Below are 72089 nucleotides of genomic sequence, written 5' to 3' on the forward strand. Positions count from 1 at the left end.
ATTATACAACGTCCATAATGTTTACGTATTCCAAAAGTCCTTCTAAACAAGACCAAATCAAATAGAAAATGCCAGTCTAAGCCTACCACATACCTTATGGAGTCTTCAGAAGACAAAATCTTCACACTCCTTTATTTTGTAATAAAGGTCTGGTCTATGACAGTTTCTCAGATTTCTTCAGTTTCCATGACCTTGACAGCTTTGAGGAATCCTGGCATGCAGGTCGGGTTTGTCTCATGTTTTCTCTCTCTCACCTGGACTGCGGATTTATGGGCAGAAGACAAAAAGGTGAAATGCCATTCTTATCACAACCTATCAATGTCTATAGTATCATATCAAGCTATCAACATGCCTTATTGCTGATAATACCAACCTTGGTCAGTTGGCTGAGATCGTGTTTGTCAGGTTTCTTTCCACTGTAGAGTTTTCTTATCTTTCCATACTCTGTTCTCTGGAAGCAGGCACAGTACACTACGAAGGAATGTGGAGGTAAGACCCACCTCCTCTGGAGGAGGAAGGTGCATATAAATTATTTGGGATTTTTCTGTACAGGAGATTTTTGTCTCTTTCCTCCATTTATTTAATTATTCAATCACATATTTAGATCAGTATGGACTTAGGATATTTATTTTATACTTTGGGTTATAATCTAATACTTTATTTTCCTGCTCAAATTGTTAGTTTTGCCCTTGGGAGCACGTTTATGTTGACTCCTGTGTCCCTTTCACATAGTCCCATATTTTGTTTATTGAGCTTTTAAAAGAAAAATAAAACTTTCTGGCCCTGGCACTGTAAGATTGAGTAAGGCTCCTTGACCAAAAAAGGGGAAAAGAAAGCTCTTCTTGTATGTTCCTTGCCCCAGCCCCCAAATCAGCCATGTCTCCCAAGATCCCTAGTTCCTTTTATTAGAGAATGGTATTAGGGACAAAAATTCCTTTACTTTTATGATCCAACACCTTTGTTGTATATTGCCACTGCTATTCCAAATGTGCATTGAATAAATGGAATAGTTTTCCTGCCATGGTCTAGGGCAGGAAAAAAATTGAAATGAATAATGACTTTTCTGGAATTCAATAATGGATTTTTATCACGATTCAGTTTTTCTTAATCATTTCTCTTTATCCTTTGCAGTCCTTGCATAGTTTACAGTAAAATCAAAACTGAATCATAAAAACATTTTTTAAACAAATTGTTAGCTTAGGTTTCTAAACTCAGTTTTTCACTCTACTTTGTAACTAAACATTCTGTTCCCTATGCTTATGTTCCCTCTCTTTTATTTCCTGTTCTGATGTTCCTATGTATGTGTTTTAATCATGGAGTTTCGATGTAAAACTACAGAGAGATAGAAATGTCTAATGCAATTTCAATAAATACTGTTCAACTTTGAAATGCCTTTTAAAATACATTGCCACTCAGATGCAAAACAGTACAAAAAATCTGCACAGATCACATAGTCTCAAGGACTTCCTATTTCATACATACAAGTGTGGGTTGGAGGAAAACTCCAACAGATATTTCCATCAAATGGTGGTCAAAATTTCTGAACAATTACCTTGAGAACAGTTTCTGAAATATCTAGTTACATTTGAAAGTTATAAAATAATCTTTAACAAGGAAAGTAATTTATACCATCACTGTAGAGTTATGTTTTAAGAAAAATTACCTGGAAATCAGAGAAACACAGCTCCAAAATCCCTTGGAAATCCAACAAGACTCAAAAATGAGAAAATGAGGTGAGTTTTCATTTTGAGTCCATTGTTTCGTTGTGAACGTGGTATTTTAGAACCATAAACTTCTAGTGCAAAAAGAGACGTTTAAAATCACATAGGTCCATTTTACAGAAAAGGAAATCACTTGTTCAGACAATGTAGAATATGCTATTTTTTGTTGTGTAGGGAGGAAGATTTCTGCAAAGGCTATGAAAGAGATAAAAAAAAATTTGATGAATGGAATGATTGAAGCAATTTTACCTCAAAATATGAATTATTTTTGGTAGAAATTTACTGTTTCAATCATGAAATCCTAGGTTTGCTTATCTGTGGCACACTAGATAATTTCTCAACCAACCATCATAATTAATTCAAGATTTCCTTATTTTTAGCTCTATCAACATATGATAAGGATTTTTTTTCTTACAAAAACTTAGTGATAGGAGCCTGTAGGCCTAAATTATAGACTCATCTCTGTCAATAAGTCCATGTGTGTGCTCTTGGGCTAGTCACTTAACAAAGCTCTGCCTCAGTTTCCTTTTCTGTAAAACAAGGAGTGAGTATAAAGAACTCTTCCAGCTGTAACATTCTATGATTCCATTATTTTTATTTCTACTTTAAAAAAATCACTTCCTATTGCATGTGCCTATGTACTTATGTATATGACTAGCTTGTCATCTCCCTTTATGTTGTTTTTTTTTTCTGGAATTCTCTTGTCTCTGTAATGCGAGTAGCTATCATTTAAAGAAGGAAATCATGCAGAGTAAAGAACTTGAATTCTAAGAATATGTGATTTTTGCAATCATGCTCTAGGCTTGTTTTCACATTCACATTACACAGCTGAAATGCAGCCAAGTGCAACGCCAGGACTGTGAAAGGGATTTAAAGGAATTAAGGAAATGCTCAATAGATTGTAAGCCTTGAGGTATAAAAATATGTTAAATCTCAGAATGACTCTTATCTTTTGCATGTTTTTTTTTTAATTTGGTGTTGCCATGTTGCCATATGGTGTGTATCTGGCACTTAGTGATAACAGGCAGCCCATTTCTTATCATCATTATTATGAACAGCAGTATGCAAATGGAATAACCTAAACCAGCTGGGCACGAAGGTGTTAACTCCCTCAATACTTAACTAGACCGCACACCATATGCGTGTGTGTAATTAGCCTTATGCTTTGTATGTCCCAACCTTGAGTCTTCTTCTTTTAAAAAAAAAAAGATATAATTTAGTTTTGTATTCTTGTAATGATATTTTTTTCCATTGAGAAATATTAGTTACTTCTTTTTCAATAATCACCTTGTTATCTGAGTTCATTGCTAGGAGAGAAAAATTGCTCCACATTATCTTGAGTAACATTTGGATGAGCTATCAGTCATCAACTGAAATTAACCTGAACGTGTCTCCAATGAGATGAAGAACATTTAGGCATGCCAGCTGGAAGGCATTTATGGTTTCATTTTTCTAACTTTCACAGAAAATCTTTCCAGCGCACATCTGTGAAGGTTCCATAATGAGCAGAATGATCTGAGCTTTTGTGCAGTTTTAGGGCTCTCAAAGCCATTTAAACCATCCTGAAGTGTCAGAAATGCACCCAAAAATTAAGACCAGGATGACTACATTGCAGCTCTACCCTCTGATTTAAAGGCTTCTGCCAACTTTCTGAAACGCAGCTCAAAGCATGAAAAATCTCTTTAGTGTGTGGTGTTTGTTCTCCTAGGATTCTCTCATTATGATAATCATTAATCTTAAAACTGCAAAGACCCTGCAGATCCCCTGGTCTGATTTTATAACTGAAGATACTGGGCTGTAGAGAAATTAAAGGAATTACCCAAACCTACACACTGATCTTGTGGCAATGTAAGGGCAAAACCCACATCTCCTTTCTCTAAGTACAGTGCTATTCCTTCTATAAGAAGTTGCTTTCCCTGTTCTTTCAAAATTATGAATATGTAAATTGTGTTGCCATATTGTATTCATATGTCTAGGTGTTCATGAGTGAAGTTGTATAAATATACTTCTAGTAACACAGGGAAGTTCTCTCCAATCATGGTGAAAACTGCATTTATCCTGTGGCACTGTATGATACACAGTACTAACTAAATTATTGTAAGCACTGATCATAAATTTGAACAATATTTTTAAAGGAATTAAGCAAGTGATTGAATAGCAGCTTTAATTGTATCACTGTTCCAAATCAGGCCTTTTTTAAAATTAACTTCTGTTTAGGAAAAAATGAGGAGTTTTCATATTACCTGTTAAAATAAGCTTCTGAGGATTGCAAAAAGTCTTAAAGGATTATGTAATTCACTTCCTTGCTTCTAGGAACTCCCATATTTAAACTATTCCAGATGCACTAAAAACCCATTGTGTTTTTAAATAATTTTCTATAGTTTTCTGGAAACTTTAAAAATTAATGAGACTTCAGGGTTCGGTTCCTGGTGCCTGCCTGTGCAAAGAAAAAAAAAAAAAGAAAGAAAAAAATTAATGAGTCTATATTCAAACCACACCTCTGGTAGTTACTGACCATGTGATTTGGGGAAATCTCTCTCTAGACCTCTGTTTCTCCAGATGAATAAGAAATTATTGATAGTCAGCTCATAGGATTATGATGAGTATTAACCAATAAATCCTTAACATTTTAACTCCCTGTTGACTTCCCAGAATCTAATTTTTTTTACCAATCATCTAATTGATTACTTAGCATACAATAAACAAAATCTCACAATATGTGACCCGGAAACATCAAAATAGGTATTACACATGGTACTATCATCAGAGTTAGGAAAATAAAGCATCTATATTCGTGAACAAAATGATAAATATTAGGCAGCATGATTAAGACCAATTGGGGAGACTGGGCCCTAGGTAGATTAGAGTAATATCTAGCCAAGATTTCGGATTAGTCATGAAAGATGTTGAGGAAGTCATGAAAGAAGCTGAGACTTGTAAAATGAAGAGAATTAAATAATATCCACAGAAGTGGAAAGAGGAGGATTGGCCTGAGGTGGGTGGAAGAGGCAGACTGTGTGAACTAAGTCACGGGATTCTAACTGATGTTTCTGATCTGACCAGAGAGGACGTTTATATAACAGACCACATAATTTTGTTATGATGGGTATCTCTTCACCCTGCTTTAAGAAAGAATGTTGTATGGAGAGCCAAAAAGTTCCCACTAGAAATATGGCCCTGATCTATCTGGATAGTCATTTGCTTTAGATTTACAGTATAAACAACCACAAAAGATTGACTTTTTCGGTCACTGTAACAAAGATATTTGTGGATATGCTAATATGTTCATGACAAGCCTGAGAAACCAATATGGGTTTTATAATAACTATAACTGATATAGTTATATAATCTATATGTAACTATAGATTGTTAACTCAAGAAATAAATAGTGTCCATGTAGTAAAATGAAAAAACGATGTGAATCGACTACCATGGGCAGAATTCTGCCATATACTATGAAACTTTAACAAGGTCTTCAACTCTTTAGGCCTCTCTTTTCTTTGCAATAGAGTGAAGACCATCCAGCAAGCCTTCACTGAACAAAGTTAGCGTTGGGGATAACACAAAGAAGGGTGACACAGAACCCACACCCCTCCCAGAATTTAGGATAAACTATCTTCTTACTCCAGGAAATGAAGACACCGACTATAGATAAAGTTAGAACTTCATTATTCTTAACCTAGATGTCAGACCTCATCGACTATGTACAGTACAGTGGAGAATATTTTATTTATTCACTTTATCTTCAAAGGCCCCTTCATGAAGAAGAGAAGAACCCAGTTCAGCAGTTAACATGGCCTCAAGGAAACCTATGGGATGGTTCTGGGAATGCAGGAGCATGGTTTCTTTAGAATAAACTCTGCGTCATTCCCATATTTCTATTCCTAATGGTCATTAAGAACAGCCTCTGGAATCAGACCATTTGGATTCATATCCCAGAGCTCTGTCCCCTGCCTAACTGTGATCTTGGGCAAATGACCTCCTCTTAATGCACCTTAGTGTTCTCATCTGCAAAATGAAAATCATTGTTGTGAAAAGTAAATAATACCTGTAAAACACTTAAAAGCATGGCTAACGTAGGCACAAGCTATTAATATTAAAATTAACCTTGCTACAAAGATCATTTAAGACGCAGTGTCAACAGAGTCATGGATTTGTCATTGCAACAAGTGTCTAAGCACAGATTAGGTTAAATATCCAAGGTACAATTTATCACTGATGCTAAACCACGAAAAAATAGTTTTGAGATGACATAGAGGACAGAGGGCTTTTTGTGATAAATTAATATTTTTATGCATGTGTGTCTTTAGGCAAAGGTGAATGGCCTACAAATTTGAGCCAAATATTAGTATGCACCTCTCAATAAAATTTAACACTCCTTTCCTTCAATATATAGTGTCATTACTTCCATAAAAGTAACAAGTTAATACACACACATTTGTGTTTAAGAACAGAGGAAGAAAGAAGCACTTTCGAGAGGAAAAAGAAGCAAGGTTATTATTTTGCCTGTTTTCTGAAGTTTTCTACTTGGAGCATCAAATTCAATTTAACCTTTAGTTTTACCTTCTCATTGAACTTGTCCAGAGAGCATGAAGGAGTTCTATTATTATATTTTATGGGTTCTAAGCCTTGACATGTCACTCTTTTTTATCAGACATTAGAGTTCACAAACTTAACCTGTTATCTCTAAAGGAGAAAACTGTCTTCCAGTTAAGGTCCTGAGATTTGTACACTTGCTTTCTGTTATATTCAAAGAACTATCTCTAAGGAGTAATGACCTGAATACATAAAGAATATTAATTTTATCTTCATTATAAATCATTTCATCACATTTAGTTACTGGCAGAAAACACGGTCCTAAATAATGAAGCCTGCCTGATCCCACATCAAACAGAAAATCAAGTCTCCTTTTATTTTGGTGAGAAGGTGGGTTTATGGAAGATGCATCATCGAGGAACTGGAGGAAAGAACTTTCCAAGACCAGTACAGAGTGGGAGAGGGGGTTAGGGCCTTCATAATCCCAAACGGACAAAGAAATGGCAACGATCCAGAAGAAAGTAGAAAAGAAATTTTTAAAATTAAAAGTCACAAGGTTCATTAAAATTGAGAATCGGTCACTTGCTCCTTTTGTTTGGGCAGCACATCCTGTCCTCAGGGGGCCCTTCAGAGGACGACTCAGGCCTTTGATCTTGTCCTTCCAGAGGAAGAAGGTGCTGATATTAGTTCACATGATGCTTCATTCCTGCAAGCAGAGCAAGGGAGGGTGTCTGGGAACAGAGAGCAGGCTTTCTTTTTATTGAGACTAGACCAATAGCAAACTATTTCAACAAGGGCTTTTTATGCTTAAAACAATCCAAGGCTGCTTGAGTGAAGTGAATATATCAAACAGTTTTTTAGCTACTGTAGACTATAGTAAGCATTTTCCAGCTAAAGGATTATATTGATATTTTTTATTTATCCAGCTATCAATTTCATTCATTTTTGCTCTAAGTTTTTAGAATGGAATGCATTTCATGCTTAAGATTTTTATTTCTGTATACAACCCTCATGTTACCATGGCCATGATAAATTGTGACAGGAAATCCCACTGTGCCCGGTGAGATCTTCCATCAAAGGGATTATGTGGACAAATAAGATTGATATTTGCTATATGCCAATATTAAACACCTGTGTGCTTTCCAATGTGCTTTAACATAATAAAGTTCCTGTAAGGGCAGCTGTTTAAAATTTTTTTAGTCCGGGGTCTCCCAAACTTTTCAATCACGAAAGTTTTTCTTCAGGTACCTATCAACATTTTGTATAACTAGTGTCCCACGAAACACACCTTGGAATAATAATTCCACAGAGCTGTATTTCACATAACTAGGAAACCTCAATGCTAAAGAACAAAGCGTAGATCTAGAAGTGCAAATAGGACTCTAAATAGCTGCAAGAAAAATAGCTGTCACAAAGCAAATGCACTTCAGTCCTTAAGTAGGCTTCTCTCAGTTCTACCCCCACTCAATAGTTTTAAATTCAAGATACAAGTTGGAAATTGAGGCCCACTGGTGGGGATCAGGTATGTCTTCCAGAGGTGTACAGAAAGGGTAGCAAACAGCAGCATGCAGAAACCACAAGGGCATAGCAGTGAAAACTGTTTACAAATGGGAAAAATAGTCCTATATGTGCCATTAGCTTTGGGGGTGTATTACTATATTAAAGGCAGAAAGAACTGATTTTTCCAGAGGAAGTCATGTTCAATATATTACCCTCAAATAGATAAGGTTGTACGAAATACACGTTAGAAGTTCATTATGCAAAATTAAAATTTAAAAGTTTCAGTGCTTAAAGGTTGAAATCATTAATGATCAAGAAAAATCATTTTTATGGAATTTCTCAGTTACAAATTATAGGAAAGAAACCCTAAAAATCTATTATTGTTATCTCATTCTGGGCAATGGATCTGTGGGAATTGTACTACTTTGCTTAGATTTAGAACCTGAGTATAATTAGTTTAGAATTGTAGAGTTTTAAATAAATGAGTTAGAGAAAACTTTGCAACTATCTGCGGTGTTAACAATAAGAACATTTTAGTTTCTAGTGTTATTAAATTAAAGCTATACTAAACAAGATGATTTATCCAATAGGAAGTAGTCCTCTCTCTCATTTCTAATGAGTTAGCTATAGAATAGAGTTGCGAGATTTAGCATATGAAAATATCATGTTTCAGTTCACTAAAGTTGTTTGAATATAATATACCAGTATGGACTGGCTTTTAACAATGGAGATTTATTAACTTATAAGTTACAATTCTAAGGCCATGAAAATGTCCAAATTAAGACATTAACAAGAAGCATTAAAAAGAGGATACCTTCTCTCTAGCTAGTCTGCTGGCATCTGGGATACCTCTGTCACATGGGAAGGGACATCCGGCATCTACTGGGGCCTTCTCTCTGAGGTTTTCTTGTGTACAACTTTTGGCTTCAATAGCTGTTTCAGCTTCTGTGGGTCTGTAGTTTGTTAAACTGTCAGAATGTAATATACCAGAAATAGAACAGCTTTTTTTTGTTTTTTTTTTTTTTAGACTGTTTACATTTATTGGCGATCAATTTTTGTGTGCACAGGTTAACAGGATGTTAATTACAAACTTGTCAGCCAGAACCGGGTTGTTGAGCAGAAAATTATTTTACCAGGTGTGCTGGTTTGAAAGAATGCATGTGCCCTAGAAAAGTCATGTTTTAATCTTTTTTTTTCAATCTACTAAATTTATTTGAACATTTGTTCCCCCTATTATTTATTTATTTATTTATTATTAATTAAAGAAAAAAGAAATTAACACAACATTTAGAAATCATTCCATTCTACATATGCAATCAGTAATTCTTAACATCATCACATAGATGCATGATCATCATTTCTTAGTACATTTGCATCGATTTAGGAAAAGAAATAGCAAAACAACAGAAAAAGATATAGAAGGTTGATATAGAGAAAAAAATAAAAATAATAATAATAGTAAAAACAAAAAGAAAAGGAAAAAGAAAAAAAAGACAAACAAGCAAACAGACAGACAAAAAAAAACCTATAGCTCAGATGCAGTTTCATTCAGTGTTTTAACATGATTACTTTACAATTAGGTATTATTGTGCTGTCCATTTTTGAGTTTTTGTATCTAGTCCTGTTGCACAGCCTGTATCCCTTCAGCTCCAATTACCCATTATCTTACCCTGTTTCTAACTCCTGCTGGACTCTGTTACCAATGACATATTCCAAGTTTATTCTCGAATGTCGATACACATCAGTGGGACCATACAATATTTGTCCTTTAGTTTTTGGCTAGACTCACTCAGCATAATGTTCTCTAGGTCCATCCAAGTTATTACATGCTTCATAAGTTTATTCTGTCTTAAAGCTGCATAATATTCCATCATATGTATATACCACAGTTTGTTTAGCCACTCATCTGTTGATGGACATTTTGGCTGTTTCCATCTCTTTGCAATTGTAAATAATGCTGCTATAAACATTGGTGTGCAAATGTCCGTTTGTGTCTTTACCCTTAAGTCCTTTGAGTAGATACCTAGAAATGGTATTGCTCAGTCGTGTGGCAATTCTATATTCAGTTTTTGAGGAACCGCCAAACTGCCTTCCACAGTGGTTGCACCATTTGACATTCCCACCAACAGTGGATAAGTGTGCCTCTTTCTCCGCATCCTCTCCAGCACTTGTCATTTTCTGTTTTGTTGATAATGGCCATTCTGGTGGGTGTGAGATGATACCTCATTATGGTTTTGATTTGCATTTCTCTAATGGCCAGGGACATTGAGCATCTCTTCATGTGCCTCTTGGCCATCCGTATTTCCTCTTCTGATAGGTGACTGTTCAAGTCTTTTTCCCATTTTTAATTGGGTTGGCTGTCTTTTTTGTTGTTGAGTTGGACAATCTCTTTATAAATTCTGGATACTAGACCTTTATCTGATATGTCATTTCCAAATATTTTCTCCCATTGTGTAGGCTGTCTTTCTACTTTCTTGATGAAGTTCTTTGATGCACAAAGTGTTTAATTTTGAGGAGCTCCCATTTATTTATTTCTTTCTTCAGTGCTCTTGCTTTAGGTTTAAGGTCCATAAAACCGCCTCCAATTGTAAGCTTCATAAGATATCTCCCTACGTTTTCCTCTAACTGTTTTATGGTCTTAGACCTAATGTTTAGATCTTTGATCCATTTTGAGTTAACTTTTGTATAGGGTGTGAGATATGGGTCTTCTTTCATTCTTTTGCATATGGATATCCAGTTCTCTAGGCACCATTTATTGAAGAGACTGTTCTGTCCCAGGTGAATTGGCTTGACTGCCTTATCAAAGATCAAATGTCCATAGATGAGAAGGTCTATATCTGAGCACTCTATTCAATTCCATTGGTCGATATATCTATCTTTATGCCAATACCATGCTGTTTTGACCACTGTGGCTTCATAATATGCCTTAAATTCAGGCAGCGTGAGACCTCCAGCTTCGTTTTTTTTCCTCAAGATGTTTTTAGCAATTTGGGGCACCCTGCCCTTCCAGATAAATTTGCTTATTGGTTTTTCTATTTCTGAAAAATGAGTTGTTGGGATTTTGATTGGTATTAGATTAAACCTGTAAATCAATTTAGGTAGGATTGACATCTTAACTATATTTAGTCTTCCAGTCCATGAACACAGTATGCTCTTCCATCTATTTAGGTCTTCTGTGATTTCTTTGAACAGTTTTTTGTAGTTTTCTTTATATAGGTTTTTTCTCTCTTTAGTTAAATTTATTCCTAGGTATTTCATTCTTTTAGTTGCAATTGTAAATGGGATTCCTTTCTTGATTTCCCCCTCAGCTTGTTCATTACTAGTGTATAGAAATGCTACAGATTTTTGAATGTTGATCTTGTAACCTGCTACTTTGCTGTACTCATTTATTAGCTCTAGTAGTTTTGTTGTGGATTTTTCTGGGTTTTCGACGTATAGTATCATATCGTCTGCAAACAGTGATAGTTTTAATTCTTCTTTTCCAATTTTGATGCCTTGTATTTCTTTTCCTTGTCTAATTGCTCTGGCTAGAACCTCCAACACAATGTTGAGTAATAGTGGTGATAGTGGACATCCTTGTCTTGTTCCTGATCTTAGGGGGAAAGTTTTCAATTTTTCCCCATTGAGGATGATATTAGCTGTGGGTTTTTCATATATTCCCTCTATCATTTTAAGGAAGTTCCCTTGAATTCCTATCTTTTGAAGTGTTTTCAACAGGAAAGGATGTTGAATCTTGTCAAATGCCTTCTCTGCATCAATTGAGATGATCATGTGATTTTTCTGCTTTGATTTGTTGATATGGTGTATTACATTAATTGATTTTCTTATGTTGAACCATCCTTGCATACCTGGGATGAATCCTACTTGGTCATGATGTATAATTCTTTTAATGTGTTGTTGGATACGATTTGCTAGAATTTTATTGAGGATTTTTGCATCTATATGCATTAGAGAGATTGGTCTGTAGTTTTCTTTTTTTGTAATATCTTTGCCTGGTTTTGGTATGAGGGTGATGTTGGCTTCATAGAATGAATTAGGTAGTTTTCCCTCCACTTTGATTTTTTTGAAGAGTTTGAGGAGAGTTGGTACTAATTCTTTCTGGAATGTTTTATAGAATTCACATGTGAAGCCGTCTGGTCCTGGACTTTTCTTTTTAGGAAGCTTTTGAATGACTAATTCAATTTCTTTATTTGTGATTGGTTTGTTGAGGTCATCTATGTCTTCTTGAGTCAAAGTTGGTTGTTCATGTCTTTCCAGGAACCCGTCCATTTCATCTAAATTGTTGTATTTATTAGCGTAAAGTTGTTCATAGTATCCTGTTATTACCTCCTTTATTTCTGTGAGGTCAGTAGTTATGTCTTCTCTCCCATTTCTGATCTTATTTATTTGCATCCTCTCTCTTCTTCTTTTTGTCAATCTTGCTAAGGGCCCATCAATCTTATTGATTTTCTCATAGAACCAACTTCTGGTCTTATTGATTTTCTCTATTGTTTTCATGTTTTCAATTTCATTTATTTCTGCTCTAATCTTTGTTATTTCTTTCCTTTTGCTTGCTTTGGGGTTAGTTTACTGTTCTTTCTCCAGTTCTTCCAAGTGGACAGTTAATTCCTGCATTTTTGCCTTTTCTTCTTTTCTGATATAGGCATTTAGGGCAATTTAGCACTGCCTTTGCTGCATCCCATACGTTTTGATATGTTGTGTTTTCGTTTTCATTCGCCTCAAGGTATTTACTAATTTCTCTTGCAATTTCTTCTGTGACCCACTTGTTGTTTAAGAGTGCGTTGTTGAGTCTCCACGTATTTGTGAATTTTCTGGCACTCCGCCTATTATTGATTTCCAACTTCATTCCTTTATGATCTGAGAAAGTGTTGTGTATGATTTCAATCTTTTTAAATTTGTTAAGACTTGCTTTGTGACCCAGCATATGGTCTATCTTTGAGAATGATCCATGAGCACTTGAGAAAAAGGTGTATCCTGCTGTTGTGGGATGTAATGTCCTATAAATGTCTGTTAAGTCTAGCTCATTTATAGTAATATTCAGATTCTCTATTTCTTTATTGATCCTCTGTCTAGATGTTCTGTCCATTGATGAGAGTGGTGAATTGAAGTCTCCAACTATTATGGTATATGTGTCTATTTCCCTTTTCAGTGTTTGCAGTGTATTCCTCACGTATTTAGGGGCATTCAGGTTTGGTGCATAAATATTTATGATTGTTATGTCTTCTTGTTTAATTGTTCCTTTTATTAGTAGATAGTGTCCTTCTTTGTCTCTTTTAACTGTTTTACATTTGAAGTCTAATTTGTTGGATATTAGTGTAGCCACTCCTGCTCTTTTCTGGTTGTTATTTGCATGAAATATCTGTTCCAAACCTTTCACTTTCAACCTATGTTTATCTTTGGGTCTAAGATGTGTTTCCTGTAGACAGCATATAGAAGGATCCTGTTTTTTAATCCATTCTGCCAGTCTATGTCTTTTGATTGGGGAATTCAGTCCATTAACATTTAGTGTTATTACTCTTTGGATAATATTTTCCTCTATCATTTTGTCTTTTGTATTATGTACATCATATCTGATTTTCCTTCTTTCTACACTCTTCTCCATACCTCTCTCTTCTGTCTTTTCATATCTGACTCTAGTGCTCCGTTTAGTATTTCTTGCAGAGCTGTTCTCTTGGTCACAAATTCTCTCAGTGACTTTTTGTCTGAGTATGTTTTAATTTCTCCCTCATTTTTGAAGGACAATTTTGCTGGATATAGAAGTCTTGGTTGGCAGTTTTTCTCTTTTAGTAATTTAAATATATCGTCCCACTGTCTTCTAGCTTCCATGGTTTCTGCTGAGAAATCTACACATAGTCTTATTGGGTTTCCCTTGTATGTGATGGATTGTTTTTCTCTTGCTGCTTTCAAGATCCTCTCTTTCTCTTTGACCTCTGACATTCTAACTAGTAAGTATCTTGGAGAACGCCTGTTTGGGTCTAATCTCTTTGTGGTGCGCTGCACTTCTTGGATCTGTAATTTTAGGTCTTTCATAAGAGTTGGGAAATTTTCAGTGATAATTTCTTCCATTAGTTTTTCTCCTCCTTTTCCCTTCTCTTCTCCTTCTGGGACACCCACAACATGTATATTTGTGTGCTTCATATTGTCCTTCAGTTCCCTGATCCCCTCTTCAAATTTTTCCATTCTTTTCCCTATAGTTTCTGTTTCTTTTTGGAATTCAGATGTTCCATCCTCCAAGTCACTAATTCTATCTTCTGTCTCTTTAAATCTATCATTGTAGGTATCCATTGTTTTTTCCAGCTTTTCTACTTTGTCCTTCACTTCCATAAGTTCTGTGATTTGTTTTTTCAGTTTTTCTATTACTTCTTTTTGTTCAGCCCATGTTTTCTTCATGTCCTCCCTCAATTTATCGATTTCGTTTTTGAAGAGTTTTTCCATTTCTGTTCGTATATTCAGCATTAGTTGTCTCAGCTCCTGTATCTCATTTGAACTATTGGTTTGTTCCTTTGAGTGGGCCATATTTTCAGTTTTCTGAGCGTGATCCATTATCTTCTGCTGGCGTCTGGGCATTTAATCAGATTTCCCTGGGTGTTGGACCCAACAGGTTGAAAGATTTTTCTGTGAAATCTCTGGGTTCTGTTTTTCTTATCCTGCCCAGTAGGTGGCACTTGTGGCACTCGTTTGTCTGCGGGTCCCACCAGTAAAAGGTGCTGTGGGTCCTTTAACTTTGGAAAACTCTCGCCGTGCGAGGTTCGCCAGCTGAAATGGCTTGGAGGAGTGCCAATCCGAATCTCCCAGCCGGCCCAGGGATCCGAACGCGGGGAGGGTCGCTGGCCACTGCAGCCCAGGAGAGCACCCGTCCGAATCTCCCAGCCAGCCCGGGGCGCCACGCGTGGCAGGAGGGCGCCAGCTGCCACAGCCCGGGGGAGTGTACCGTTCCCAGCTGGACCAGGAAGCCACATGTTTGGAAGGGACCCTGGTCACCGTTCTCCATGGCCTGGGGATCTCCGATCCAATTCTCCCAGCTGGTCCAGGGGGCTGCATGTGGGGGGGGGGGCGCCAGCCGCCGCGGCTTGAGGGGACTGCCTGTCCAATTCTTCCAGCTGGCCCGGGAAGGAGGGAGGGAGGGTCTCCGGCCGCCTTCCACCCCGGCCCGGGGAAGCCCGCACCACTCGGTGATCTCACCGGAGCAGGTTCTCCCAGCCAGTCAGCCGTTCCAGAATGGGGTACACTGTCTTCTTGATCTCTGTCATGGCTCCGGGAGCTGTTCTGTATCATTTCTACTCCCCTAGTAGCTGTTCTGGAGGAGGAACTAAGACCCGCGTGTCCTACTAAGCTGCCATCTTCTCTGGAAGTCCTATTTATTTGTTTTTAATCCATATGCTTTACTCGTCTGTCCATGGGGCATTTGTTCCTGGCTGTGACCTCTAGGAACCCGCAGCACCACTCACGGGCCAGCCCAGCCCCATGGCCTCGGGCCTCTGCAGCCGGCCCAGGCACCCCTAACAGCAGCCGCACCTCCAGGAATGAGGCCTCGCGGTCTACACTGCAGAGTGCGAAAAAGCCATCGCTATTCTTAACTTAGAGGTACTAGAGGGTAGCCCGGTACCCGGTGCCCGCTGTGTCCCCCATTTCCAACAGCACGGAAGCCCGGGATCACCTCCACCCCCTCGTTGAAGAGCACCTCCGCCCAGGCCTCACCGCTCTCGGGGAAGGCCCCGCAGGTGAGCTGGGTGCAAGCTCCCCAGCTGCACCACCCCAGCAGCCCTGGGTGGGTCTCGGCCTGGGGCCTGCCAGGCAACACATGGCAGGAGCAGGATACGGAGGAGTGGCGGGCGGGCAGTGCTGGCCGGGGCTGCTGGGGTGCTCAGGGAACCTTCCCTTCCTGCAGGGGCGGTGCTGGAGGGTAGAACAGCTTTAATAAAGGGAATTTATTAGTAACAAGTTTACAATTCTAAGGCCATGAAAATGTTCAAATTGAGGCACTAACAAGGTTACTTTCCCTGAAGAAAGGCTGATGCCATCTGGAACACCTGTACCAGTGAAGTAGTCTCATGTGGATGTCATCTCCTGGTCCTTGTTCCCAGTTCTGTTGCTAGTAGTTTCCTCTCTAAGTGTCTGTGGGCTTTCACCTAGCTCCTTTGGGATACAACTCTGAGTTGTGGCTTGCTTAGCATCTCATGGGAAGGCACATGGTGACATCTGCTAGGCTCTGTCCATGTCTAGCCATCTGCTTTCTCTTTCAGCACTCCTAGCTTCCCCAAACATCTGTGTCTCTTGTCAGCTCTGAATCAACTGTTCTCCAAGCAACTACATCTGCCTTTCCAGTGTCTGTGTCTATGTCTGTCTTGGTCAGGTTCACGTGTCAACTTGGCCAGGTGGTGGTGCCCAGTTGTTTGGTTGAGCAAGGGCTGGCCTGTCTGTTGCTATGAGGACATTTCATGGACTTAAATCATGACCATGTTGGTGGCATCCACAACTGATTGAATTTGCAATCAGCTAAGGGGTGTGTCTTCTTCAATGAGCAATACTTAATCTAATCACTGGAAGGCTTTAAGGAGGATGCAAGAGACAATCACTATTCCTGCTTCAGCCAGCCAACCTCCCCTGAGAGTTCGATGAGCACCTTCATTGAGCTACCAGCTTGTGACCTGCCCTACAGACGTTGGACTCTACATCTCCACAATTACATGAAATACTTTTATAAATTCTGTATCTATGGATGTCTCCTGCTGATTCTGTTTCTCTAGAGAACCCTAGCCAATAAAGATTGGTACTGGGAGTGGTTCTCAAGAAAAAGAATCTTGAAAATGGGTTTTTATGATTGGTTTTCTACTCTGACTGGACTCAAAGGCACTAAAGACTATGTTTCCCATAATCATAATGACACTGCCAATCCATGTGGCGAGGTAGCAAAACAGATAGTCAAAATATCACCACTGAATTCTTCTAATGTTTCAGTTATATGAAGCCAGGCTCATGGGGATAATGTTTTTGACACCTTTATGGAGTTTTGTGGAATTAGGAGGTATAGAGATGTTGGCTGGTTGTTGTTAACTATGCTATATACATTGATAAGGGAAAAGAATGAGTTTAAGGTTGCAAATGAGAAGCTTCCACTACATATGACAGATGCAAATGTTTCTATGAGTGTCCTGAAGAAAAATCTTATTTCCTGTAGCCGAAGACTTGTGATCTTTGAAAATCAGACTCAGAGTCTCATTGTTAGAGTAGCAACTTTACAACATAAACTGAAATCTCATTCTTGTGTCGTGTCTACCATTAAAGTGAGGGCATTGATTGGAAAGGAGTGGGGCCCTGAAAAATGGGATGGTGACATATGGATTGGCAATGATGCTGGTGGAGTGTTTGAAACCCTAAATTGTGCTGAGTCATTTCTAGATAACCCTGTAATAGTCTGTCCTGAGGAACTGGCCACTCAACCTATACTTGAAGGGATTAACCCTAGAGGGATTAGTCCTGTTTCACCATATGAAACTGCAAATGAATGCCCTGAAGCAACTGGCTTAGAAGTTACTTCAAATTCTTTTCATAACTCACCCCCATCACCCTTCATTTCTTCCAGACCTATAAGTAGACTAAAGTCCCAATACCCCAAAATGTGAGGTACAAAGTGTCACTCATGAGGAAATATGTTACACTCCAAAAGAACTGCAAGAGTTTTCCAGTGTATATAGACAGAAATAGGGGAGTATGTGTGGCAATGGATTTTAGAGGTGTGGGATAATGGTGGGAGGAACATAAAGCTGGATCAGGATGAATTTATTGATATGGGCCCACTAAGCAAAGATTCTACATTCAGTGTTATAGCTTGAGAGGTTAGAAAAGGCATTAACAGCTTGTTTGGATGGTTGGCTGAAGCATAGATCAAAACATGGCCAACATTACCTAAGATTGAAATGGCCAGAATTGCCCTGGTAGAATGTGGATGAGAGAATCCAATGGCTTAGAGAGATTGGAATGCTAGAGTGGATTTATTATGGACAGCCTGCTCATACACCCCAGCAATGTCATAAATTCAACCAGGTGGTAACTCCAGTTGCAGCTGCTGTACTGGATGTGGTATCATTGCTTCAGCAAACCAATACATCCACTGGTGTCTGGTATGCAACTATTCATCTGGCAAATGCTTTTTATCATTAGCTGTTAATAAGGACCACCAGAAACAGTTTGCTTTCAGATGGCAAGGTCAGCAGTATACCTTCACTATCCTACCTCAGGGGTGTATCAACTTTCCAGCCCTATGTCATAATCTTCCACAGGGAACTTGATGTTTCTCCCTCCCACAAGACATCACACTGGTTCATTATATTGATGATATCATGTTGATTGGACCTAGTGAGAAAGAAGCAGAAACTACTCTAGACCTCTTGGTAAGGCATTTGCATGTCAGAGGATGGGAGATAAATCCAACAAAATATGTTGTCACCAAAATCCAAAGAGACCAACTAGGCCACTGAAGTGGAAGGGTCCTGTATTTTTGTGTTATTGATTTGCTCAAGCAATGATACTTCATCCAGAACAGCAGCTACAATTGGAGTTACCACCTGGTTGAGTTTATGATAATTCAAATGAGGAATATGTTGTCAGACCCTTCCACCATAGTGAAGTTTCTAGGTGTCCAGTGGTGTGGGGCATGTAGAGATATCCCTTCTAAGATGAAAGATAAGTTGTTGCATCGGTCCCTCCTATACCAAGAAAGAGGCAAAATGCCTAATTGTCAGGAGCCTTTGGCAGGCCTCTATAGGAGAATCACAATGCAGACCCTTAGGATTTTAGAACAAAACCTTACCATCTGCTGCAGATAACTACTCTCCTTTTGAAAAACAGGCCTGCTACTGGGCCTTAGTAGAGACTGAACGCTTGACCATGGACCACCAGGTTACCATAAGACATGAACTGACTATCATGCATGGTGTTGTCTAACACACCAAACCATAACATTGGGTGTGCACAGCAGTACTACATCATAAGTTGGTAATGCTATATATGAGATAGGGCCTGAGCAGGTCTTGAAGGCACAAGTAAGTTACATGAGGAAGTGACCCAAATGTCCATGGTCTGCACTCCTGCCGCATTACCTTTTCTTTCCCAGACCAGAGCTATGGCCTCTTGGGGAGTTCCTTACAGCAAATTGACTGAGCAAGAGAAAACTTGGGCCTGGTTAATAGATGGTACTGCATGATATTCAGGTACCACCCAAAAGTGGATAGCTGCAGCACTACAACTCCTTTCCAGGATGTCCCTGAAGGACAGTGGTGAGGGGAAATCCTCCCAGTAGGCAGAATTTTGAGCAGTGCGCCAGGTTTTTCATTTTGCTTGAAAGGAGAACTGGCCAGAGGTGCATTTGCATACTGACTCATGGGCTATTGCTAACGGTTTGGCTGGATGGCCAGAGACTTGAATAGAGCATCATTGAAAAATTGGGGACAAAGATGTCTAGGAAAGAGGTATATAGATAGACCTTTCTGAGTATGCTAAAAACATGAAGATATTTGTGTCCTGTGTAAATGCACACCAGAGGATGACTTCAGCAGAGGAAAGTTTTAATAATCAAGTGGATAAGACGACCCGTTCTGTGGATACCAGTCAGCCTTTTTCCCCAGAAACTCTTGTCATTGCCCAATGGGCTCATGAAAAAAGTGGTCATGGTGGTAGGGATGGAGGTTATGCATGGCCTCAGCAACATGGACTTCCACTCTCCAAGGCTGACCTGGCTGCAGCCACTACAAGTGTCCAATCTGCCAGCAGCAGAGACCCACACTCACCCCCCAATTATGTACCATTTTCTGAGGTGACCAGCCAACTATGTGTTGGCAGGTAGATTACATTGTACCACTCCCATATAGAAAGGGCAGTGATTGTTCTAACTGGAATGGACACATACTCTGGATATGGGTTTGCCCTCTCTACACACAGTGCTTCTACCAAAACTACCATCCCTGAATTTATAGAATGCCTTATCCATCATCATGGTATTCCACACAGCATTGCTTCTGATCAAGGAACCCACTTCACAGCAAATGAAGTGTGGGAATGTGCACATGCTCATGGAATTCTCTGGTCTTACCATGTTCCCCATCATCCAGAGGCAGCTGGATTGACAAAACGGTGGAATGGCCTTTGAAAACTCAGTTACAGTGCCAATTAGGTGGCAGTACTTTCCAGAGCTGGGGTGATGTTCTCTAGGAGGTTGTGTATGCTCTGAATCAGTATTCACTCTATGGTGCTATTTTTCCCATAACCAGGGTCCATGGGTCTAGGAACCAAGGGGCAGAAATGGGTGTGGCACCACTCACTTACCCCTAGCGATCGACTAGAAAAATTTTTGCTTCCTGTCCCTGCAACTCTGAGCTCTGCTGGTCTACAGGTTTTAGTTCCAAAATGGCAAGTGCTTCTACCAGGAGAAACAACAATGATTCCATTGAACTGGAATCTAAGACTGCCAACTGGTCACATTGGGCTACTCATGCCCTTGGATCAATAAGCCAAGAAGGGGATTTACTGGCTGGGGTGATTGACCCTATCAGAGGTAAATAGGACTGCAGCTACCCAATGGAAATAAAGAAGAGTTTTCCTGGAATATAGGAGATTCCCTAGGTCATCTTTTAGTATTACCACGCCCTGTGATTAAAATCAATGGAAAACTGCAACAACCCAATCCAAGCAGGACTACCAATGGCTCTGAAACTTCAGGAATGAAGGTTTGAGTCACCCCACGAGACAAAGAACCACGGCTAACTGAAGTGCTTGCTGAGGGTAAAGGGAACATGGAATGGGTAGTGGAGAAGGCAGTGATAAACATGAACTATGACCATGTGATCAGTTACAGAAACGAGGACTGTAATGGTATGAGTATTTCTTCCTTGCTATGTAATTAGTATCTACGTATTTACATAAAAATAAATATCTTTGTTTTCCTCTTTACTTGATTCCCTTTCTCATATGACATTAGCTCTTTTGTTTATACTATAGTATTTAAGTTGTAAAATATCAAATTTAAGAGTGACTGTTACTCAAGGACTTGCACCCTATTCTGGAGAAATTTAATGTATTTCCTGTTGTATGTGGGACAGTTGAGTATTGTTAGGTGAGGGAAAAATATGTCTGTTATTGTTTTCTGCTTAAAGATTAAGTATGGTTTAAGGTGATGTGTATAGCTACCAAGTTAACAAGGGGTGGACTATCATAGTCAGGTTCATGTGTCAACTTGGCCTGGTAGTGGTGCCTGGTTGTCTGGTCAGGGAAGCACTGGCCTATCTGTTGCTATGAGGACATTTCATGGACTTAAATCATGACCACATTATCAGAATCTACAGCTGATTGAATTTGCAATCAGCTAAGCCGATTGTCTTCTGCAATGAGTGATGCTTAATCTAATTACCAGAAGGCTTTTAAGGAGGAATCAAGAGATGATCACTCTTCCTGATTCAGCCAATCAGCCTCTCCTGAAAGTTCATTGAGGACCTTCCTCAGAGCTGCCACCTTGCAGCCTGTCCTACAGACCTTGGACTCTACATCCCCATGGTTACGTGAGACACTTTTATAAACTTGATGCTTGCAGATATCTCCTGCTGATTCTTTTCCTGTAGAGAACAATAGCTAATACAATGTCTACATCTAAGATTTCTCCAAAATGTTTCTCCATTAATAGACTCCAGTAAAATCAAGATCCACCTTGAATGAGTCACATCTCCATCTAATCAAAAGGTCACACCCATAATTGGGCATGTCACATCACCATGGAGATAATCTAATCAAAAGTTTCCACCCTACAATACTGAATCAGAATTAGAGGAAATGGCCCACAACCACAAGATTGGATCAGGATTAAAACATGGCTTTTCTGGTGTACTTAAGAGTTTCAAATCAGCACAGCATCCTTGGTTACTTCCCTGGGCTTTTCTCTCTTAGCTCTCACCAAACTTCTCTGGATGTTTCTCTCTAGGTCAACTTTTTCTGTCTTTTTTCCTCTCAAAAAAAACTCCAGTAAGGGGATTAAGACCCATCTTAAATGGACTGGGTCACATTTCAATTGAAATAATCTAACTAAAATGTCCCACCATCAGGAATGGATTAAAAGAATATCATGACCTTTTCTCCGGTACATAACAGCTCTAAACTACCATGTACCAGAAGCCCAGTTAAATTTGAATATCTTTGAAATTCTCTGAAATATATATTTAACTGCGTGTCATGTGGTTTTGTCAAGGAACCTTTCTGTACAATTAAAATCTACTATGGATATAAAAGATGGGGAGCATGAGTCTCCAAATTCATTGGCAACCTTGGGGAACATGGATAATTAATAAGTTGGGCAAACTAACACAGAACTAGAGAAAATAAACTTTAAAATTGCAAAGCCTTTGTAACCAGCTAAGGTTCAAAAAATTATTGATGTATTTTATTTCCTCAAATAACACTAAAATCAAACTTCACTCTTTTTTGTCTTCAGAGTAGGAATCTTTGCCAGGGATGCAGCAATAGCCAAGCTGTTGTCCCAGAAAAGCTCCTACCACTATCTCAATATCCACTGATAACCTACAGTTATGGAAGTGCCATCCCAGAACCAATGGTGGGCAGAGGCGCTGCTTTCTTACTTGTTACAATAAATAAGCTTCTATTTTGAGAGTCTGGGTGTGTTGTGAGTGCTCAGTTTATTGCATAGATGTTCTGGAGTAGGGCTGAAGCAGCTAGGTGTTCCTATGAGCTGGGATACAGACTGGGCTTACTGGGTGAAACATCCTGGAGAAGCCAAAGCCTAAAGCCCCAAACCCAAGCGAAAACAAGAGACCACAATGGATCCCTGAGACACCCTAGAGACCGTGATTAACGTTCATGACCAGGCACTTGAATAGAGTAGTGTCCTTGGACAATTTACCTCTCTGTGCCTTGATTTCCAACTCTGCTAAATGGATATCACAAGGGCACTTACCTTATAAGGTTGTTGTGAAGATTTGACATGGACTTAGAACAGTGCTATCACATTGTAATGACCTTCTGTAAACATCATTCATTTTCACGACACAACTTTCCTCTATCTTATTCCTCATTCAACCTGGAGCATTCCCAGGCAAAGAGGCAGATTTTCCAATGCCAAAGCAACTTGTTGCAAGGAAGTCATTTGCAGTGGGCCTCACTGAACCTTTATATTCTCACAGCCAAAGATGTTTAGTAGCTTCAGAAGAATCTTCATAGACAATGATTTAGGTTTTCAAACATTTTTAAATCCTAAGGAACTTATAATTCAGGGGTCTGACTAAGCAGTGACAGATCACTCCATCAAGCAAAAATAACACTGTAGCTCAGAATGACTCTCTAACTTAGTTTTCAAGTTAGATTCAGGAATAGAATTGCCTGATTAATGGTCTCTGATTTGGACTGGCCCATAATAGGTAACTGAGACCCACAGGTCTCTCTGCAAGCAATGTGTGAGCTGTCCTAACAAAGGTGGCTGTGCTTGGTTTGACTGTGGACATCACCTCCTTGCAGCCCTCTCTGCTCTTCCACACCATACCTCTCCACTAAGCTGAGGTAGTTGAGTAGACTTGGCCTGGGTGAGTATCACAAAGAGGAAAGCTGCTTTCTGATGCTGTTTCTTAATGCACAGCACTTAGGAGGGGTCCCTGACAGAGTGTCTATTCACACTTAACATTTAGGTGGCACCCTTCGGGGTTGTAGACATAGTAGGTACTATGGCCTTTATTCACTTCAGATTCCTGAATAGCCTTTGATTAAACATTCTTGACAATATTTAAAAACTATTTAGGACTAGCCGAATGAGTTAACAGAGATCCTGCTATCCTTTTTTGATTTCCTCTCATATTCTCAATATGCTGTAGTTATAGTTCTGAAATTGAGACTTCGGCATTGGAGCACCTCTTTGAGGCAGAAGGTCAAGCCCCTGCCTGTGCTACTCCCAGCACTCCATTATTCATCTGGATTGGCAGTTCTCTTAATTAACACCTTGTCCATATTTACCACAGAAGTTCAGAGTTGGGAGCGAATGCCAAGAACACATGTTGTATTGCTAAAGTGAATTAACCACTCTGAAAATAGAAATGCTTTTATCTAAGACATCAGTCCAATAACATTTCAAAAAGGCACTGGTAAGTTATATTCTCTAATTATTCATTATTGATCACCCACATCATACTAGGCAGTTTATCTTTTCTCATTGCTAATAATTTACATAAAGAAATTCGGGAAAAGGCAAGTAAACGAATACACATTCTTTGTTGTGAAGGTGAAAGGCTTACAAAGGTACATTGAATGCTAGTGTTTTTTATAATTATAAGTTGCCTGTATGAATATTCATGAATACGAGACAGAATATTTAACATATTCTTCCAGTTTAAAAGACACAATGGAGTAATTGTAATATTTGTATACAAAGCTTTCCTTGAGCTGCTAATATGATAAAAGTTGAATAACACATTATTTGAAAGAGGTGCAAATAGAAGCCTGTGATGAAACAATCAGAGAAGCACTTTCTTCTTTGCTGTTGGTTTCTGTCCTCAGGATATTCACACCTTGGCACAGCCCCCTGAGCTCCAGACTATTCACAATGTGTCATTTGTCTCACAGGCATTAAGATATTAATGGCTGTCTGATACTCCTAATTAGTTTGACTGATTGGTGGGGTCAAAACAACATCAGGAGTCCCTGACAAGGTTAGTTGCGGGCTGACATTTTATTGTTTTGTTTATTCACTATTAATTACTGTTAACTACCATGTCAGAAATGTTCTATTTCAAGAAAGTGGAACTACCATTAGTATACTTTGCCTGGACACATGATTTTTATTTTCTTTTATATTATTTTTTATTTACCCATATCTAACACAACAGATTGTCAGATCCAGTGACAAGAGCATATAGTATTTGGTCACATGCTTACCCTGCAGAATAAATATATTTCTGTTTTGCAAAAAATACATTGATAACTGCACCAAAGCAAGAGAACAAAAATGAAATGGAATGGACTTTGCTTGGTTCCATTCAGTAAAATAGCAGTTTTCTTGTAAGGAATTCAAAGAACACTGTTTAGAAACCTTGAGACAGAAGAAGGTAATGTTGTCTGTATCCTTTTTCAGAAGCAATGAAGTCTTTTACAATTAAACCATTTTACTGATTCATGATTTCACTGAATCGAAAACTGATTTCCACTGTAATTTCTTGAGACGGTTGTCAAGAGTCCTCTTCAACTGGAAAAAGAGAGCAAATCAACCATGTTTTAGCTTCACGCTTATGAAGAATAAAATTACTAGAACAACAGTATGAGTGGAAAATTACCCTGCATTTTCAGTTAGTTCTTGTGAATTATTTGGAATCTTTCATATGATAATAGGTAATTACGATTTCTTGAGAGTAGGCTTCATTTTCCTAAGGCATATTCTTAAAACTTCTGACTTTTTAAATCAATAAATCTCTGCATGACTCTTTGGAAAGTCTCTGTGAGACAATTACACCTTTAAAAAAAAATAGGATCCTATTTTATCCATAATTTGCCAAATATGAGAGTGACTTCTCACCCAAAAGTGGTTAAAGCTATTATTTTTAAAAGATATCTTCTAACTTACTGAATGCTGTACTCAATAACATGCTAAATAGAACTGCTGCCAAGGAACTCTCTTACATCTAAAAGAAGAGTTGGATTAAAAATAGTATTTCCAGTGATGTTTTTCAAAGATAAAATCAAAAAGTGGAAGAATATATTCTACACAATGAGGCTTTCATGAGCTTGCTTCACAGCTTTCTTCACAGGAAGAGGGCAGAGAAAGGCAATGGATAATAAGCCCAGCTTCAAACCATATAAAAACGCATTAATTAAAAACGGATCAGACAAAAGCCCTAATGAAAGATGGGTAACTTATATGTACAATTGCTTTTGGGTTTGTTTTGATAATTACTATTATGCTGAGCAATTACCATAGTAAAGCCACAATTACATGACACATCCCCACACCCATACTGCACCTAAAATTAAAAGATACAAAAATAACATTAAAGAAAAAGAAAGCTACAAAGACCACCAGGGTCAAAGTTGGAGTCATCTATCAGCCTCAGGAGCTCCATTTTCACTTGGTTCTATATTTAAATAAAACCACTGTCTGTGTTAGTACAGAATAGAGGAATTCAAGAATATACCTAGTTCCCATCTAATACTTCTGTGATATGAACATGTCTCTTAATGAATCTCCTGGGGAAACTAGTGCTCTCTTCTTTAAAGACACATTAAAAACTAGGCTTTATTGGTATCAAGTATACCATGTGCTCCCCTGCTGAGCTTCCCATTTAATTGCCACTAAATTATTTTTAATTTAATATAGTTTAGTTTAATGCACTATTATTTTTATCTTTAAACATAAGAAAATCCAACACTTACAAATACGTTCAATAAAAATAATATACTCAACAAATACTCTAAGTGCTATGAACAAATTTCAATTCAATAAAGTTGCTTCTTTCTTAAGAAAGATCCAAAATTGCAGTGCCAATCCTGTCTGTTCAGGGTAAGTGTTTACCTGAGGCATCATCAGTATTAATTTCCTCAAACTTCCTAGTACAGTTGTCTATAGTCTATCATCATAACGGAAATCATGGTAAAGGTCATGCTGGAGCTATCAGAGGGTTAAAAGAGGAACAGATCCTTGTTCATTTAATCCCACCTCAATTTTTTACAAACTACCATCTCCCCATTCCCTGCCAACTGGACTTCTTGGCCTCCTGGGTGGTTTTCCTTGAATAAGAAAACTGAAGTGTCATGGAGTATTGTAATAACAACTCTCAGACATTTGGTTCTTCTTCTTTCCTGATCTTATTTCAAAATAAGCAAAATAAAATAAAAATTTTATGTAAAGTTCACTTCACTTGTATTAGATCTTCTTAGTCAAATGCTGATGACTCCCATGGAAAGTGTGGTAAAAAAAATAACCAAGAAAATAAAAACATATCATGGTAAATTCTTGGAAGACTGAATGTTAAATAATTTGCATTATCGCCTATGTACCCTTTCTCATAAATTTCTGGAAGAAGTTCTCCATCAAAATGAGAAACTTAGCCAAGAAAGAGAAAAACATGAGATACAAGAAGAAAATATAACAAAAGAAAAGAAGCAAAGGAAATCCCCAGGACAGGTGAGGATGACACCAGGATGGTAACTATTTTGGTTTGTTAAAACTGCCAGAATACAATATACCAGAAATGGGCTGGCTTTTATAAAGGGGATTTATTAAGTTACAAGTTTACAGTTCTAAGGCTATAAAAATGTCCAAACTAAGGCATCCAGAAAATGATACCTTGCTTCTGAGGAAAGGCCAAATGGCTTCTGGGATTCCTCTTTCAGCTGGGAAGGCACATGGCTGGCATCTGAGGTCCTTGCTCCTGGTCTGTTGCTTTGTACTTCTGATTCCACTGGCTTCCTCTCCAATAGTCTGGGGACCCTCGCTTAGCTTCTCTGTATTAGCTCTCTCCAGGTTCTGCCTTGCTTAGCATCTCGTAGGAAGGCACATGGAGAAATCTGCCAGGCTTTAGTTTCCAATGGCTCCTCAAGCATCTATGCCAGCAGTCCAAGCATCTCCAAATGTCTGCGTCTGAGCTCTCTCCCTCCATGAACTCTCCTAAAGAAACTAGTAAACTGATTAAAACCTGCCTTGAATGGGCGGAGTCCTATCTCCATCTAATCAAAAGGTCACACCCACAGTAGGGTATGTCACATCTCTGTGCAAACAATTTAATCAAGAGGTTCCACCCTACAATATTGGGTCAGGATTAAAAGAACAGGTGTTTCTGGGGCACATAACCATTTCAAACCACCACAGTGACCGTTACATGGGTGAAAAGAGCAACCTGGGGGCCCCAACAAGAAACTTCTTTGGAGAAAAAAATAATTGATATAATCTCTGAGGCAAATGGAAATCTTTAGGGATGATTGAGACCAGGTGTCAGAAAACAAAGATCTAAGCCAAATCTACAATGGGTTTAAGGGATTGAAAACCTAAAGATTTACAGCTCATTTTAGAAAAAGCTTGCCAACCCCTGATTTGCACAAAAGGAGAAAGGTTTGAGGTTGAATTAGCAATAAGTGAGTAGGAAACTAAGCAAAGAAAGATAAAGACTAATCGGCCCCAGTAAAAACAAAAAGATGGATAGAAAAGGAAAAAATGGTAATAGTTCACTACATGACTCGGCTGTGCATTGCATTTTATAGTCATACTAGTATAGACGTTGAATATTCATCTAAGAAAATTACAATATTTGGGGAAGGTGAAAGATTGTGGAAAAGGGACGATAAATGATAAGGGCTGGGAGAGAAAAGAAAGTTCAATACTTGCTAACATTAATGGAAATTAAACAGGTGATGCCTAAAACTGAAAAATCAAGGAGTAACAATCAAAAGCCTGTTGGAGGTGAACACCAGGAGCATCAGCTAAAGGAGGAAAAAAGTGGTTGCCTCTGGGGAGGAAGGAAAACAAGGAGTAACATGGCTGACTTTAATAACAAATCTGGTACAACTCTTTGACTCTTAAATTATGTCCCTATATAATTTTGAAACATTAAAATTGGAAATGAAAATAAAATATTCTCGACTGAGTATAATTTAAAAACCACCATCAAACACCAACAGTCACTTCAGAAAGTTTTCATCTCTGAGCAACTTGCTGTCCATGTGTATTTAATTCTCCCACAAATCCTTAATAAGAACAATTATGCAAAACGAATATTTCTCATGATCTGTGCACCCTATTGAAAAACATTTATTGTCATATGATAATTGTTAGGTCCTGCTGGTTCCATGCAACTTTCATTTTGACATTATTGACCAATAATTTTGATAATTATTTCTCTAAAAAGTCTCAGATAATGCTGGAAGTTATTTATTTGTGTTGATACTATATGCTAATATTTCTGTTCCATCTGCTTTATCTATAAATGCAAAATAAAAAAGACATCTCAGGATTATTGATAAAAATGATAGAGTTTGGGTGTAAAGTAGCACAAAATTTTAAAATATATAGGAAAACAATAGGTACATTATAGACCAAGAAAAAAGGATTTCTGGAACTAATGTCATTCTCTTCTAATATTTAACAGATTCATACACTATTCTACCCAATTTAATTGAATGTCAAGCCGTAACAAAAGCTTTATTGTTTCCTGAGACATATTTTGCAATTCAGATACTTTTTCCAATTATTAGAGCAGCTATTTGGCTTATATTTAATACTTTAATTTTTTACTTTGATAAGTACATAATATGCATGCAATTAATACTGCCTTCAAGGAAAAGGAAAGAATTCCTATGTAAGATCATGGGCATTGCACAGAATTGAGCTTCTCTTTTGTTTGTGCTTGTACAATATTATTCAAAAATACACTGCATTTCATGTTCCCTGATTCTCCTAGCAATAATCTGTCCTTTTCATACTACATCTAAGACTTAATTCATCAACTATGAGATCATTATTATTTGGGTGCCGGCATTCTAGAATATAAGAGGGGATATAATACAATGAGTCTTTTGTTGAGGAACTTGTATAAGCACCAAAGAATGCATATAATATGAAAGAAGAAATGAGCTCATGCATAAAACGTATTAGTATGAACTGAGGTTTTGAAAAGTGGTGTGCCTTAATGTCAAATAAAGGTCTTTATCTCCCACGACTCTTTGCATATACGGACTGGAAGGTTGAATGACATGCTTACAGACAGCTGAAATCAGCATTTTCTAACTTTTAATACCTTTGATCCAAAATGATTACTGAAATCAAAAGAACACACATAAGAATCAGGCAATAATATTTGATATTATTTTCAGTGAATTTTTTTTTTACTGTTTCTACATGATATCAGAACATCAGGAAGAAAATTTAATCCATTTGACCTGGAAATTTTGAATCCATTAAACCCAAAATGCTGGTTGTTGATAACAAACTATAAGTCCTAAAGCATCACGAGGAACTTTTGTAATTTTAAATATTTTATGCCTATCTGTCCCTACTTCTTTTCACTTTCTAGAATCCTTCCCAATATGGTCCCATTGAATATTTTTATCTTATAAACTTCCTGAGTGAGAGATCACATCCCTACTTTTCCTTGAGAAGTTTGGCAAAATTCTCATCCACCTTTGTCTTACTTTCTACTTTCCAGCATTGGTTTTTCTGCTGAAATATTTCATTTCCACGTATCTTCCCAGTCAAAGAAGACTATTTTCCTCCATTGACTTTAGAGAGGAAGGAGAAACCACACACACACGCACGCACACACACACACACACACACACACACACATACACAAACTTAATAATTCAAGCCAACCAGCACCCTTCTTTTAAGCAGAGAATTTTCATGACTCTGCGCATGAGTCACTTAACTTGCCCCTGATTTTGGAATTGCTGTAATTTTAGCAATTTTAACTGAATCATCTAATATTGAGCTTCAGTTTCAGATCTCCTTTTCCTGGAGGGTTGTTGCTATTCTCTGTCTCCCAGCTCCTTTATCTTGCTTTTAACCCATTGCCATTTTTTAATCTCTGGCTCCTGTGTGGTCTTTGGTTCCTCCCTGGTCACCAAAATCTTTTGTGCATTGCATTGTAGTATTTATTCAACAAATATTGACTTATCGCCTTCTTGGAGCAAGGTACTATTCCAGGCATAGTAAAAAAAAATTAAAAAACAAATCAAAATAGGTATATCCTACAAGGATCTCACCGTAAAATAAAGATAAAGCATGCATACATGAGATTGAGAAACAATACACAATATTAGAAAGGGCAGAATATGTGACTTCTGGGATAACAGTAGTTACTGGGATATGATGACACATTTTTGGATAGGACATGAGAAAAATTTTTCTGGAAAAAATTGAACATGGAGAGGATTGGAAAACCCAAGATATATGCAAAAGTGAGGAGGAGAATGTGGAAGGAAGGGAGACCAAAAGAAGAGCATTCCAGGAGGAGGAAGCAATGTGAGTTTATGTCTAAAAACCTGACATAAAATTTTTATGTTTGATTAGAGCTCAAGATGAAGGAAAGGAAGAACACTGACAGTAAGAGTAGGCCACTCAAATTCATTCCAGTTCTCTTGGTTTCAGAGATTTAGTAGGACATTTACTCACATAAGAATCAGGGGCTTTTGCCATGTGAAATAAATATTAATAAGAAATTGGCTGGCACTTTAGGGTGTGTTTGTAAGCCACATAGTGTGAGTTAGGAGGTGATTAAACAGCCATGCATTCTTCTATAATGCAACCCAACCAAATCCATGGCTCCTTGCAAATGAAGGGTCCATTTTCTTCATGCTTTAGGGCCTTCCAAACCTCTTCAATACAATAAGAGCATTTCCATGAAGTAGTGATAGTGGTGCTGACATATAGAATATGAGTAAGGGTAAACTAAGTGAGGGGACACGTGTGGGGACAAGCACCCCAAGTAGAGGGCAGAAAATGCACAGAGGCTTAGAGGCAGGAGGGAGAATGGCATTCTCAAGGAACTCAAAGTCTGTAGTTGACACAGGGATCCAAGGGACATGTGTGGCACCAATGCACATCATAACAGATCTTTGGCATGATGAAGACTTTCGGTCAATATCCACACAGCCATGAGAGGTCCTGGAAGAGTTTTGAGTAAGAGAGTAACACAACCAGAATTGGGCTTTTTAAAGACCACCCTGGCTTCTGTGGAGGACAGTGATTGGCATGGAGCAGAAGCAGAGGCAGGAGATCAGTCAGAAGAGAGACATTGCTCCCTCAGGATAGAGTGTTTATGGTGGTGGATGTGAAAAGAAGTAGATGAGCTAAAGAAATATTCTAAAGACAAAACTTACAGGGCTCAAGATTGTTAAAATAAGGATAGCAAAGAGAATTTCTTATCAAGAATAAACCCATGTTTTAGGTTGCAGAATTGAATAGCTGGTAAAGTCATTGATGGAGTGATGGGATAATGAAACTCAAGGTTTAAAGGTGAACATAATGAATTTATTCTGGGATATGATAAGGTTGAAGTACCTTTAGAGCATCAAGAATGAGTTGGATACATGGCATAGAGAACAGAGAGAGTAACTCAAGTCATGGGTATGAATGAGAATATACCCATATTGGGAAGAGAGTATAAAATGATGAAAAGGGAGCACAGAATCAAGATTTAAGGACACTATCATTTCAAGTCTGGCTAGGGGGATAAACAGGAATGTACAACATCATAGAAGTCAACCAGGAGAAAATCTTCCTGAACATGTAGTGGATGACATCATGTACCACCAGACCCTTGCAGGAAGGAGACACTCCCTGTGGGCAATGCACATGCTATGACTGATTAACACAGAGTTTAAAAGGCCAGCTCCCTTGCCGCAATTCAGAACAACTTGGAAGACCCAGACCAGCTCAGAGCTCCCTTTGGCTCAGCCTCAGCTGATCCAATCCTGCACCACTCCAGCCCTTACATGTTGAAAGCTGGTCATGAAAGCACATCCCAACAACGTCATGGTAAAATTCCAAAGAAGGGCTGCTTATATTGTTCTGCCCATTTAGGGCACCATAACCTTAAGTCTAATAAACAACCTAGTAGGATGTATCAGAATTTTATCAAAGCTTGGTTTTGCCAAGCACCCTGCATACTTTATCTCAGAGAAATGTGTTGTATATGTGTCATTTTGTGGCCTTCTGTCTCTTTCCTTTTAATAGTTAACAGTAGGACTCTTTAAATGAAGGAAAAGGTGTGCTATAAAGAAGAGAAGAGGTGGTGGGACTATGACTCCCTAGGAGGGAAGAGAAGCCCTGGAGCAGACTTAAGAAAGAATTAAAGTAAAGTTTAATCCCTGAGACCTGTAAAATATTAGAAAGAGCAGAGAGATGCCCACAAGCTAATTTGGAAGCTCAGCAGGCATTTACCAAAGTACCAAAGCTAATGAGGGCCTAGATGATGTGTCCCCTACATAAGTACCTGTTCTAGGTCACCAACTTTCACCTTCCCTGGTGTCTGTGACTTTGGGATTTATGGGCTCTGAAATAACCATATCATATATATAGCTTGTTGGAGAAAACAGAAAATGAAAACTGACAAATCTATGATGTCATCTATAATCGCTTAAGAAGAAAGTCAGTGTTTAAATTCCTTGGGTGAAAAATAATTTCTGCCTAAGTGTGCCACTTCTACTCATGTTAGGGAAAGAGAGCCGCAATACTTGGAAAAGGAAAATCTGTATGTAAGTATTAATCCTGCAACACTTTTTATCACTGCAGTCTAACTAGTCTAGCAAGCTAAGAATATCTTAGCTTACACTTCTCCATTAGCTTCATAATTATAATTCAGAATAGAATTTAACACTAGGAGAAAAAAATAAGCTTCAGTATCATACACTAAATCATTACTTAGGCCCACTCTAGCTACAAGTGTAAGACATATTTGAGTGTCAAACTTCTTTTTTTTTTTTTTTTCAGGAGGAAACAGTTCTCTGAGGAAGAGGGAATACCATGCTTTAATGATTACAGAGGCTACTTTTATGATTTGTTAATAATTAATCTAATATACAAATTACAAATCGGGCACATTTTGAAAAGTCAACTTTCTATCCCCATGGTATTTCTGCTGCATTTTACAACTGTTCACAAAACTAAGTTTGCAAACATTTTTAGCTGTCATGATGTGGCAAAAGCCAAGGCATGGATTTGGTGAAAAGAAACATCAGGTATGTAAGTGAAATCAAGCAATGAAAAAGGATTAAGAGGAAAAAATTCTGAGAGATGAATGATACAAACTGATCTAGACAACTGTTGTATCATGTGAGGTGCGCTTCTGAACATTTCATTCTGTTACAACTTACATTCACTTTTTATGCAACTACTTTCAACATAAGTTTATTCATTCAATAAGTAAGTATTTACAAAGTCTATTCTCTGTGGTAGTCATGAGTGTGCTGGATTCTGTGCCTGCAGCAGACAAATGGGAGAAATGGTCAAATAAAAAGATAACTCCAACATAACCTAGAAACACAGTATTATATCTCAGTACAATTCAACTCAATGAAGAGATTATGGCATGAAGTCAAAGAATTGGCCTTGCTATATCCCACAGGGATAATAATATCTTGCCCTCCTAATTTCAGCTCAAATGCATGACTTCTAAGTCTTCATTTGTAACAATATAAGCCAGGGTGTGGCTTGGTGCTTAATGAGTGTTACAGTTAATATAGCCAAAGAAGTACGGCAAAGGACAGAATTGATATGCCCTTATGCAGTCTAGATAAGCAAAATAGTGAAAGACGGAGAGAAGGCTGGTCAGTTGTACATGGGCAACCAGATATGCTGAAGTGCATATGACTTGTCTGTAGGACCAATTTGTATTCCTGACTCTCCCTTTCATTTTCCTCCTCTTCTCTTATGTTTCCATCCCCTTACTCTATAAACTCATCTATCTAGTTAAGGGGTAGGTAGGATTAATTGAGTAGCCTGTCGTTTGTTCTAAAATGCTTCCAGCTAATTGCCTGAATAACTTGTTATGTGGACAGCCTCAGGAAAGAAGCTTAATTTGTACCAGCTAAAGGTCTAGCCCCAAATTTTGCCTCCTAGGGTCCAAGATGTGCCTTTTTTTTAAGCTAACTTTAGTTCATCAATAGTTTCACCCAATACACCCACAGCCTGATGATATTCCAAGTGTTTGAAACAATATGCTCTTCTCCATCCTCAACTCCATTACATGTACAAACCTTTTGCTTCGGGTCTCACCTTCCCCTGCTTCTTTGCATGTGCCCTCCATTGCTTCATGCATTCTTCTCCCATCCAGACTGACCAGGAGTATTCCTGCTTCCCCACATTTGTTTAAGAATGGAGCACAACTCAACACAAATCTTCCCTGTCTTTCCATGCCAGTCTAGAGCCCACCCTAGTGATCCCCAAGCCAATTACTCTTTCCAGTAGCTTACTGGTTAGAACAGACTTCCTAGTGTCAAATCCTAACTTGGACTCTGATCATGAGACCTTTGGAAAGTTTCCAACGGTCTTGTTTCCATTTCCTCATCTGTGAAGTAGAAATATATTAATTTACTTTGAGGAGTTGCTGTATCAAATGAGACAAATCAGGTAATCTGCTAGAAGTGTCCAGCAGATTTTAAGTGTAGGATAACTGTTCTTTTTTATTGCAGAAATAAAAATAATAATAATTACAATTAATTAAGCACTTATTATCTGCCAGATATCTGCTGGGATATCTGCTGTGCCCTGCATAACTTTATAAGCATTTATTATGTTCATTTTACCCATAAGAAAAATGAAAGTCTAAATGATGAGGAAATTTTCAAAAGGCCACACATTGACTAGTACAGCTAAGATGTTAAGAAACTTCAGCATAATTCTAAAGTTCATGTTTTGTTTTGTTTTGTTTTCTTCAATTTCCACACATTCTCCTCAGTTGCTGTGATGAAAGATGCGAAAAAAAGAACATTTATAGAATGCTTTACTTTAAGAAGGACATAAACTGGTCCTATGTTTTTCCAATTAATTGGGTATATACATGTGTAGCCCAGATGTCAGTGGAGGTCACTCTATCCCTCAAAAGTTAAATACAATTTCTTGCAGAACTTTATCCCACATCTTGCAGAAAGTGTATTATGTTACCAAGACCATATTTTCTTCTGGATAGTTCTGGTTTTGTACTTCAACTCCATGTCCTTGCTTCAGCTTCTTGCTCTTGCTGAAACATTCAATCTCATTCTTGTCTCTCTTCCCTCACCTACGTCCTCTGTTCCACCTTTGGGACTCCTTGGTTTCTCTCTAAACTGTGGTTCTGGGTCAGCTGGAGCAGCAGAACTCTCCCCAGGCCAGCTTTCAGTACAGCTCTGGAAGGTGTCCCTGAAACTATAACTTTAGAGCCTATTTGCCCATAGAATCCATGAATTATCTGATATCCCTCAATACATCCCTTCCTGGTTTAAACTAGCTAGACTGTAAGTATCTACTAAAGCTTAAAATATACCTATCCTACAATTGAGCAATTTCAATCCTGGGTATATGCACAAGAGAAATGAGTGCATAGATGGCTACCAAAAGACTTGTAAAAGAATGTTTATAGCAATTTTATTCATAAAAACGATAAACTAAAAGCTAAATGTCCATCAAAAATAGAATAGATAAATCATGATATATTCATGCAATGGAATATCGCAGACAAATTTAAAAAAAGAACTATCGGTCCACAGAACAACATGGGGGAATCTCACTGACATTGTTCAGTAAAAGAAAACAGGAAAAAAAGAGGACTTACCATATAATTCCATGTATATGAAGTTTAAGAACAAGCAAAATTAATCTTTGGTGATAGAAGTCAGGACATTGGCTACCTTAGAGGAGGAGTATGGAATGGGGAGGGACATGAGACAGATTTCTGGGCTGCTGGAAATGTTCTATACCTTGATTGGGTATTATACAGAGAGTATATATATTACCTCAATTTAGGAAGGGAAAAAGGGAGGGAGGAAGGAAAACTAGCTAGAGTAGATTCTGTTGTTAATAATCAGAAATTCTGACCAACTCTAGAGTAAAGAAGAAATTAATAAAAAGTCTAATGTGTGATTAGATGGCAAAAGTTAATGGTGGAACTAAATCTGTACATTGTCCTGCAATGTCCAGACCTGGAGTAAAATTAGGAGAGGAAGACTAACCTTGAGTGGCTACAGCACATATTATTGTGCTAGGTACTTTTCACGTGCCTTCTCATTTCAACCATGTCATCACTCTGACAAAGGCATTTCTGCTTTCCTTTTCAGGGGTGGGTGACAAACTTTGAAAAATTAAATCATTTGTCTGAAGGCAGAGATATAGTTCGTAGCAAAATTGAAATTTGACTCAAGTCCATCTGACATCAGTGAACCTGTACTTTCTATGACGCTTCACTGAAAAAAGCAAGAGGCCTAACTTTGGAGCTATAAACACAGAGATGATGGACCATCAAAGGATCTTGTAGTCTGGGGGAAGCTCTCTACTAGGTCCAGTCCAGGTAAAAGAAAGTAAAAATGTCATCAGAAGAATAAAACTTTTTTAAAGACCAGAGATCATAGCCAATGTGAAAAAACAGATGCAGTAATGAGAGAAAAGAAAAAGTTGGGGTGAAAGCTTGAAATCTTGGAGATGGAAGAGTTAAGAGTAATGAGACTATCCAAGTGGGTGGAGAAGAGTTGACTATAAGAATACTCAAAATATATGGAATTTCATAAGCTTTTAATACCAGATGTTGGAAATAGAGTACAGGCCTACCCTTAGTCACAGTTCATCGGCAATAGCTCATGAGAAATATGCCCAAAATTACAGAGTAACTCATAGCTTCATGGTAATAGGAACAGATCTGGGTCAGTGAGCTCTCAAGGTTCCTGTGCAAGAAAATGATGTGAAATGTCAAGGACAGCTTGCTGCTGATATGGGCAAACATGTCTGCCATTCAAATTCTAGTTCCTTCACATTTTCATTTGTAAACCGATATACCTATTTAATTTCTGGGGACATTTTTTTCTTCCTGTATATTAGATTCCACATACAAATGTTTAGGAAATGCCTGGTAATTGTTCTGGTTTGGCAAATACTGGCCATTTCATTTATTTTAGTTTAATAACTGCAGGCTGCAGTTGTAAAGAAGCTGAAATCCTAGCAGCTGAGAAAGAAAAAATTCTGAAGTTTTCTCTTATTGTTCGTTCCCTATCCTTTTCTCTTTCCCTTCTATTTCCTTTTTTAAAAATGCATATAAATATGAGCGAGAAAAGTAAAAGGGAGGAAGGGAAATTCCTTTGCAATGAAGGTGAAAGTGTCAAGAAAGGGATATGTTGACTACACAATACCGTTGGTAAGTATAAAGTTCAGATTTAAGTCTTTTTAAATTTAGAATCAATATATTTAAATGTGCAGAAATGCTTTCATTTTCAGTTTGTGTATCAAAGCCATAGTCAAAAGTGCCAAGAAGCTGAATTCTAATAAACTGCTGTGATGAAGAAGCAGATTAGTACCTCCCAGGACTTATAATTCTCCCTAGCAGATGTGATGAACCCAAATCTCTAGGTTGTGAAGAGACCACTCTCATGAGCCTTGGTACTGCATCAGGAAATCAGTTCATTTGGTGAGAGCTCATCAGAACTTCTGGAGAAACACTGCTGTCTCTTCCTGTATGCGAACGACATTTTCTTCTCTGCTATGTACCTTAGCATCTTTCATGATCCACAAAGCACTGCTCCACATTAACACCTCTTTGTTCATGTATTTATTAATTTTTAGATTTGTTTTCATGGTCGTTACAGCAGGGATTTTGATTTTTCTTTCTCCAGAGTAGCTTTCAGTAAGAAACCTAAAGGGTCATGATTAAAGAACAAGGAAAATGTGTCTTGTTTTTGTTCTTGTGTTTTAAGTAAAGCACAGGGAAACACCCTTGAAAATAGAGCACACATGTTAATTAACCGGGTCTTCTAGGACCTCTAAGCGGCAATCCTTGAGAATGACTCGCCCTTTTAGGGAGAGAATCCTTGCCAGAAGTCCAAGCATCCGAAGACACAGAAATTACTAGAGCGCCCCATTGTGGCAAGTTTAAGACAAATGTTAGAAACCTCTGCCTCAGTACAAACAAGCAAATAAAAATGGAGACCTCTAATTATCAGAGAAACTGGGTCTCTGGCTCTTAAAGCTTCATTGTGTATATAAATCAAAGCGTCGGGTTTTTTTGCTAATGCTTAAGTTCTATTTTTCTTTATTATATAAATGTCATTATCAAATAGATCTAGAACATCTGCACATTTCATGGATGGCACCAGTGGATAGGAGAGAATATTCAGACAGTTGTTTAACATTTTGATACAATAGACTAGCAAATGTCTCCAATTAGCAAGCTCCTGGCTTCCCCCTCTCACTTGAACACTGATGAAATGATTTGAGTATCTGTCTTTCCTAATCCAAGTTATAGCAGCCATTTAGCAGGTGAAAGCAGGAAACACCCCAGGGGAGTGATTAAAGTGTCCACACTTGGGTTGGTATTTATAGAAACTGCCTAGACAACCTGGCTCAGTTGCAAGCCAGAACTCAGAGTTTATTTCCAGGGGCTGGGGAGTCCCCAGGCAATACAGAGGATAATGCTTGGATGGTCACAGCCCAACTAGCCCAGCTGTGGAGTCTCGGAGCTGGGAAGATGCCCCTCTAACTGCCCAGATCCAATGTCAGGACCCCCCCACCCTGCACTCAGCAGGGCCTTCCTACAAGTCACTGCAGAAGCCTAATGGGAGAGATCAAATTGGTCAAATGCATATTAAAGCTTCAAATCTTTCAGAAAGTCATCTTTAATTTGACTAAAAGAAGGTTCTGGTATATTTCAATATTAGCGCTACTTGGATTCCTTAAGGGCAGAAACATTGTCTCATTCATCTTTATATCCTCAAAATTCAGCACAGAAGCTGCCAAAAAGAAGGCGCTCCATCAACATTTGTCGATAAAGTTGTTATTAAAGGTGTTTCAGCAAATTCTCAAATGCCATATTCTGTCCAACACTGTGGTCCCATATTTTAGAGAGTAACATATTAATCAGATGTAGCTTAGCAATAATATAATATTATGGCCCTGATAAACTCACAAATATTTATAAAATCACCCTCTGTTGGACCATTTTTTAATGAATAACTCTGTTCTGTGGCATTTGTTTTTCAAAGCATGTCCATGTATAGTTCCTAGTTTTTACTATAAAATGGGTTAAGACCAAAAATATGTCCATTTTACAGAAAAAGCCCAGAGACAATAAGCATCTTCCTAAGATTTCCCACTGTGCTGACATAGCCAAGTTTAGAATCAGCTCTCAAGCAGCTTGTTGCACTATCCATGCCAACAATCCTGGCAGTCTAGAAAAAAGTATTTCTCCCTACCTTCCCATACATGATGGTTCTCCAAAGATGATCAGATTCTCTATGTTCAACAAGTTGAAAAGGATTGCTGTCACTTTTAGTTATAATTTACTTGCCAGGTTAATTTTTTCAGCATTCTTTACATCTGAAGAGCTGATGGACCACGATACAGTTTCAATGTGTAAAACATGTATTTTAATGCAGAGCAATAGAGAATGAAGCATTATAATCAAATTATTATTCAAACCATTAAACAAGCTAACAGCTGCAAATCTCAACAAACCCTACAGCCATCCTCACTAAAAGTTGGAATCATTTTTAAAAAGGTTGACAAGATACATCCTTTGTCATCATTGGTCCACACACTTACTAAGTTTCAAAAATGACACTGAAAATGATTTTTCAGACCTGTCATCCAAAAAATTTTCTAGTGTCTAACTTTATTTCTTGACCTTAGGCAACTGGAATTAGTTTGCATAAAATATTCTTCCAAGCCATAAACCATTTAAGTATTTTTTTCATAAGTAATCTTGCTATTACTGTTTTTGAAAAAATATATGCTTATAAGGAACAATTAATATCAATGATGTCTGGGTTTTTTTCAGGAGGAAATTTTATCCCTATATTAAGGATAAAAACTCCTCTCATTTAAAAACCTCATTAAAGCTAACGAAGTTAATGTAGTGAAGATAAAAACTTAAATAATATCTTTTAGGATCAAAAAATCAGATATATTGAGAATTAATGAATATTTCTTCACATTTTACTAATTTTACCCCAAAGATTTAAATTAGTAATTACCTGCATTGAATTCCCCCAAATCTCAAATTAGGGCTTAAAATTATATGTAAATACCATCAAATGGTATTTGATGGAACAAGATAGGAGGCATAAGATACTATACGGTGCTACTCCCCCACAGAATCTTTGAAAAACTAACAGCACCATCTCTCTCAAACTCCATAAAACAGTTAAAGGGTTGTAATTGCACAAGTGCTGAATTATAAAAGCACAGCTTATGTGGGCAACGGTGGCTCAGTGGCAGAGTTCTCACCTGCCATGCTGGAGACCCGAGTTCGGTTCCCGGTGCCTGCCCATGTAAAAATAAAGAAGAGCACAGCTTTAAAACTATAAGAGAAGCTCCTGGCACCCTACTGGCCTCTCCCCACCCTACCTGATGTGGTGTGGAGCCAACCTGTGTTTCCATGGTACGTCTCTGGCCCTGTTTCTGAGAGAGCAGAATAACCCTTATGCACATACGAGGATGCCCATATATTGATGTCAATCTATTGAGTGGCAGCCTGAAAAACTGAACCAAGAAACTACTCTCTGGCCCACTCTCTCACAACTTGCCACGCAGGCAAAAGCAGTTTGCAGAGACCTAAAATAGTGTAAGAAACAATTAAATCAAAGAAATCTGGCACGAAGATTATTTGCTTTAAGTAATACAATAAAACCCCCAAGAAAGGGAGAAAGTCTATCTCATAGGAAGTAGAGGGGTATTTAAATTCCTATAAATGGGGAAAATCCTAAGCCCATGAGCAAAAACAGCCATGGACAAGACAAATGTCAAAAATGTCAAAAAAGTGACATTTTCCTCCAACTTACCTTTTTAATGAGAGGGCTAAACTCTGAAGAAGAGCACCAACCAGTACAGAGCCAATTTGCAAAGACTGAGAAAAGTGGGTTTTTTGGTTTTTTTGGTTTTTTACCTGGCTTGTTTCTTTTTGTTAGCTTCTGACATTCAAGGACATCTCTGTCATATCACCAGCTGGATACAAACTTAAGAAATAGATCAGGAACCAAACACCAGAATTAACATCATGAAATATTAAAATGTACAGTGTACAATAAAAGATCATAAGGCAAACGAAGAAACAGGAAATGAAGGCCTATCCAAATGAAGAGGATAAAAATCCAGAAAACCTCAGTGAAGATGCCAGACTTTGGATATACTGGATATACAAAGATTTTAAAACAATGATACTCTACACGGTCAAGGAGAGAAAGGAAAACACACTGAGACAGTACTAAAGGATACCAGGAAAATGATGAATGAGCAATATGAGAATCTCAATAATGGACAGAAATTTGGAATAAGAACCAAACAGAAATACTGGAGTTGAAGACCACAATAATTGAAATAAGAAATTCCCGAGAGGGTTTCAACAGAAGATTGTAACTGGCAGAAGAAAGAACCAGTGAATTCAAAGATAAGACAATTGAAATTAAGCATGCTGAGGAACAGAAATAAAAAGAGAATGATAGAACTGTGAAATACCATCAAGCATATCAATATATACATTATGGAAGTCCCAGAAGAAGAAATAGAGAAGGAATATTCAAGGAAATAATGATGGGAAACTTCCCAAATTTAATGAATGGCGTGAATATGCACATTCAAGAAACCAAGGAACACCAAACAGTCAAAGAGAACCACACACATTGTAGTCAAACTGCAGAATGCCAAGGACAAAGAGAGGTTTGTGAAAGCTGAAAGATAAAGGCTATGTGCTCAGTAACAGGAAGGCTCAGGTAGATCAAGTACCAATTTCTCATCAGAGACCATGGAGGTAGGACGGCAGTGAGACAAAATATTTAAGGTGCTGAAAGAAACCAATTGCCAGCCAGGATTTTTATTTCTGGTGAGAATGTCTTTTAAAACTAAGGAAGTGAGTTTGGGGTCCTGATGGGATTGTGGTGGTCCTCTCTCAACTAAAAAGTCAACACTAACTCCAAACGCTCAGATATCAACCTCTCGGGATCCAACACCTATAACAGGCAGAACTGGGTGGATATGGACTTCTCCATACTCTTCCAGACATATCGTGGAGAAAACCTGCATATACAAATCACCAAATAAAAGTACAGGAAGGAATGCAAAATCTGTGCCAGGCCATTCACAGTGTTTCACTGGTGTCCCAGGGTTTGCATGTGTTTCAAGAAGACTGAAGTCTGCCAAACCTGCAGCAAATTGAAGAATGTCTGCCAGACCTTCCTCTTGGACCTAGAATATGGCCTGCCCATCCAGGTTTGTGATGTGGGGTTGTCTTTTAAGGATAATATGCCAAAATCAGATGTCAACAAAGCGCACTACACAAAGAACATGGCGAGAGAAATTTCTAACTCTGATGGAACACGGCCAGTTGGTATGCTGGGGAAAGCCACATCCACCAGTGACATGCTACTCAAACTAGCCCAGGCCACACCCCACATGGAATTAATCCCACATTTGCCTCTTCTGGGTGAAAGGAGAATGTAAGAGAAGAGAGGAGTGTCCATATAGAAATGAAAAGCCTACAGATCCAGATGACCCCTTTACTGATCAGAATATCAAAGACCAATGTTAAGGAATCAATGATCCTGTGACAGATAAGCTTCTAAAGTGGGCTTCAACGATTCCTCATCTGGATCCGCAGAGGACAAGACCGTCATCACACTATATGTTGGTGGTCTTGGAGATACCATTACTGAGACAGATCTAAGATATCATTTCTACCAGCTTGGAGAGATTCAGACAATAACTGTTATGCAGAAACAGCAACGTGCTTTCATCCAGTTTCCACAAGGCAAGCTGAAGAAGTGGCTGCCAAAAAATCTTTCATTAAGTTGGTTGTCAATGGCCTCAGGCTCCCTGTGAAATGGGGAAAATCCCAAGCAGCCAGAGGAAAGCAAAGAGAGAAGGATGGAACCGCAGACTCTGGAAGGAAGCTAGAATGTGTTCCAGGGCTGCCAGGGGCTCTTTCTCCTCTTCCTGTAGCAGAAGAAGCCTCTGCCAACTACTTCAACCCACCCCCACATTGTCTTCCAGCTGTGGTGAGCACTTCCCTGTCACTATCCCCTGGTATTACTCCGTCCCCACCCCCAGATTTTGGGCCACACATGTTCCATACAATGGGACTACTCCCTCCATTTATGAGGGCTCCAGGACCAATCCGCCATCCTTCTCAGGACCCTCAGAAGATGGGAGCTTATGCTAGGAAACACAGCAGCCCCTACCACGTTATCACCACACTTGAACTCTATGGTAGAAAGGGCACTTAACAATCACAGTAAATAAATCTTGGAATAAGTGTATCTTTTTCTTCCTTTTTAGTTTCCATGGTAGCTGAATGTGCTCTGATGTGGACAGTAAGAGAACTACAGCCATGCTTTCCTACATGTAGTCAAAGGACTGATGGACCTCAAATAAGCTGTCATTAACATATCTTGTTACTACTATAACATTACTAATAAAACCTAATGCCTGCTCCCCTTTTCTATGGGGGACAAGTGACTTGATGAATTGGAATGTCCAGTAGAGTTACCCTACCAATTATATGCTCATTTTATATTTTTATTTTGGGAAAAAAAGAACTGGCCTGAAGTTAAAAAAAGGTTTGACCATTTTTATGTCCATTGATATTTTCCTTCTTATCACCTTAAAAAAAAAGATTACTAATTCTAATCATTGTAGCGGTATGAGTGTGAATGAACTCTTCTGAAGCCACAGTCTCAGAAAGACAAACAGAAACCAGCACATAGCAAAGCCCAGATCTTTTTTTTTCCTTTTTTTCCCCTCACTTCTTAACTAAAGGAATCTGGCTAGTAGTTTTGCTTCTGTACACCAACAAAAAGACAAAAATTACTTTTTATTCCCAGCAATCAGATGAAAACATAAATTCCATAGAGCTGATATTGGTGTCTGGAATGAAATTATTGTAAAGAACTTCCTGTGAAATGTTTTTAACAAACTGAAACAAAAAGCATTGGAGAGGGTGGGCCATGGTGGCTCAGTAGGCAGAGTCCCTGCCCGCCATGTCAGAGAACCAGGATCGATTCCCAGTGCCTGCCCATGCAAAAATAAAAGAAAGCATTAGAGAGTATTTGGATGGAAGACTTGTGACTTACAGCAGGAACTTTGATCTCCACCATTCACCTTCACACATCTTCAGCATCTCATTTAAATTCCATGCTCCATGTCCTGGGTAAGGGGTTATCTGTTGGTATTAGAATGTTTGGATATGACTGAATTATAGACAGTAAAGGAAAAAAGTAAGGGAGTGATTAAGACATTGCCAGATAAACAAAAGCTGAGGGAGTATGTCATCACTAGACCTTCTCTAAAAGCAATGCTAAGGGGAGTTCTTCATACTGAAAGAAAAGGACACTAGACAATGAATCAAAGTGGCATAAAAAATAAAGACTTCCAGTAAAACAGCTACACAGGGAATTATAAAGCCAGTATATTGTCTTACAGTTTTTGTATATAACTCACCTTTTAACTTCTTACAAGTCCTAAAATGCAAAGCATAAAAGTAATGCTAAATCTATGGTTTGGGACATACTATATATATATATAATATATATTATATATATATATATAATATATATTATATATATATATAATATATATATATAAAGATGTAATTTGTAGCAAGTACAACCAAAAAGTGGGGGTATGGAGTCTATAAGAAAAATGTATGCATATGCTAATCAAGTTAAACTGGTTTCAAATCAAATGTAATTGTTTTATTTTGGGAATATTAAATGTAAGCCTCATGGTAACTACAAAGAATATTTATGAAACCACAAAGAAAGGAATGAGAAAGGACTCCAAACGGTATAGTTTAAAATATCAAATACATATGAAAGTAACCATTAACAGAAATGAGAGACAAAAAAAGGTATAAGACAAAGGTATAATAACTTTAAAGGTATAATAACTTAAGGAATTCCTGTGTTGTTAGTAATAACTTGAAACATAAATGGATTAAACTCTCCAGTAAAAGGTGGAGATTTACAGATCAGTTAAAAAAGCATAACCCAACTATAGGCTGTTAACAAGTGACTCACCCTAAATTTAAGATACATTTGAAAGTGAAAGGATGGAACAAATACACTATGCATATAGTAACCAAAAGAGATCTGGAGTAATTATGCTAGTATCAGAGAACATAGACTTAAAATAGCCAGGTCCCGGGCACATGATACATTGAAAAGGTGGAAGAGTCCAGTCTCTAAAGCCCATTGATCCCGAGAGCTGTTAGACTGCAGATGGGCACCTTTAACAGGATCTCAGGAGGCCAGTCCAATGTGGCACCAGTGGAGGTTCCAAAGCCAACAGTGGGAGGTTGGTATCAGTGCAGGACTAGGATGGCCGCAAACCTCATGGCATAACCTGGCATTGGAACCGGGAGTCGGAGCAATTAAGTGTCAGTCTTTGTCTACCTGGCACTCACCAAAGTGGCATCTACACTGGGTTTTATAGGAAATGACCCTCTGGCTGGCATCAAGCCAGTCCACCTAAACCCTTGCACAGATGTCTGGTCATCCCTTATTACAAAAAACATGGTTTTCTCAATGTGCTTACATTCTAATTATAGTTAACATGTTTTGGGAATTCGAGGTCATTAATATTTCAATACACAACAATGTTTTGTGGGATTTATTTTCACTTTAAACATGACAGCTTTATAAATTTGGGGGATTTATTGTTAAAGTGCTTTTTTGCCTCCATCTGAATGGGTGTTGACGGGTTAAAGAGTAGCACCCTGAGCTGCTGCTTCAGCAAGGGGGACAGTTACTAGTGTTGCAGAGGGACATCATGGTGGTCATGGTTATTTTTAGGGGTTTCCATGGTCAGGAGGTTATGCTTCCTGCCAAGCACGATTTTAACACATTGCTTATTACAACAGCATTCAGAAAACAAAGGGGACAGACACCTAGGAAGGAGTAGAGAAAGCTTAAAAGGCCATGTTAGCGCAGCTCTTTTTTTCCCAGTCAGTCCTGTGAGTCACTCACTTGCTGTGAAACCTTGAACAAGTTATGTAACATCTCTCAGCCTCAACTTGCCTATCTGTAAAATGGGGATACTTATCATAACTCATTCATGGGGTTGTGATCATTAACTGAAGTGACCTGTGTAAGCACTCTGCTCCAACCCCAGGAGCTCAGTACATGTTAGTTGTTAGCAGAGAGAGTGGCGGCACTAGACAGTGAATGACATCTTTTGGGAAACTAAAGTACGAAGCATGCAGTTGGCACCTGGGGGAGGACATTAGTTACAAACCCCAGGATCAAAACTTGGTATTTGGAGGAAATTTTGAGTAATAATGTAGAACCTGGCTTTTTTTTTCACAGCTAACAATTAGAAAGAAGAAAGTAAACTTCCAAATCTACTATTGTATTAGTTTGCCAATGCTGCCAGAAATCAACATACCGGAAATGGAACGGCTCCTAAAAAGGGAATCTAATAAGCTACAAGTTTACAGTTCCAAGGCCACAAACATTTCCCAATTAAGGTATCCAGAGAAAGACACCCCGGCTCAAGGAAGGGAGATCTAGGAAGTCCCCACTCCCAGTTCTGCTTCCTCCAGCCTCTGAGGCCAGTGGTCTTCCCTCCAAGCGACCATGGATCCCCACTAGTGCCCCTGGGAAACAACTCTGGGTTGTGGCCTGCCTAACATCTCATGGGAAGGCACACAGCGACATCCAGTGGGATCTACCGGTGTCCAGACAGCTGCTGTCTCTCTTTCAGCACTCCAAGAATATGCAAACATCAGCGTCTCTGTTGGCTCTGAATTAACTGTTCTCCAAGCATCTGCATCTGCTCTGAAATTTCTCCAAAATGTTTCCTATTTTAAAGAACACCAGCAAACCAACCAAGACCCACCCTGAATGGATGGAGTCACATCCCCAGCCAACCAAAAGGCCATACCCACAAGTGGGCATGCCACATTCCCCTGGAGACAATCTCATCAAAAGGTCACACTCACAGATGGGAGCACCACTTCTCTATGGAGGCAATCCAACCAAAAGAGTTTTCACCCTGCAATACTGAATCAGGATTAAAGGACATGGTTTTTCTGGGGTAGACAACACTTTCAAACCAGCACAGCTACCTCATTTCAGATTAACTTTGAGCAAAACTTAGGTTAGAAACTCAGAAGTGGCATAAGTTTGAAAACCACAGAAAAAAAAAAGGAAGTCTGGTTTCTTTTATACCAATTCTTTATAAAGAAGAAACTGAAAATAGTCGCCCAAACAGCTATGATATCAAAACCCCATGTGTACTATGCATTAACAGAACTGTAACATGAATGCATATAATTTTCATTCATTCTCAGCTAATCACTATGATGTGTTCTTGAAGTTTCAATAGAAAGATCCCTTCAAGTTATTGTAATTGACAGAAACTTGGCCTGAATAAAGTCTTCCTGGTACCCAGTTGGCTCTGAAATGAACAAGATAGGTTTCTGGCTGGATATCCTGCAATTAGATTATACTTCCTGTCAGCCTATTTCCTCTGTCCATTTTACAGCTGAAGAAACTGACATCTAGAAAAAGACCAGCATCCAACATCAACTCAATAACAGGGCTATAGCAGAACTCTGTACTCATATGGCTTTTGAGCATTCTGCCCAACTTTCTTGATTAAATCCTGAATAAGGAAGCAATCCTGAAGAAGTCAGGGACGGATTTTCCTATGGGCTCACCTGACTCCATGAACATCAAACTGGCTAAACTACAACTTCAATCCACCTGAGAAAATCATGGCTCTTGAGAAATAGACTGCAGAGTATCATAAATCGAACCTACCTGAAAACTGGAATGTGTGCTATTAGGGTCTGGGAAGCAATCCAGACATTCACATACATTTTTTTAAGTGTCAGTTGCTTCATGGGTATTTCAAGAAGCACTTCAGGAAGTCACAGCAGGAACCTGGCTTTTGTGTTTTGAAAGAGCCAGCTTTATCGCAGCTCAAACAGAAATAAAAGGAGAAACAGCATCATTACCTGGCAGGTTTTTCAATGTGGTTGCAGCAGGGGTTCTCGCTTTCTAGTTCCAACATGCTTTCTTCCCCAGTCCAGTGAAAAAGAATGCTATCTTGGCAGAACCTGAACCAAATATGAAACATGGTTTCAACAATTTCATTCCACTTTTACCAGGAGGTACTTTCATCAGAACATTTTGGTCTGCTGAGAACTTGTATAACTCTTCTTTTCAGTGGCAGAGTATTCTTCTATTTGATGACCTCAAGAGCCTTTTTGTCTTCTGTTGGGATGGTGATAGTGTGGGGAATGGAACTCCAATGGAAGGGTAATTCTACATCTCTGTCACACATCTCTTGCTGAGCTACATAATGGTCCATAAGTTCTTAACTGAGATTTAAAAGTGTTCCCGATTGTTAGTTCAAGGCCTTCAGCCAGCTTGGAAATGGTTGAAATGTACAAAATAAATGAGGAAAAAAAACAGCAGGGAAAGAAATTCTAGGTCATGCTTTTCAAAACTGTTTGATTAAAAAAAAAAAGTTTCTTTCAGAGGATTGGAACAATTTCACTGTTCAGTTTTCTATATTTCTATAGCACTGGTGTTTATAAGCATAATAAGTACATCTCTGGTGCAACTGGTGAGTGAAGAGAGTTGAAGTCTAGGTCTTATAATTTGCAAACATATTAAATGGTATGGAATCCTGCAAAATACCAGAAATTTTCAATTGTATAACTCAATGAAACATCCATTGCATGCTCCTTTGTAACAAACAGTTTTGAGTTGAGGTAAGAGACAGGAGACAAAGAGCATAGCACAGGTGGAGTTGATAAAATTTGCTCAATTTTATGTATGTGCCCATAGGAAATGATATGGGTCTGTGAGCTGAAGGCACTGGGTCAAGATGTTTTGCTGTGCTTGAGCACGGGAGGCATCATTAGCTTTGTGGAGTCCGCAAATAGTGGTTTTCCCATTTAGCAATGCAGAGATTAAGGTTTGCCCAAACCAAAACATTCCTGCCACTCTGCATCTCTTCCCTCCGGACCCTCTAACTTCCTAACTTTATCTGGTCAACTTCTTGTCAATTCTCAGATCTCAGCTCAAATACCATGTCCTCTGAGAAGCCTTCCCTAACTTGATGTTAATGGAGTTGCATCTCCCTATAACACAATCTCCTTCTTACCCATTTATCTTATGCAACAATTGACTTTATGTTTGTATGAGCATGGAATTAATGGTTGTCTCACATCATCTCAGATGTCAGCAACATGCCCGGCTTGGTAGCAGGTCTTCAACAGATGCTGGTTAATGAATGTATACATGTAACAGTAAAATAAAAAAAAATAATAAAAAAAAAAACAGATCGAAGGAAGGGAAAAAAGAGCACCGGAGTGACTGCATTTCCCATCAAGAGAGAGAGAAGAGGGAGAAGTCAACAATTTTGACTTTGCTATTAATACTTAAAACAGACCTTCTAGTCTCCCTGCTGGTAATCTACAACCTACTTTCTGTCTCAGTGAATTTATTTCTAGATATTTCATGTAAGTGACATCATACAATATTTGTCTTTAGGTGCCTTTCATATTTCACTCAGCATAATGTTTTCAAGGCCCAACCATGTTGTAGTATGTCCCACAATTTCATTCCTTTATACAGCTAAATAATATTCCATTATGTATATGTACCACATTTTGTTTATCCTTTTCTCTGGTGTTGGACACTGGAAACCACCCTATCTCAATTTTCACAATTTATGTTTAAAATTCAGAAAAAGATTATTTTCCCTTCCTGCCCTGTGCAGAGCTTCTGAGTCACATTGCCATTTTTCTGCCAGTCTTAATGCTTAGCCCAGTGTCTGCCATTAAAACACACCCATGGTATATGAAGGAATTTCAGCCATATCTGATTTGTGGGCTAATTATTCTGTAACTGAAATTAGGAGATTTCTGAAAGAGACACCAGGGAAAGTAGATAGTCAAGACAGATCCAGGGCCTCCATATCTTCTCGTGTGGTTTCTCCTCCACAAGCAGCAATAGCAAAGCTCCTTATGTTTGGCATACCCCAGTGACTCATTACAGGGCTTCTCCTGAGATCTGTATTAGTCCAGAGCTTTATTGTGTGTTTTTTAAATGACCTGAGTATAGAAGAGTAATGCCTGTGTTTTGTTTTTTTTTAATTTCTCTCCCCTACTGTTCACTTTCTCTCTCACTCTGCCCTTTCCTCACACTCTATCACCTTTACTAACAAAACCACTTCTTTTCTCCAGAGAGGATTTACTGCTCCATTGCTTTTACCCAGTTAGGGAAAGCTCAGGGCCACTTATGACTATTCCCAGGAACTTTTATCTGTACTCCATCTTTTCCTTAATTCTTTTCTACCCTCCCTTTCCTCCTCCCACCAGCAGCATAAGTTTACCCACTCACAAGTTTAGCTCTCTGCAGATTGTAACACTGGCAATCACCGGGAGCAGTCAGATATCATGGAATCCCAGTGATAAAGGGAAAACAAACCTAGATAAAGCCATAAGTCAGCAGTGATGTCTACATAATGATTTCTTAAAATAGGTGCTAATGGCATACCACTAGTAAAGGAGATGATACAATGCATATTTAAATTAACCACCCAGTCCCTAATTCTCATCTGGTTCTACTTCCAAAATCTTTTAAGAATAAAGAACATATCATGATTCTCAACTGCTTCAGACTTATGCAGCCTTGTTTTATGAATAACCATGCAATTTACAATACCTTATGGGAATCATCATTATGTAATATCTTCCCTTTTTTTCCCAAGACAAACTGCAATACTCAAAGTGTTCCAAACCCCTGTCTAAACCGATCACAATTAGGACAATCTAAAATAGTTTTAGAATTTCACCTATTCAACCTTGAGTCATTCCCTGCATTCTAGAATCACCCTTGTACCCGGAATTATTTTGAAAACTATGTGGAAAGTTTATGATGTTCATTTGCTTTTGCTTTTTATTCACTTATCCAACAAGTTCTGCAGTGGGAAAAATAAAAACTTCACTCCTAGGTTCAGTGCCCCAATTTTGAGTTCTATTTCCAGTTGGATATGATACCTTTGGAATCATACTTAATATCTCATTAATCATGCTTTACAATATGTAGAATTAAAGAATTAGATCAACGCATCTCAAATGTCCCTTCTAGCCTTGATATTTAACATTTAATCATTAAAATAATGGTTTATATTAATGATTTCCAGGAATTCTGCTAAGTATCTAACACATTTTATCCTACTCAGTCTCCCCAACAAGCCTATGTGGTAGGTACTAGCACTATTAACATTTTACAGATAAGAAAACTGAAGTCACAGAGTGCTTACATGACTTTCCTAAGATTATTTAGCTGCAAACAAGAGATCTTGGATACAAGCCTAGGTCTGACTTCAACAACTATGCACAATGTCTAATTCAGAGGTCAAGGGAGTGAAGAGGAAAGATTGCCCAAAATGCTCATTTTAGTATCTTCAGAATATCTCAGAATGCTCAGTGGTGTCTCCAGTTATGAATTATTCAGCTGGACAGAAGCAGAAGAATATGTTATGACCCCAGCTATCTATGGCTCCTAAACCATAGTCTATTACCACATCTCCCCACAAACTCTCCCTTTACCACTCACACACCACCACTACATAAATACACACACTCCTAGATAAAGGATATCTACCTGTTATAAATCTATCTTAAACCACAAAATAGCTTTTTGTAAAGCAACTCTTATATAGTAAGGTTAGTGTGTTTGGAATTGGATTTTCATAGAGAAAGTGGTGAGATGAAAATAAACATTACCCACTTCATTTCCGCAGAAATACCTACAGAGACAATCACACACATACATAATCAGTGACCAAACTCCCTAACCTACTACTTAATTACCAAAAGCATTTCTCTTTTCAAATTATGCTTGCTTCACGAACGATGAAGGAGAATCAAGACATTCAACCTGAAAAAAATCAATTAAGAAGATATTGAGCTAAAAGTTGGATGGTTCTTGCTTTTGTTGCTGGCTGAACTATTTTAGACGCAGTCTCCATAGACTATAGAAGTGTTGCAAATACAAAACGTTCGTATATTCTTTATCAGTGTGGTCCTTCACAAAACTCCTGTGAAAACGTGGGCAAAAAATGAATGCATAAATTTTCAGTTAAGGTAACCATTAGTGAGAATGCATGTTCTAACCATTTTCTAGTAGTAATTCATCAATGTTCTAGTTTGCTAGCTGCCGGAATGCAACATACTGGAGACAGATTGGCTTTTAATAAAAGGGGATTTATTTTGTTGGTTCTTCAGAGGAAAGGCAGCTAACTTTCCACTGAGGCTCTTTCTTACATGGAAGGCACAGGATGGTCTCTGCTGGTCTTCTCTCCAGGCCCCTGGGTTCCAACAACTTGCCCCAGGGTGACTTCTTTCTCCATCTCCAAAGGCCTGGGCTGAGCTGCAAGTGCTGAGATGAGGAATGCAGATCTGCTTAGGCTGTGCTACATTGCGTTCTCTCATTTAAGCACCAGCCAATTAAGTCAAACATCACTCATTGCAGCAGACACACCTCCTAGCTGACTGCAGGTGTAATTAGCAACAGATGAGGTTCACGTACCATTGGCTTATGTCCGCAGCAACAAGACTAGGTATGCTCACCTGGCCAAGTTGACAACTGAATCTAACTATCACATGTCCACCCCTTGTCAACTTGGCAACTTCTAGCATCACCTTAAACAGGTGCAAAACCTTCTCTTCTTGCTGTGGGCCTGTGAATCTCAAAACAAGTTATCTGATGCCAATATGCAAAGGAGGATAAACACCGGATACATAGGGAGAAACTGGAAGGAAAACCTACAGGCAAACACCATTGGATTTCAAAGTCTGAAAGTCATTTATCCTTCAGCTGTAGAAAGTGGCAGTCCCACCCCTTCCAAGGGCCTATGCAGTGGCCGGCCTCTTTCCAAATCAACCTCGGGGAACATCGAGGAGACCACCTCTAGGCTCCACTCTCTCCAGGCATCAGGGCCACCCCTGGGCTCTCTGCCATTTCTGGGGCACACGCTCAATCCCTCCACGTGGTGGCAGCCAGGCTCTCCCAGTCCCCCAAGGTGCGTGCTCTACCTTTTCCAAGGCCTGAGGCTGCCACAACTCTTCCACTGCAATGAGAGAGGAGACTCATCCTCACCCTTCAGGGTAAACTCACCCTCTCCACACATACGGGTAGGTCCACTCTCCTGGCTGAGATTTCTTGGCTTCAGACCGGAGCTTCCATGGTTCTCACTCTGCAAACTCCAGTCTCTCCCTTTTGTGTCCTCCTCTGTCAAGATTGGTAGTAGTTCCATTTACACCAACAGTCTCTTCAAGCTCTCCAGGACTTCTCCATCATTCTCTTCCCGGTTCCTCCAAAATCTTCCCTTTAGCCATCCAAAAACTGTTCCAACATATCTGGTATTTGCAAACTGCAGCAGCACCCCACTCTCCGGTACCAAATCTGTTCTAGTTTGCTAGCTGCCAGAATGCAACACACTGGAGACGGATTGGCTTTTAATAAAAGGGGATTTATTTTGTTGGTTCTTCAGAGGAAAGGCAGCTAACTTTCCACTGAGGCTCTTTCTTACATGGAAGGCACAGGATGGTCTCTGCTGATCTTCTCTCCAGGCCCCTGGGTTCCAACAACTTTCCTCAGGGTGACTTCTTTCTCCATCTCCAAAGGCCTGGGCTGAGCTGCTTAGGCTGTGCTATATTGCGTTCTCTCATTTAAGCACCAGCCAATTAAGTCAAACGTCACTCATTGCAGCAGACATGCCTCCTAGCCGACTGCAGATGTAATTAGCAACAGATGAGGTTCGTACCATTGGCTTATGTCTGCAGCAACAAGACTAGGTATGCTCACCTGGCCAAGTTGACAACTGAATCTAACTATCACAATCAGGTAACTAATAACATATCCCAAACTATTTTAAGTAGTCACAGGCTTTTTTAAAAAAAAACTTTTTATTTTAAAGTAAGGATATATCCATAGGAGGGTGTACTGAAAAGCATAAGGAGATCGCTTGCACCCTTCACTCAGCCTTCCCGAGTGTCTTCATCTTGCAATACTATAATATAATGTCAAAACACACAAAAAATGATATTGGTATAATCCATAGAGCATATTCAGATTTTACTCAGTATGCATACACTTATTTGCGTATACTCTTATGCAATTTTTTTCTCTTTTTTCAATTAGAGAGGTTGTGTGTTTACAGAACAATCATCCACAAAATACAGGATTCCCAAACCCCACCCCACCAACATCAACTTGCATGTGTGGAATATTTATTACAATTTATGATAGCAAATTGTAATAATTGTACTATTAATTAAAGTCCATGATTTAAGGGTGCATGGATGGTTCAGTGGTAGAATGCTTGCCTTCCATGCAGGAGACCAGGGCTTGATTCCCGGATCATGCACCCAGAAAAAAAAAAAAAAAAATCAGCGTTTTTCATTTCTTGTAGCCTGCCCATGCCAAAAAAAAAAAAAAAAAAACAATAAAACCTCCATGGTTTAACTTAGGGTTCACTGTTTATGTGGTGTCGTTTCATAACTTATTTTTAATTTGTATTCTGCTACCACACATATAACCTAGTATTTCCACTTTTAATCACATTCAGATATATATATATATATTACCGTGTTGTTAATAACATTTCACCATATTGTGCTGCCATCACCCCATCCATTACCAAAACATTTTCCTCATTCCAAAATGTACATTTTAGGACTTAACTTCTCATTCCCTATTTCCATCCAGATCACTGGTAACTAACATTCTAGATTCTAACTCAATGAGTTTGCTTATTCTAACTATTTCAAATCAGTGAGATCATACAATATTTCCTCTTCTGTAACTGGCTTATTTCACAAAACATGATGTCTTCAAGGTCAAGACATCAAAAGTAACTTTTTATAGTTTTTGTGTACAAGTTCTTTGCATCCTTGGTTAGATTTATTCCTAGATATTTAATTCTTTAGTTGCTCTCATAGTGGAATTTTTTTCTTGATTTCTTCTTCCAAGTGTTCATTGCTTACATCTAGAAACACTGCTGAGTTTTGAGTGTGGATCTTCCTTTCCAAATTGTATGCCTTTTATTTCTTTTTCTTGTCTAACCACTCTGGCTAGAACTTCCAGTACAATGTTGAATAGCAGCAGTGACTCTGGGCATCCTTATCTTGTTCAACATCTAGAGGGAAAGGTTTCAGTCTTTCACCATTAAGTAGGACGTTAGCTGTACGATTTTCATATATACCCTTTAGTATGTTGAAGAAGTTCCCTTCTATTCCTAATATTCTGATTATTTTGTCAAAAAGCGTGTGGTATTTTGTCAAATGCCTCTTCTGCATCAAGTGAGAAGATAATGCCTCATTCTGTTAAAGTGATACATTACATTAGTTTGATTTTCCCATGTTGAATAAATGTTATATACCAGGGATAAATCCCACTTGATCATGGTGAATAATTCTTTTAATGCTCTGTTGTATCTGGTTTGCTAGTATTTTGTTTATGATTTTTACCTCTATATTCATAAGAGATATTGGCCAAGACAGTTTCTTTTCTTGCAGTACCTTTATGTGGCTTTGGTATGAGGGTGATGTTGGCCTCAAAGAATGAGTTAGGGAGTGTTCCTTCCTCTTCAATTTTTTGGAAGAGTTTGAGCAGAATTGGAGTTAAGTTCTCTTAGAATATTTGGTAGAATTTCCCTGTGAGACCATCTAGTTTTCCTTTGTTGGGAGATTTGTGTTTACTGACTCAATCTCTTTACTATTTTTTCTATTCTATTTTTTTCTTGAGTCAAAGTAAGGTAGGTAGTTTGTGTGTTTCTAAAACTTTGTCCATTTCATCCAGGTTATCTAATTTGTTGGCATACTATCCTCATATGGTCCTTTTTATTTCAGTGGGGTCAGTAGTAAGGTCCTCTTTTCTTTTCTAATTTTCGTTATCTGTATCCTCTCTTTTTCTTTGTCAATTTAGCTAAAGTTTTGTCAAGTTTATTGATCCTCTCAAAGAACTAACCTTTGGTTTTGTTGATTCTCTCTGCTGTTTGTTTTCCGTTTCATTGATCTCTGCTCTATTATTTGTTATTTACTTCCTTCTGCTCGCTTTGGGTTTAATTTGCTCTTCTTTTGCTAGTTCTTCCTATTTTGAAATTAGGTCTCTGATTTGAAGTCTTTCTTCTTTCTTAATAAAAGTATTTAGAGCTAGATGTTTCCCTCTCAGCACTGCCTTCACTGCATCCCATCAATTTTGACACGCTGCATTTTCATTTTCATTTGCCTCAAGATATTTCCTAATTCTACTTCTTATTTCCTCTTTCACCCATTGGTTGTTTAAGAGTACGTTGTTAAATTTCCACGTTTTTTAATTTTTCATTTCTCACTCTATTACTGGTTTCTAGCTTTATTACATTATAGTTGGAGAATATACATTGTATGATTTAATAGTTTTTAATTTATTGAGACATATTTTGTGACCCAACATGTGTTCTGTCCTGAAGAATGATACATGTTCATCCAAGAAGAATGTGTATTCTGTTTTTGTTGAGTGCAACGTCCTATATTTGTCCATTAGGACTAGTTGTTTAGTGTATCACTTAAGTTTTCTGTTTCCTTATTGATCTTCTGACTAGATATTCTATCCATTATTGAGAGTGGTAGGTTAAGTTTCCCACTATAAATGTAGGACCATCAATTTCTCTCTTCCCATATCTTAGTATTTACCTCATGTTTTGGGGCTCTGCTGACAGTGTAATAGTTACATCTTCCTGTTGAATCTTCCTCTTTGTCAGTATATAATGGCCATTTTTTTGTTACTTGTAACTGTTTATGATATAAAGTCTATTTTACCAGGTTTTAGTATAGCTACCCAACTCTCTTTTGGTTGCAACTTGCATGGTATATTTTTTGCCATCATTTCACCTTTGACTTACTTGTGTCATTGAATTTAAGGTGAGTCTCTTGCAGCAGCATATAGTTGGGCCGTGCCTTGTTATCCATGCTGCCAAACTCTGCTTTTTGACTGGAGAGTTTAATCCATTTACATTTAAAGTTACTAATGATAATACAGGATTTTCTTCTGCCATATTGCCATTTAGCCTTTGTAAGTTTTATACATTTTTTTGGCACTCACTTCTGTTAATACCTATCTTTATATTTATTTGCTTTTTTGTGTTTTACCATTTCTATCTGGATGTTTTTCATCTACATTCCATGTAGTTACTATGGAGTTAAAATTTAACATCCTAAATTATAACAATCTTATTTGATTTGATACCAACTTAACTTCAATAGCATGCACATCCACTTTTCCTATAGCCCTCTGTCCCCCCACCCACCATTTTTTGTACTTGTTACATTTATATCTTTGAGTATTGTATGTCCAAATACACAGATTTATAATTACCTTTTATGCATTTGCATTTCACCACCTGTAAGATGTAAGAAATGGAGTTATATACCAAACAATACAATAATACTGGCATTTATATTTATCCAAATGGTTATCTTTACTGCAGGCCTTCAGTTTTTTTATGTTGCTGTGAACCACATGGTGTGTTTGGTTGTATCCCATAGCAGTCTTATGCTATTTTCATTTTTAATATTTTTTTTCTGCTCCTCAGTCTGACTCATTTCAAGTGTATTTTGTCTTCAAATTCACTTTCTTCTGCAAGCTCCAATCTGCTCTTGAAACTTCCTGGGTATTTTTCATTTCAGTTATTGTGGTTTTCAACTCCAGCAGGTCTGTTGGTTTCTTTATAAAATTTATTTCTCTTTACTTAGAATCTCATATTGTTCGGTTATTGTTTTTCTGATTCCTTTATTTCTTTTTCTGTGATTCCCATTATCTCCTTGAGCATTTTTAAGATATTCCTTTTTAAAGATTGTTCAGTATGTCAACATTCTCACCTTATCCAATGGTATTTTCTGTATTTGTATCCTCTTCCTTTGGATGGGCCATCATTTCCTGTTTCATTGTTTGTCTTGAGGAGTATTTTAAAATGAAAGTGACAGCATATCCCATTTAGAAATTTGCTTCATTAAAGCATCGACTTGCATGAATGGTTCACATATATATTAGATGCGCATCACCTAATGTATCACATATTTTTAAAATCTCGCTTTGTATTATTTTGACTTTTATAAAAGAGAGAACACAAATTTTGAAAATAATAAACCACAATGACAAAGGATTAATTTCCTGATAAGTAAACTAATCTCAGAAATCGATACTAATGTTTCATATAATGAAATTTTTTCTTTTATGGCTTCTCCATTTTGTGCACTATTTAGACATACTTACCACTTCAAGATTATTTTATATTTTCTTATATTATTTTCATGGTTTCAATTTTTTTTTTTACATTTATGTTTTAATCCTCATGGAATTGGGGTAAAAAACATTAGTGGAGATGCACCTTTATTTTTTTTCCAATTGTGAGTCAACAACATTTATTGAATAATCTATAATTTCTCTTTATAAATATATGAGGGTATTTCAGTGGTAGAATTCTCACCTACCATGCAGGAGACCTGGGTTTGATTCCTGGCCCATGCACTTCCCAGAAAACAAAGAAGCAAAACAAACAATCAAAAAACAAGTAAACAAAAATTCAACAAATTGTGCAGCAATAACGTATACTTACATGGAAACACAATGAAATGTGACTGCACCATGCAGCAAACAAACAAACAACAAAAAGTATTTTGATATATATTAAATTTTCCAATCTATCCATGTCTGTTTCTGGACACTATTATGCATCATCTGCCTCTGTGTTTATTCTTGGGTCTTACCAAATGGGTTTACTTCCTGCAGCTTAGTGTACTAGTTAAGAGCACAAGCTCTGAAGCCAGAGTCCCTGGTCTGAAGGTTGGTTTCACCACTTACTATCTATGAGAGTTTAGGCAAATTACATGACCTCACTGTGACTCAGTTTCATCATATATAAAGTGGGGAGAATAATAACATCCCCCCAGTAGATTTATTCTTAATATGTTATTGAGATATCTTCATACACATACAGTCCACCCAAAATATACATCAATAGCTCACAATATCATCACATAGCTGTGTATTCATCACCATATAATCATTTTTAGAACATTTACATCACTCCAGAAAAAGAAAAAAGTCTTCTATCCCATACTGCTTACCTCTCCATCGCATTGACCACTAGTATTTCAATCTACCCAATATTTTTACCCTTTATCCCCCCTGATTATTTACTTTTATCCTTGTTTTTTATTCATCTATCCATATCCTGGGTAAAAGTAGCATCAGACACAAGGTTTTCACAATCACACAGTCACACTGTAAAAGCTATATAGTTATACCATCATCTTCAAGAATCAAGGCTACTGGAACACAGCTCTACAGTTTCAGATACTTCCCTCCAGCCACTCCAATACATAACTTAAAAAGGGATATCCATATAATGCATGAGAATAACCTCCAGGATAATCTCTTGACTCTGTTTGAAATCTTTCAGCCACTGAAACTTTATTTTGTCTCATTTCTCTCTTCCTTCTTTTGGTCAAGAAGGCTTTCTCAACCCCTTGCTGCTGCATCCTGGCTCATCCTGGGGGTCCTGTCCCACCTTGACAGGGATATTTATACCCCTGGGAGTCATGTGCCACGTAGAGGGGAGGACAGTGAGTTCACCTGCCAAGTTGGCTTAGAGAGAAAGGCCATTTCTGAGCAACAGCCCCAGTAGGTTTATTATAAGAATCATATCATAAAATACGAAGCACTTAGAATAGTATCTGACACATAGTAAGCACATTACAAATATTTATTAAATATAAGGACATTTTAATGTCCAGTATAACTAATACTGCCTAATGTATTATTTTTGCAGTTTTTTTGACTATTCTACCATGAACCTTATAACCAATTACTCTAGTTAATTCAAAAATAAATATATTGGCATTTTTATTGAGTTCATTCAAATTTATAAATTAATATATGCAGTATTGACATCTTTACAACAGTGTTTTTCTCTCCAAGAACAAGGTCTATATCATCACATTTGGTCAGATTGCCTTGGACCCTTAGAAGCAGTTGAAAGTTGTTTTCACATATGTTTTACAAAGTTTTGTTAAGTTATTCATAGGTACCTTATATTTTTGGTTGATATTGTAAAAGTGATCCTTTCTTTCATTATGTTTTGTGTTTTTTATATGTGGTACAACTACTGATTTTTGCAAATTAATATTGTAATCAAAGACTTTAATGATTTGTCTATTGTTTCTAATATTTTATCAGTTAATTACTTTGGCTTTTCTAATTTTATAGTCAAATGATCTGCAAATAATTATCATCTGTGTCTTTCCTTCTGAATTTTTGTATTTTATCTTTTTTCTCATTTAGTTTCATCATCTCAAGTACTTCCAGAAAGATATTAAACATTAGTGATGACAGAATGGCTCTGCGGTTGCATCATTGAATGTGATGTTTAAGACTTAATTTTCAATTGCTGTGTTTTATGACTATAATAATAATAGCTAATAATTGAGTGCTTCATGTGATCTGTTCCCATTATACATGGTGATACTCCTCGTGTTAACTCTGAGAAGATTCTATTGTCTCCATTTTGCAGATAAAAACAATTGAGGCACAGAGGTCACACCAATTGCTCAAAGTCACACACCCTCCACCTATAGCCAGCCTTGCATTAACCACAACATTTGAGTTATCTGTTTATGTATCAGTCTCCTCACTATACTGTACTCCTTGAGGGCTTGAATAAATTAAGTATTCAGCAAATTTGTTTGAAAAATGAATGACGGAATCAAAAGACATTGATTTCTGAGGGAACAACTAGTTTAATTTTGGACATGTCAAAAGAGAGTTGCCTGCATATATCCTTGAGGCAGTGTTCTACAGGCAGTCGGATGAATGTTTCTTGAGCTGGGAAAACATTTAAGCTAAAGCTAAGATTTGGAGTCTACAAACATATGATGGTCTTTGAAGTCATGAGAAAGGTGAAAAGTACACACACATGAGACATGCAAAGTAAGAGAAGTGGGTGAGGTCTGGGCATCATATAATGGTATTCTTGTCAGTAATAAACAATGTGCCTGGGAAATGGGAGGGTAATTTCATGCCAAAATATTTTTCAATACATTTTGCCTAGAAAAATATGTATGTATGTTAAAATCTAATTCTAGTCTGAACAAGAATAAATTAACCAAAAAAGAGACCCTTTCTCATCTCCACAGGAGCACTCTGTTATCCTGTTCTCCCCTTCAGTGCTCCTTATTATTTTGCCTGTTGTTGGTCTTACTTACTCCACAGCAAATGGGCTTACCTATTGCTTTATTTCCTACTGCATCATCTCAGTTTGCCTCCAGTGTCTTTAGTATTCCTTCTTTGATGCAGTTCACTAATTCATAGCTTAAAACCACTCTCATTAAAATGCTATTAAAAAATAAAACCTGGCATGCAAAAGAATTTCACCCTCACTGATGGAACCATATTTAATAAAATCATCCAATGCAAAGTGCAAGCCAGATGTTAGGGACCAGAAAAATCAAGGGAACAAACACGTTCCAGGAAAGTTGGCAGAGAGAACTGATGGAACCAGGGCTCCAGCATCCTGTACCTTAATTTCTGCTTCTGTCAACACTAAATTCCAATACCATTGCTTCCATGGAAGTCCCAGAAGACAAATTTATCCAAAGCTGGCTTTAAACAGAAGATGGGCTTAAGAGAACTTTGACATAAAAATCTAAGATTGGAAGAAAAATTAAAAATCCCACATAACAGACTGCCTACGAATCTGTATCTGTAAGGACGTTTTGTTGGTTGGTTGGTTTTGTTTTGCAGGGGTGGAGGAGCCAAGGTGGGAAGGTCTTGTTACAGGATTCTTAATTAAAGCCAGGCTAAGCGAAAAGAAAAAATTTTATCTTACATAAGGGGATGTCCAACCGTTTATTTAGCAAATTGGCAATGTTAACAAGGATGCAAGCTCTTTCCATTTTTCTTCTCTGCTGACCTTGCTTTTCCCCTTCTCTCTGAGGTTGGTCCAACTTGCGGTCATGGAAGCAACTGGAGCAAAGACGTCCTTAATCACAGACAGCAGGAAACAAAGACAACATCATTCCCCACTGGAGAATATAAGGCACTCATTATGTGGGTTTAGGTAAACCTGAGAGACGCATGCAACAATAAAAGTTTAGGTAAAGTTGATGTGCTAATCCTCACTTAGACTAATGGAGATCAACCCTTAGGGCTTTTAATGGGAAAAATAGATGAAAAAGAGGGGTTTCTTTGAGAAAGGGGAAAAGGATGCTAAATAAAAGACAGATTGTGTCTTCTATATCCCTCTATATATATGTGAGATAACTTAATAGTGGGCAGAGTTTGTGGTGATTTTCCAAATCAGTATATTATATTGACTCATTTCTATTCAAGGTATTTCATTTGTTATTAAGATATCATAGCTTTGAAAATTTTAAAGAAAATACTGGTTTCCCCTTAAAGTAGAATTCAGCATACATTCATTACTTTAGAACCATTTTTGCCCAGAAAAAAGATTCTACTAATTTTCTAATGAGGCTTAATGTGAAATTCAGCAGGGGTCCAGCAATTTTATAATTTAGGTACATCTATCTGTATTTCTGCACTGTAGAAGACAGAAAGATATAAAAAAAATCTTTAAAATATTCACTGTTTTCTGAGTCAATAAATGGCATGTTTTGCTTAATTAAATTTTTATTGCTGCTAATAAATTATTACCCATGCCCTTTATCGTTGGTTTTCAAAATTTTGTTAGCACTGGAAAATTTTTGCAAGTGAAGTCTTGCATTAAATGCCAGTATAGGAAACAAATAAAAGTGGAACTGCTCTGATTGAAGTAGGAACTCCATCCACTTAGCTTGCTCCCCTTTTTCTCATCCTTCCAAATGGGGGAACTGTGGGGGTCTGTGAAACAGTTTGGAAACAGTTGCCCTATATTATTGCCAAATGCCATGGAAGTATCAAAAAGTAGAAGACACTTACTTTTTAGAATTAAAATGATGTTGCCAATAATGCTAATCTTTTTATGTGTACTCAGATTGACATACTTGCCATTTACAAATGTAAGATGATTTATATTTTATTATTATAGATGTAGAAATACTAGTCAATAGAGAATTGCTTAATAGGACATTCTATGATTCTCAAGAGGATACTGCACAATGAATCAAATACAACATCATAAGCAATATTCATGTTAGCATGTATGATAAAGAAGTATGAATAAACTTAATGTGGGAAAATAGTGATTGTTTTGCAAATCCATCATAACATGCTCTTTTCTATGCTATTTCCTCATTATTTCATCTTACTTACATATTTAGAGCAATTTTCTTCCAACTTAATTATGATTTTGCTCGCAAACTTGCTATTGGCAATTCAATAAAAAACAGTACAATATATTATATAAGTAAACATACTGTATGTGGTTGCTGCCATAGGAAATGAAATATTTATGGTTTTAAAATATCAAGTTCAAATATACTCTTGGAATGAACAGTATAATAGCATTTGCCAACTGTATTATCATCAAGTTAATCATTCCAACTAAGCCATTTGTTGGAATGATCAAAATGCTTTATTCTACTGCTTCATATTATTTGTGCTGGAGCCTAGATAGACTTTCATATATGTCTCATAATTTAAGGAAAATAAGTCAGAAATTTGTCCCCGTCCCCATCTCAATAGTCAGCCATTGGATCTGACTGTCATTAAGGATGGAGATTCATAACCTTGGGTTAGACAGTTCCCTTCTGTTGAGGACAATTCCAAAGAACGGCTCAGCTGTAAGAGGGCAGTATCCAATCTTACCCACACTGGGGGAATAAGTGCCTTAATCCTGAAGAGAAATCAGCAAAGTACTGCAGCATCAACTTCTGACTCCAACTCTCTTAATCGATCATTAAAGTAAAACAACTGGGCGTTTATTCACCTTTTGGAAAGGAAATGGTGGAGTAACCACGAAGAGTTAGCTGTAAAGAATTCTAGCTAATAAATGCAGAAGGAATCAGAGAGTTGGAAATCAACATTGTGCAATGTCCTAAGTGAAAACCTGATTCAGACAAGGGTCACAATGCCAAAAGTATTAGGGGAAATGTTGAAGGGAAAGTTTATGTAGAACATGAATAAAGAATACAGAAGTGACCATGTTCATCACATAAATTTACAAATTAACTTTATCATCATAAAAGCAGGATGTTATCTGCCTCCTGAGTTAGGCAATATGAAGTATATGGTTCCACTTATGAAGTATTCTGGTCAGAAAAAACAATTAGAATCTGACTTTAGATCTAGTGCCCAGCCTACAAGATAAGAGAAATAAGTTAAACTGCATTATTAAAAAGTTACCAGTCAAATTCAAGAAGTACTCATTTCTGCATTTCATTGGGCCTGGTTTTCATTATGCCAATAGCTTGTAAAAATAAGGATGAGAATAGAGAAGAACGGGTAGAGGAAAGGGTGGACTATTCAGATTTAAGTAAATTAAAGAGATTTTGGAGGTCAACTTCCATTGAAGAGAGTGGAGAAGAAGCCCCAGGACTCAGTCCTTCCACCAAAACAACTGTTCAACAGGCAGAAACTGTATGAGACAACGGTTCTAGGGTTCTGGAGATTAAAAGAATACTGTACAGCATCCAGGAGAGAGAAGAAGGAAGGTTGAGAAGCTACACTGAAGAACAGTGAGTTGCTCTCTCTGTGCAATGATGGCCAGTGCCCATTCCCACTCTTATGGTAAGCCGCCTTGAAGTCCACTCTCTGGCTACCTCACTGGAGACAGAAAGGGACGTAAAAATCCTCTTCTCCAAGAACGGGGGTGGGCATGGGCAATCACTCATCAGGACTTTTGATTAACAAAGACAGATCATTGGGTCTCAGTTCTCAGTTACTGTTTCAACATGTTGATCCACTGGTTGAGAGAGGTGGATACAGTGCTTCTCTTGGGGTTGTGGGAAACAGTCAGCTGAAGGGCTGCATTTGCTGGGCAGGCCAGGAAAGCACAACTTGGTGAAACCATCAAAGAAGCTTGTGGCGCCCTTGCTGGATACCCTCCCCAGATACTTTGGAGATGGTCTACACTGCCTTCACAAGTCCCTGACCCTGTTTCAGCTGAGAAATTTTAACTCAGGAACATTCTCTCTATGGTGATTCTTGTCCCAGAATTTACTCTCCAGGCAGAAGCAGCTAGAGTCAATAAAAGGAGTTTTAAAAAACTATAGAGGCAAGACAAAAACAAGCAGAATAGATTGAGATTCCCAGAGAAGAAAGAGAGGAAAGGAAGTTTTTTCCTGGAGGTGAAACAATTTCATGTGAAAGGACAATTTTAAAAATTGTATCACATATCCAGGGCAAGAATCAGACGAAGAGGAGCTGAAAAAAATCTGATAAGTTAAGCATTGGATATTCTGAAAGTCTAGAATAAGTTGAAGCAAGCATCAAAGAAGAACCTTAACACAAAATCAATCAATAATAAGACCTTAGACAAGGGAGAGAAACTGGCTGTCAGAGTAAATTCAACAAGATAATCATATGCCTAGACATTAATAAAAAATTACAAGCCATACTAAGAAACAGGAAGATATGGCTCAGTGAGGGGAAAAAATTAAAACTTCAGAGGAGACACAGAATTTGGAACAAGTGATCAAAGATGTCAATCAAATATACTAAATCAATTTAAGTAGATGAAGGAAAATATGTCCAAAGAGATAAGGGACATTAAGAAGACAACCTGCAAGCAAAAAGAAGAATTTGAAAGTATAAATAGAAACATAACAGAAATTATAGGAATGAAAGTTACAATAGAAGAGATTAAAAATACGGTAGGGCATGCAACAGCAGATGTGGGCAGGCAGAAGAATCAGTGAATTAGAAGATAGGGCAATCAAAATCTTACAGACAAAAGAACAGAGAGAGAAATAAATAGAAAAAAAGACATAGCAGGGTCTCAGGGATTTGAATAACAATGCAAAGCACACGAGCATGGGCATAATAGGTGTCTCACAAAGAGAAAAGAAGGGAAGAGGGGTAGAAAGAATATTTGAGGAAATAATGGCCAAAAATTTAACAACTCTTATGAAAGACATAAATATCGATGTCTAAGAAGTGCAACACATTTCAAATGAAATAAATCCTAATAAACCTACTCTGGGACACATACAAATCGAATGTCAAATATCAAAGATAAGGAGAGAAATTCTGAAAGCAACAAGAAGAAAGTAATTTTTCACATACAAGGGAAACACAACAAGGCTAAGTGCTAATTTCTCAACAAAAAAACATGGAGTTGAGAAGGCAGTCATATGATATATTTAAGGTACTGAAAGAGGAAAAACTGCAAGCTGAAAATTCTTTACCTTGCAAAACTGTTTTTCAAAATTGAAGGAGACTTTAAAATATTCACAGATAAACAGAAACCGAAAGCGTTCATCAACAAGCAACATGCCCATAAAAAATACTAAAGGGAGTTCTACTTACTAAAAAGATAAGAAAAGAGAAAGAGTAGCTTGCATTTAGTTTGATGACATGAAGATTATCAGTAAGGCTGACTAAAGGGTAAAAAGAGAGACAAAAAATATATATATATGACATATAAAAACCAAAGGATAAAGTGGCTGAATTAAGTACTGCCTTACATTCATAACATTGAAATTTAATGGATTAAACTCTCCAGTAAAAAGCACAGATTGACAAAATGGATAAAAAGCAGCTCTGACTATATATTAGACCCAAAGATACACATAGGTTGAAATTGAAAGTTTGCAGAAACATTCAATGCAAATAGTAACCAAAAAGAGCTGGAGTAGCTAAACTAATATCAGACATAACAGACTTTAAGTGCAAAACTGTTAAAAGAGACAAAGAAGGGCACTATGTATTGATAAAAGGAGCAAACCACCAAGAAGAAATAACAATCATAAATACTTATACCTAACAATGGTGCCCCAAAATACATGCAGCAAAAACTGGCAAAACTGAAGGTAGAAATAGATACTTCTACAATAATTGGAGATCACAATACCTCACTCACATCAATAGATAGTACATCTAGACTGAGGATCAATAAGGAAAAAGAGAACTTGAATACTATGATAAATGTACTAGACCTAAGTGGTATACAGAACACTGCACCCTAAAACAGCAGGATATACATACTTCTCAAGTACTCATGGAACACTCTCCAGATAGGCCACATGTAGGATTACGAAACAAGTCCAATATATTTTAAAAGATTGAAATTATACAAAGCACTTTTGCTGGCCATAATGGAATGAAGCTGGAAATTAATGACAGAAAACTTGAAAATTCACAAATATATGGATTTCAGCAACAAACTCTTAAACAATCAATGGGTGAAAGAAAAAATGGCAAAGGAAATCAGTTAATATCTCAAGATTAATGACAATGAAAACACAACATATCAAAACTAATGAGATGCAGTGAAGGCACAGCTTGGATAGAAGTGTACAGCCCTAAAAGCTTATATTAAAAAAAGAAAGAGCTAAAATCAAAGACCTAATTGCACACCTGGATGAACTAGAAAAAGAACAGAAAGCTAATCCCAAAGAAAGCAGAAGGAAATAAATAAGAAATATTAGAGCAAAAATAAATGAAATTAAGAATAAACAACAATAGCGAGAATTAACAAAACCAAAAGTTGCTTTTTTGAGAAGAGCAATAAATAAACTCATTGCTAGACTGACAAAGAAAAAAAGACAAAAATGCAAATAAGATCAGACCTGGGGTCGGGGGGAACATTGCTACTGACCTCACAGAATAAAACAGATCATGAGAGGATTCTATGAACAACAGTATGCCAACAGATGGACTACTTAGATGAAATGGACAAATTCTTAGAAACACATGAACAACCTACACCGACTCTGGAAGAAATAGAAGACCTCAACAGAGCAATTACAAGTAAGGAGATTGAAGCAGTCATCGAAAACCTCTGGTCAAAGGAAAGCCCGGGAACAGAGAGCGTCACAGGGGAATTCTATCAATTATTCTAAGAAGAATCATACATGTTCTGCTCATACTCTTCCAAAAAAACTGAACAGGAGGGAATACTACCTAACTCATTCTATGAGGCTAATATCACCTTAATACCAAAACCAGATAAAGATAATACAAGAAAAAAAATCACAAGACCAATTTCTCTTATGAATATTAATACAGAAATCCTTAACAAAATACTTGAAATCGAATCCAACAGCACATTTAAAGAATTATATAACCATGATCAAATAGGTTTTAGCCTATGTATGCAATTGTGGTTCAACACAAGAAAATAAATTAATGTAATACACCACATTAACAAAATGAAAGGGGAAAACTACCTGGTCATCTTGAATAACAGACAAAAAAGGTATTTGACAAAATCCAGCAACCTTTCTTGATAAACACTCCACAAAAAAATAGGATTGGAAAGAAAGTTCCTCAACATGATAAAGGGCATATGTGAAAAACCCACAGCTAACATCATACTCAATGGTGAAAGACTGAAAGCTTTCCCTCTGAGATCTAGAACAAGATAAGGATGTCCAATGTTGCCACTGTTATTCAACATTCTGCTAGAAGTTCTAGCCAAAGCAATTATGCAAGAAGTAAAAAGCATCCAAATTGGAAAGGAAGGATTAAAACTTTCACTATTTGCAAATGACATGATCCTATATATATAGAAGTTCCGAAACATCTACAACAAAGCAACTAGAGCTAATAAACAAGTTCAGAAAAGCAGCAGGATTTAAGAGCAAAGTGGAAAAATCAGTAGTGTTTCTATATACTAATAATGAGCAATCCAAGGAGGTAATCAAGAAAAAAACTTCTGTTTACAATAGCAACTAAAATAATCAAATATCTAGGAATAAATTTAACCAAGGATGTAAGGGACTTGTACACAGAAAACTACAAAATATTGCTAAAAGAAATCAAAGAGGGCCTAAATACATGAAAGGGCATCTGTGCTCTTGGATTGCAAGACTAAATACAAAAAAAGAAGTCAATTCTACTTAAATAGATTTGCATATTCAATGCAATCCCAATCAAAATTCCAATAGCCTACTTTGCAGAAATGGAGAAGCCAATTGTTAAATTTATTTAAAAGGGTGTATCAGTGTGCTAATAGCTGCTAGAATGCAATATATCAGAAATGGAATGGCTTTTTAAAAGGCAATTTAATAAGTTGCAAGTTGCAATTCTAAGGCTGTGAAAAAGTCCAAATTAAGGAACAAACACGGTTACCTTCACTCAAGAAAGTCTAATGCCATCTGGAACACCTCTGTCAGCTGGGAAGGCATGTGGTTGGTGTCTGCTGGTCCTTGTTCCCAGCACCATTGCTTCTAATTTCTGATGCCAGTGGTTTCCTCTCTAAGTGTCTGTGGGCCTTCACTTAGCTCCTCTGGGAAACAACTCTGGGTTCTGGCTTGCTTAGCATCTCATGGGAAGGCACATGGCAATGCGCGCTGGGCTCCAAACATCCCTGTCTAGGTCTCTGCTCTCTCTGTTGGCACTCCAAGCATCTCCAAGCATCTCTGTCAGCTCTGAAGCAACTGTTTTCCAAGTATCTCTGTAGGGTCTGAACTCTCTCCCAAATATTTCCCCTTTCAAAGGTCTCCAGTAAGCTAATCAAGACACACCTTGAATGGGTGGAGTCACATCTCCCTCTGATCAAAAGGCCACACCCACAACTGAGCGAGTCACATCTCCATGGAAGTGATCTAATCACAAGATCACCCCACAACTGGGAGTGTCACATCACTGAGGGATAATCTAATCAAAAGGGTTTCCACCCTAGAATATTGAATCAGGATTAAAGGACATAGCTTTTCTGGTGCACACAACCCTTTGAAACCAGCACAAGGGTAAAGAGGCCTTGAATAGCCAAAAACATCTTGAAAAATGAGAACAAACTTGGAGGACTGACACTTCTTGACTTTCAAACATTTTACAAAACTACAGTAGTGAAAACAGCATGAAACTGGCATAGGGATAGATCTACTGACCAGTGGGATCAAATTGAGAGCTCAGGAGTAGATTCTCACATGTATAGCCAATTGATTTTTGACAAGGCTGCTATGTCCACTCTACTGGGAAAGAAAAGCCTCTTCAACAAATGGTGCTGGGAGAAGTGGATATCCATATGCAAAAGGATGAAAGAAGATCCCTCTCTCACACCATTAATAAATGAACTCAAAATGGATCAAGACCTAAATATAAGAACCAGGACTACAAAACTCCTAGAAAAAAATACAGGGAAGCCTCTTCAAGATCTTGTCGCAGGCAGTATTTCTTAGACTTTACACCCAAAGCACAAGCAATAAAAGGAAAAAAGGGATAAATGGAACTTCCTGAAAATTAAAAACTTTGGGCATCAAAAGATTTTGTCAAGAAAGGGAAAAGACAATCTACTTGATGGGGAAAATATTAGTAAACTGCCTATACAATAATGGTTTACTAGAATATATAAAGAAATCCTATGACTCACAATAAAAAGACAAACAACCCAATTTAAATATGGGAAAAGACTTCAATAGACAGTTCTCCAAGGAGGAAATACAAGTGTCTAAAAAACACATGCGAAGATGCTCAACATCACTAGCTATTAGGGAAATGCAAATCAAAACCACAATGAGATATCTTTTCACATCTACTAGAGTAGGCATTTTTAAAAAGAACAGAAAACTACAAGTGTTGGAGAGGATCTGGAGAAAAAGGAACACTCATTCATTATTGGTGACAATGTAGAATGGTGTGGTCATTGTGGAAGACAGTTTAACAGTCCCTCAGAAAGCTAAATATAGAATACCATATGCTCCAGCAATCCCACTACTAGGTATGTACCCAGAAGAATTGAAAGCAGGGAATCAAACAGATATTTGCACACTAATGTTCATGACAGCATTATTCACCATTGCCAAAAGATGAATGCAACCCAGTATCCTCCAACCAATGAATGAATAAACAAAATGTGCTATATACACAATGGAATATTATTCAGCTGTAAAAAGGAATGATGTCCTAGTACATGTAACAACTTGGATGAACCTTGAGGACATTATGATTAGTGAAATAAAGCAGACACGAAAGGAAAAATATCGTATGACCTCAATGATATGAACTAATCATAAGCAAGTTCATAGGTTTAGACTTTGGTATAGAGATTACCAAGATACAGATTGGGGTTAGTGAATGGGGAGTTGGTGCTTAACTTGTACAGAATTTCTATTTGGGCCTGATGGTAAAGATTAGAAAATGGTAGCACATTAATGTGAGTGTAATCAACAGCATTGAAATACACAGGTATATGTGGTTAAAAGGTGGTATATATTACTAGAATAAAACTTAAAAGATAAAACATAGGACTGTATAACCCAGTGAACCCTATTGTGTGTGATGGACTGTTCTTCATAGAACAAGAAGGTTCTTTCATGAATTATAACAAACGTATGATATTAACACAAGCTGGTAGTAATAGGGCAGTATATAGGAAAATACATCTAAGATAAATAATAGACAATAGATAGAACTATCTTAATAATCTCTCATCAATTGTAACAAAGATAACTACTGCTAAAAAAAACCAACAATTTTTAAAATATTGCTATCATCAATCGTAACAAATGCTCCACACCATTTGTTGGTAGTGGG

General features: G+C 37.7%; 1 long non-coding RNA gene and 1 pseudogene across 2 annotated transcripts; one reads left to right on the forward strand and one right to left on the reverse strand.

The window, feature by feature from the left end:
- Positions 1–24566: 24566 nt before the first annotated feature.
- LOC143682411 (uncharacterized) lies at positions 24567–48498 on the reverse strand. 2 transcript variants are annotated; one of them, XR_013175118.1, is made up of 3 exons: positions 48407–48498; positions 44520–44608; positions 24567–24981 (listed from the first exon to the last, which is right to left on the reverse strand). It is a non-coding gene; the product is annotated as an uncharacterized LOC143682411 (long non-coding RNA). The 2 variants fall into 2 exon arrangements; XR_013175119.1 differs by lacking the exon at positions 48407–48498 and adding an exon at positions 48210–48397.
- Positions 42022–43673, forward strand: LOC143682161 (pre-mRNA-splicing factor RBM22 pseudogene; annotated as a pseudogene).
- Positions 48499–72089: the final 23591 nt, after the last annotated feature.

This window comes from Tamandua tetradactyla, chromosome 5 (assembly GCF_023851605.1).
Source record: "Tamandua tetradactyla isolate mTamTet1 chromosome 5, mTamTet1.pri, whole genome shotgun sequence".
Classification (NCBI taxonomy): domain Eukaryota; kingdom Metazoa; phylum Chordata; class Mammalia; order Pilosa; family Myrmecophagidae; genus Tamandua; species Tamandua tetradactyla.